The sequence below is a fragment of the Gymnodraco acuticeps genome, unplaced genomic scaffold, assembly GCF_902827175.1.
Source record: "Gymnodraco acuticeps unplaced genomic scaffold, fGymAcu1.1, whole genome shotgun sequence".
NCBI lineage: Eukaryota > Metazoa > Chordata > Actinopteri > Perciformes > Bathydraconidae > Gymnodraco > Gymnodraco acuticeps.
In genome coordinates, this window is record NW_022990993.1 from 56,774 (window position 1) to 128,862 (window position 72,089).

Here is a 72,089-nt window from a genome sequence, read left to right on the forward strand (position 1 = left end):
ATGTACAGACGAATCAGATTATTAAACATGACCTTAAAATATATTTTATATGTTTTTTTATTTATTTTTTAGTATTTTTTTGTAATCATTATTTGTAATACTTTCTTCTGACACTAGGTGGGGCTGTACCCCACCTGCCCCTAATGATCCGCCGCCACTGGTAATTTCACATTCTAGCACAGTTTATTGCTCTTATACCTTGATTGTTGCCAACTGCGATGCTCAACAGCTCGCTTAACGGAACTTTGACGCTGGTATCAGTTTACCACCAATCACGGGAGTATTGTGTATAGAAAGTATTGAGTTATATTTCTCGCGCTACCTAACATCCATGAAGGCAACATGACAGAGGGAGGCCTGTCACTCAGGATGCCAAACTACTCTTTGCTAAGCCCCGCCCCCTCAAGCAACATCAGGGCCAAAAGTCTGAAAGCGAAAAAAAAAGATCTGAAGGTGAAAAAAAAGATTTGAAACTGAAAAAATAATTGTTTTGAATCTGAAAATGAAAAATCTGCAACTGAAAAAACAAGGATTCAAATATCAAAATATGTATACAAGTGAAATCTGAAAATAAATATTTTATTCCAAAAAATTGCTGAACTGAATCAAAATAATATTCATATTTTTTGAATGATCAAAACTTATGACCCTGAAATAGCTCCAGTCAGTGACAGCAGGAGCACAGACATGTGATCAGATCACACTGACAACTCACTCAACTCTATTATCATATATTATTATATATAAAATGGACTAACAGCAAATCTCAATCAGAACATATGTCAAATATTTTGTTCATCAAATGCTTGAGGTCATTATGTTTCCTCTTTTTTCAACACATGTTGTGATATATGTGTTATTAGCAACCCTCCTACACAAAACGACCAAATAGGTCGATTGTTTAAGCAGTTTAGATTACGACCCATAGCCATGTTTTAAAGTGTAGCACCTCTAGTGGTCGTGTAAGAAACAACATGCTCCCGTTTATTCGTTTATTCACAAATAACCCTCTCTGGAAAATCCTAAATTGTAGAATAGTTTGGCCATTAAAATGTTTTTTGATTAGATTTATAGCGAGAAGTGTATATTGTACTCTTAGAATCCACGTCCAGTGGATGTGTCGGATCTATAGTTTGATAGATATTTACGAAGATGATCTGAGGTCTCGTCAGGATAACGTGTATGCAGCTTCCATGTAAAGTTAGCGTGGGTGAAAACAGTTTTTCCGGTCTCGAAGTTTTCATAATAAAACCGGATATATTCCCCTCACTGTCAAATGATTACACAGTGATATCTGCATTACTCATCCACTAAAAAACATCAGTTTATCCTTGTTGATTACACAATATTGATTGGTTTAAATGAGTGGTGCACGATAATTATCGGCCCGATAATTATCGGTCCGATATTAGGAATTATGACGTCATCCCGATAAACCCGATACCAGTATTAATAGCCCCGATAATATACAATATATTTTTTGGGTAAAAAAAAAAGAAGAATTACTGCGGTGTGGGTGGATTGGGATGAGGGGCGCTTGTTTTTCACTCGGCTCCTCCCGTTTTGCCAGTACTGTGGTATTGGTGGTTTAGGAAGAGGGGAGTTCTTCACAAATCCAGCGCTCCCTAACTCATGCCTGGCTGTGACGTAAATGGTGTGCGGCCGTGAAGCCAGGACAGTAAACAAACATGTCGCCGGTAGTATGGGACTATTTCAAAGTTTCAGAGTTAGATAGTTCGCTTGCTATTTGTATTAACAAATGCAGAAGTTCCACGAGGAGGGAAAAGGCAACGAGCTATAATACTTCAAACCTGATTAGTCACCTGAAACATCGCCATCGCTACGATGGTGTGTTAAAAGCGTACGAAGACGCCTGCGCTAATAAACTAGCGGCAAATCCAAAGCCAGCTGCAAAGGCACCGGGGCTTTTACCTATCGATGAGGCTTTTGAAAAAGGCAAGAAGTTTGCCAGAGACGACCCCAGGGCTAAAACGATCTCTAACTTCATCATAGAAATGATGGCGCTTGACGAGAGTCAAAACTGTTCTTGGCTTTATTTTGTTCATGATAGTAATGCTCATGTCATTTGCTCACTACTAGTCTCTGTTTTACCACCAGGTGTGCAAAAACTACAGGTACATTTAATATATATATATATATTATATTATTATTAGGGCTGTCAAGTTAACGCGTTAATAACGCGTTAACGCAAAAAAAAATTAACGCCACTAATTATTTTAACGCGATTAACGCATGTGTATTTTTTATCCTCGGCCGCCCCGTAGTTTCAGAGCGCATCGAGTTTAAAATACCGTCTACAAGCTGATGCTGACAGCCCCGCTCCTGCCGCCCGCTTGTGGCAGACCACACTTCCACGCTCACCGGCAGGCACTGACTGGCTGTTGGGAGGACCGGGAGGGTGTGTGTATGTGTGGCCCGAGCGAGCGAGAGAGAGACCTTACGTGCATTGTTGTTGTTAGCATCTGGTGCTAGCTAGCTGCGCTAACGGATATAAGGAGCTGTTTAAATGAAAACAGAGGAGCGACATTTCGCCACAACTGCGCCGAGCACTTGACTTTATGCAGGAAGCCAGACAGTGGGACATTGTACGAGAAGTCAGCACACTCAGCACGGATAGTGCAACATGATTGCAGCGTCCAGGCAGCTCCGGTTCGAGCATATGCCTTGAGTTGCACATAGCTCGCACACACACACACGTACGCACGCACGCACGCACGCACGCACGCACGCACGCACGCACGCACGCACGCACGCACGCACGCACGCACGCACGCACGCACGCACGCACGCACGCACGCACGCACGCACACACACACACACACACACACACACACACACACACAACACACACACACACACACACACCACACCATTTGTATTGTATTATTGTATGAGAGAGGTTCCAGATTGTAATATATTACAATATACGAATATTTGTAATGTCCAGAGGTTGTTGTGTTTAATATTCATGAGAATATTTGTCATTGTTCAAATGATAACAAACATTAGCATAAAGCATATTTGTCCTCTCATATGTTGATAAGAGTATTAAAAACTTGAAAAATATTCCTCTAAGGTACATTTAGAACAGATACAAAAATGTGCGATTAATTTGCGATTAATCTCGATTAACTATTTTAATCGACTGACAGCCCTAATTATTATCGGTTATCGGTATCGGTATCGGTCTTGAGAAGCAGGAAGTTATCGGTATCGGTTTCAAAAAACCAATATCGTGCATCCCTAGTTTAAATGGTGTACAATGCTTTTGTGTTTTTAACCTTCGATTCAGATAAACAAATAGTTTTTTAGGAGTTTAGACACTACAGTTTCCGAAGACACTACACTACCCAGAATCCCCAGCTATCGTTTGGGACTACAACATCCGCCTTGCTTTACAAACCCCATGATTAGTCATCAAGCCCTGTGATTGGATGTTGGAGTGGCAGTGCGACAAGGTTACGCTGAGCGTCAACAGCTCTTTGAAATGGAATGGAACCACGGCAGACTTTCCAAAACTGGAATTGGACGGGTCCAGCCCATACATCCATGGTCCAGCCCACCCCCCCCCCAGAACTACACATGCTGGCTATTGTGTGTTTCGCAACATTATATAGCACGTCTCTTTATAAGACGTTTTCGTATTTCCCACAATTAGAAGTTGCCAGTATTAAACTGTGTACACCCTGGAGGTTTAGGGGATACGAAACACAGTGGTGTTATCAAATTTAAAACATATAATTAATAAATGGGTGAATTAATATACCCACATGACACCTAAGGTCAGAATAGCTTTATTTAACAGCTGGTCTTATGTCTGTGACCCCTCCTGTTGTTCATTGATAAGCCTGAAACATGCACTTGTCAAGGTTCAGAGGCACATTTAGCAAATATGGCAGTAGCCATCGATCATCTTAAGATAAGATAAGATTAGATATACTTTATTGATCCCAAGTTGGAAATGTTTTTGTTACAGCAGCATGAACTACTTTGTTCTACTCCACTACAATTCAGAGGTTAACCTGGTATTTTTACTCCACTACATTTATTTTAGCTACTTTGCAGATTCTGATTAATAATGTGAAATATAAACAACCCTTAAATCAGACTTTAGTTAAGCCTGAGTCAAATTCAGGGAAGGTGATTGTCAAGTGCTAAAATAAACTATGCAATATATTGGACGTTAAGTACTTTGTCAGACTTCATATTTATCTGTGGATAACCCCAACGTTTTTTTCTTATTCAAAAGTAATCTTTAATGTTTAGATAAAGCCTTATTAGTTGGTCTGTTTTCTACATCCTCCTGTTAATGTCTTTGGACGTCCTGCACTAAATTGTTTTATTGTGGAGATCACTACAGTATCTTCTTGATATTTTCAATTTTGTATGTAGGCCTGATTCTTCCACATAATTAACTTACATCCATTAAGTTTTAAATGTTCTTTTATTCATACTTTCATTTGTAGGTACTAAAGTAAGAACTGCAGAGATAAATGTTGACTGATTCTTAAAGGAACTGTCATAGATGTTAGTTGTTCAAAGTAAATCTTTGTTTTTAATATTTAGTAAACGATAACGTTTGAATAAAGTTCATCTGAAGTAATATTAGTTTTACAGGATAAAGTTTACTTTCTGAACAAGACAGATGTTTGTGTTCCCATTCATTTCAATGTTGAGTAACATCTGATTATAAACTGATGTTTATCCTCATCATGTTTTCTTTATTCAGACTGGTTAACTGCAGGTTGTCAGAGATCAGCTGTTCTGCTCTGGCCTCAGCTCTGAAGTCCGACCCCTCTCATCTGAGAGATCTGGACCTGAGAGGCAGCAGCGCTCTGCAGGATTCAGGAGAGAAGCTGCTGAGAGATCTTCTGGAGAGTCCAGACTGCAGACTGGAGACTCTCAGGTCAGTAAGGGGTCTCTGCTGGTTCAGCAGTATTGTATGAAACTCAGGGAGGTGTTTCTCTCACTGGGGAAACAGATCAGTGATCTTACCCACTGACTGCAGGCTCCTTAATTCTTCCATCAACTATAGAAGGCCAGCTGGAAAAGCAAAGCCACACTTTAGTAATCTACTCTCTAACAGACATATGGGGTTTACAGAAGAGTGGGAACGGTAGTCTTTTCTTATGGGATGTTTTTAGTAATATCTCTCACAGGCTCAGCCCTCTACTGGACTCTATGGGGACCTTGATTATTTATGCCTATCTGAAACCTGGCTAAACCATTCAACTCCGTCGGATATTGTTAATATCCCAGGATATAACATTTATAGACTAATAATAATAATACATTTTATTTTAGGCGCCTTTCATGACACCCAAGGACACCGTACAATTTGTTAAAAAAGAAAGAAAACGCTAATAGGCAACAGAACATGATAAAAACACAAACAGGAAATCATGGAGGAGACAGTCAAGTGGACACAAATGAAACATATAATGGGAGCACGACAGCGAGTAGGCAGATTTGAACAGGTGGGTTTTTAATTGGGATTTGAATATGGTGTTTGTGTCTGACTGTCGGATGTGCGGGGGGAGGGAGTTCCAGAGTCTGGGAGCAGTGCAGCTAAAAGCCCGAGCACGCATGGTGACGAGGCGTGGGGTGGGGGTGGTTAGCAGACCAGCAGAGGAGGAGTGTAGGGAGCGAGAGGGGGTGTACTCCTGAAGAAGGTCAGCCAGATGGGGGGGGGCAGGTTATGTAGGGCTTTGTAAGTGAGCAGTAGGTTTTTGAAGTTGATACGGGATTGAACCGGGAGCCAGTGGAGTTGGATGAGGATGGGGGTGATGTGTTCTGAGGCCTTGGTGCCGGAGACTAGATCGTAATCAAGGTAAGGGAGGGGGTGTTATGATTTATGTTAACCTGTTAAGCCCTGAGCCTGTTTTTCAGGTCTCAGGCTCGAACATGACATTCCCAGAACAAATGACCATATCTTCCCTTCTAAAAGGGTTAAATTAATAATCTTTGTTCTCAAAGTAATAATAAACCTGTGAGTTGGATTTAGAAAAGTCAGAATCAATATAGATGTTTTTTATTTTAAAGAAGATTCAGATTGAACGTAAAAAAAACTGTAAATTATAGTGTCCGTCCAAAAATAATGTTTTACTTAAAGTGAAAACTAACCTTGGATGATGGTAAGGTAGACTAAAAGCTTTCGGATTCCAAAGTACAACATATAATAAGTACCCTGTATCAAGATTGACGCAAAACAAGTGACATTTGACCTTTTTAGAGAGGTTTAGCAAAAAAAACTCCACCTCTGAGGGGATTTGGGTGGAAATGGGTGTTTTACCGTTTCTCTGGAACCCATTGGTCAATGTTGGTGATTGACATCTCTTTCTGACCGTTAGAGCCAATAGAATTTCTAGAAGTAAAAAAGAATTTTTGGACGGACACTATAATTTTACGTTCAATCTGAATTTTCTTTCAAATAAAAAACATCTATATTGATTCTGACTTTTCTACATCCAACTCACAGGTTTATCATTACTTTGAGAAAAAAGATTATTAATGTAACCCTCGTAGAAGGGAAGATATGGTCATTTGTTCTGGGAATGTGCTTTTCGAGCCAGAGACCTGAAAAACAGGCTCAGTGCTTAACAGGTTAATCACTATCATGGGGCTATAAATCCACCGCCGGGTAATTCGGAGCAAAATTGTACCTTTTGTTATTTAAATGTATTTGTATTGGGCTAGGAAAGTGAAATTTCTGGGTGATTTTGTCAGTTTATGGAGCTTAGCCCACAAATCCTGGAGGTTCCAGGCCGAGTTTGGGTGCTCATAGGCGGCCTGCCAGGCGCACCCACCATGGAAAGAAGAAAAAAGTGAAGAAGGCCTTGGTGCCGGAGACTAGATCGTAATCAAGGTAAGGGAGGGGGTGTTATGATTTATGTTAACCTGTTAAGCCCTGAGCCTGTTTTTCAGGTCTCAGGCTCGAACATGACATTCCCAGAACAAATGACCATATCTTCCCTTCTACAAGGGTTACAAAAAAAACAAAAAACTGTAAATTATAGTGTCCGTCCAAAAATAATTTTTTACTTATAGTGAAAACTACCCTTGGATGATGGTAAGGTAGACTAAAAGCTTTCGGATTCCAAAGTACAACATATAATAAGTACCCTGTATCAAGATTGACGCAAAACAAGTGACATTTATACGGTACTACTAGTCTTATCGATACTGCTTATCGACCCGGTACTTTAACGGTATTCTTGTATTTACTTTTTGTTATTTTTTAAAGGGGAAAACTAACAAATTGTTAACCGAATTAATTGCTTTATTTAAATGTGAAATAAATGAAATATATATAATTATGTTAAAATATTGTACTGTACTTGAGTAAAATGTTGAGGTACTTGTACTTTACTGGAGTATTTAAATGTTTTGCTACTGTGTACGTCTACTCCACTACAGTTCAGAGGTACATGGTGTACTTCTACTCCACTACATGTATTTAATACCTTTAGTTACTTCACAGATGTGGATGAATGATGTGAAATATAACCAAGTGTTAAATCAGACTCTAGTTCCACCTGGAGTCAATTCACAAGCTACCCTTTAGTATACAAAGTACTTCAAACTAGCTGCACCTTTACCAGCTTTGAGAACACTTTAATGATCAATCATTATAAAACATATCATATATATTATTTTGAAGTGGACCAATCTGCACAATGACTACTTTTACTGTCGCTACTTTAACTATATTATGATGATCATACTTTTACTTGAGGAACTCTTCCTACACTATGGTATTTGTTTACTTAACTACAAGATCTGAGTACTTCTCCCACCTCTGCACACCTGATGTGATAACGTTACTCGTAATTGGGGCAACAGAGCTACGAGTTAAGGATGTCGAAAATTGTGCATTTCTCCGACTGAATATGACGCCTTTTGGCCGGCTGTTTGGACAGACTACTCTACTCGTGTCAACGCGCTAACGCGAAAACACTAATGGAAAACGAGCTTTGTCCACATCGAGCCTTGTAGAGTGTCTCTATACTTCTGAACGCTCCGTCCCTGGCAGATCTCTGTGTGCCGCTGCAGCGTGTCTGTTGGGCCCCGCCCCCCGCACACAGAGAGACACAGGGAGATCGCTCTTCTGGAGTCAAGAGAGCGGAAATAATGATATGGCAAGTTAGAAACGTAAGATGCATTTTGACGGACAAGACGGACAATTGGGGGGAAATACCCTGCATTTTGAATGTCCGATAATCCACCATTAACACCTTAGTCCCGTCTCGTCAACGAAAACTAAAAATACATTTCGACCACAGCAAGAGGATCAGCCTCGACTCCGGATCCCGGCGTAGATATAGACACAAAAGAAAAAGAAAATTTGGGGGAGGCTCGGTTAATCGGAACATGCAAATACACAGACAGGCACACGCAGGAAGCAAGGTCCCCACTGGGGCCTTAGTTGGAATTGGTGAGAGATAAGGAGGTACGCTGTGACTACGGCATAACACTCCCCTGCATTGAATAAGGCCCCCTCTGCAAACCTGGTTCCCTCCAATAAAACCTCGTGAGGTCATGGAGGGAAAAGGTTTTGGATAAAGAAAAAATAGAAAGAGTAGTAATAACCTTAGTTTTAAATATAAGATCCAAGTTTTTAGGATTTAAGTGAAAGAGCAAGAACCAACATGTAGGTGAAGAGGCACAGCGTATCTGCGTCAAAGCACTCTCATTAGGTCATGTTATCAACTATAAGCTTTATCAAAAGGAAGGTCTTAAGCGTACTCTTAAAACGGATAGGCTGTCGGCCGCCCGAACACAAACTGGAAACTGATTCCACAACAGTGGAGCTTGATAGGAAAAGGCTAGAAGGCCAGAGAGAAGAAGTGAGTTTTAAGTGTTGATTTAAAAAACCCTAATGTCTGGGCCGACCTCACGTTGAGGGGCAGAGTGTTCCAGAGCCTAGGGCCCGCTGCTGCGAATGCTCGGTGCCCTCTGGTTTTTAGCCTGGTCTTGGGTACTATCAGCAGCAGCTGGTCAGCCGACCTTAAGGCTCTGGCTGGGGTGTAGCGATGGAGGAGTTCGGCTACATAGGCCGGAGCCAGCCCATTTAGGGCTTTGAAAACAACAAGCAACAGCGCTGATCATGTCATTCTGAATCCTCGAAGACGTGCCGGTAAAGAGTGTTGATGTGGCGAGGTGTGTGTGCAGGTCGCTGTCATATTCTGCCACTAAATCCAGCAACTCTATGTAATTCCCCTTGTTTGATGAAGTTACACTCTCATCGTGACCTCGGAACAGCAACTCCTACTTGCCCAAGTACACCACACAATTTATGAGGCGTTTCAAAATTCCTCGGCTCCTCTTCACCTTTTCATTATGAGCGATGACATCCCGGCATTGTTGCTCATCCAGCTGGAGCTCTATCCTGGTGTCCCCAAATGTTTTAAGGCGAATAGTAGCTCTGAGATGACCTGAAGCATTCTGATGACGATGTGCTGATTTGGATAAACTTCCTAAATCAGAATATCCATCTCTGGCCCATGACCCACTGTCCGCTCCAAAAAGCAAGCAATCCCAGCAGTAAAGCTTTGGTTCCCTGGTTGATCCGGTCATCCAGTTGTATCTGGCGTAATTGTCGATATTAAAATGCCTTGGTGTTGCTCGCCCTTTGGTAAATAACTCCAATTTATCAGTGTAACTCATTCTTGAAAATGACTCGGTTGGTAGTTTTGCAACGATGTCATCACTATCACTGCCATGAGCCATCGTGAATGAACGTATGCTAATTAGCTACTTCCGCCTAGCTTGACCCATGTTATAACACATGCATAAACTTGGCAGCACAGCGGGCCGGAACTTGTCATAAAGTCTGCGATAATAAAGCCCACCCATTTCGAGGGAAGATATGATTGGTCAATTGTACTGTCACTTGACATTACTCTCTCGTTGTTTTACTATAGCGGGCCCTCTGTGAATGTAAAGCAGGACCACCAATCAGCTCCTGTCTTGTGACTCGCAGAGACGAGCTTCTTTTCATTCTTTCTTATGAAACTGCCGATAGAGCCATCAGCCATGGAGGCCAGTGTCCTGCTCCTGCTGCAACAAGCTCAGGAGGCCCGCCGTTGTGCTCGGGAGATCTCCCGTACCTTTGGCCGCTGCCGGGGTGGGTGTAGGTCATCAACCGCTCAAGCTGTATACCCTAGGCCAGTGGTTCCCAAACTTTTTGTGCCCAAGGCACACCAAAGGACAAGTACAAATCTCAAGGCACACCTATTGTGCAAAATAGCCCTTATAACACGTGTTATCACTCATATCATGTAAAATATCTGTAAATGTGCATAATTATTTACTAATGCCAAATAAAATGTGACAAAGACAACTATATTACTCATGACATATTTATTATATATTTCTGTCAAAAGTTCTGGAATGCGCTGTAGCGTCACAACTTAAGCATCATCTTTCTGCTAATAACCTCTATGAAACTTTTCAATCCGGATTCCGCTCAAACCACAGTACCGAAACTGCACTCCTCAAAACTACAAATGACCTTCTCCTCTCCTCCGATGCTGGTAACCTCAACATCCTCATCCTCCTTGACCTCAGCGCTGCCTTCGACACCATCAATCACTCCATCCTCCTCACCCGTCTTGAAACCACTTTCAACATCACCGGCACTGCCCTCTCTTGGTTCACTTCATACCTCTCTGACAGAAACCAGTTCATCTACATCAATAACTGCAAATCCCCCACCGCTCCTCTCCCCCAAGGTGTCCCTCAAGGTTCAGTTCTCGGCCCCCTCCTCTTCATCCTTTACCTGCTTCCCCTTGGTCACATAATCCGCCGTCATGGACTTCAATTCCACTGCTTTGCCGACGACATCCAGCTTCTCATCTCCACCAAGTCCATCTCCACTGCTACCCACTCCATCCTGACAAACTGCATCACTGAAATAAAATCCTGGCTCCAACTTAACTTCCTGAAACTCAACTGCGATAAACAGAGATGGGGTCGTTACTAAAAAAAAGTAATATATTACATATTACATATTACTTTAAAAAAAAGTAATATATTACACTACTTCGTTACTCTCTACATAAAGTAACTCGTTACTTTACTCGTTACTTTACTCGCAGGGCCGGCCCGCCCCTCCCTACAGGCAGATCACGCAGACTGCGGCGCACCTACAGTGTGCGCGCCACAGTTTTGCCTCTACGAGACTCCACTTGCACCCCCAATTACTATTGCATTAAGGAAGACATAACACAAGTCTTTCTTTATGCTCTAAAATAGGCTACCAGCCACACAACAAGCTAACAGTCTGTGAAACGTCAAGACACTAATTAATGAAACCAGTTCAAGACGCATTATTCTTATTACATTACATTACATGTCACCTGCTAGACGCTTTTATCCAAAGCGACTTACATACTCAATACTGTGGGCAATCCCCACAGGAGCAATTTGGGGTGAAGTGTCTTGCCCAGGGACACAACGACATGCTGACTGCAGTGGGGTTTGAACCTGTGACCTCCTGATCTGAATACCAACTTATCATTCTTTTTGAGCGCAGTAACGGTAAGGTATCTAATTACTTATGTATTTAGTATTCCATAACTTAGTAACAGAGATGGTCAAACTAAAGTGGTAGAGACAGAATTCCTACAATGAAGCGGGACATTGAACTGTTCACCCGTGAGAGGGCGATCAACAAAAGAGAGCGAGCGGCCCCGTTGAGGGAGTTCACAGATGAGAAGACTCAGCCATGTTTATGCAGCACTGCTGCACGTGGAGATGTGGTCTCGCAAGTCGCGCAGATTACATAGGCCTACATGTATATAAACCGATATAAACCTGCGGCGGAAACCCCTCTAGTCTGTCAGTGAGTGTGATTATTTTATAAAAGTAACGAAGTAACGCGTGTCGGGGCAATGTTAGTAACTGTAGTGTGATTACTAAATTATAAAAGTAACGCGTTACACTACTCCGTTACCGACAAAAGTAATATTATTACAGTACACCCAACTCTGGCGATAAATCTGAAATAATAATCATTGGACAAAACAAGCTCACCACACCTATCCATAACTTCACCCTCAACATAGACGGCTTCCCAGTTCAAACCTCCCCTCACATCCGGAACCTAGGCATCATATTTGACCAAACCCTCTCCTACAACAAATACATCAAACAGATCACAAAGACAGCCTTCTTCCACCTCAAAAACATCGCCCGTCTACGTCCATCCCTCTCTCCCACTGCTGCCGAAACCCTCATCCACGCCTTCATCACCTCCCGTCTGGACTATTGCAACAGCCTCCTCTACGGTTCACCTGCAAAAATCCTCAAAAAACTTCAATATATCCAGAACTCCGCCGCCCGTCTACTCACCCACACCCGAATCCGTGAACACATTACACCCGTCCTCATCAAGCTCCACTGGCTCCCCATCCCCCAGAGAATTCAATACAAGATCCTCCTGATGACGTACAAAGCCCTCCATAACCTGGCCCCATCCTACCTGACTGACCTCCTCCACAGACACACTCCCACTCGCTCCCTCCGCTCTGCTACTGCCAACCTCCTGTCCCTCCCCACCCGGACCAACCTCAAGTCCTGGGGCGACAGAGCCTTCTCCGTTGCTGCACCCACCCTCTGGAACTCACTACCCCAATCCATCAGAGATTCTTCCTCCCTCACAGCATTCAAAACATCACTCAAAACCCACCTGTTCAACACTGCATTCAACCACTGACCCCCCCGCCCTATTTTCTGTTTTGTTTATCTCTTTTTGTATTTCTTTATTATCTATTTTTTAAAAAAAAAAAATTTTTTTCTTAATTCTCTGTCAAAGCGTCTTTGAGTTTCATGAAAAGCGCTATAAAAGTCCCATGTATTATTATTAACGAAATATTTCAGAAATGTATTTGAAACTGTATCAAATTAGGCTTCATCAAAGCAGCAACACACTCATTTAAACCAGACAGGTCACAACATTAAAAATGAGGCAAAGGAAACTCAGCAGAAATTCAGCACAGAGAACTGTCAATGCAAGGAAGCTGCATTGTCCATGGTCCTGAACTACAAATGATAAATGTAACATTTCAGCAATCAGCATTGAAACATGTGCTATTGTAAATATTTTGCCGACTTACAAATTAGTGAGATACATGTGCCTGTCGAGGCGCGCAGAATGTTTGAATCCTTGGTGGCACTGAGGAGAGGGCCACTCGCAAGTCCTGTTCAACAGAGAGCCGTGACCTCCTGTTGTTCTTCATGTAAATCAGAGTAGAGAACGCCAACTCCAGAGATGGGGTCGTTACTAAAAAAATGCAATATATTACATATTACTTTTAAAAAAAAGTAATATATTACACTACTTCGTTACTATCTACATAAAGTAACTCGTTACTTTACTCGTTACTTTACTCGCCGAGCACGTACGAACTGCGCATGCGTGAGTGGCAATAACTCTCCTTACCAGCAGGCGGCGGTAGTGTGTATTTGTCATTCAAAACAGGCAACAACCGGAAGACAGAGAAGAAGAACAGACTACGTGATATAAACAAAGAACAACTAGCGTGTGCGGTAGCGTCACCTTAGCATGTGTTCTTTCCAGGTGTGTGTTGAGGTTTGACCACGTGGTGTTTCCAGCAGTGGATCACAGCTTCTGGCCTGGACACAGTTTGCACCTCACCGTCACATTCCTGTCTATTCTTCGGACGGACTCAAAATACCCCCTCGAAAGTTATCGCTGACTCAGCCATGTTTATGCAGCACTGCACGTGGAGATGTGGACGCACAAGTCGCGCAGATTACGTACATATAAACCTACAAAGTACTGATATAGTAAATTAAAAATAATTATTTTTCTGTAGTTGTATATTGCAATAATAACGTATGGTTGTCACAAAATCCCACGGCACACCCGGACTTGCCTCACGGCACACCAGTGTGCCGCGGCACACCGTTTGGGAACCACTGCCCTAGGCAACCCCCTGAGGACCTGAGGAACTACTTGGAAGACAGACAGGTCAGCGTGGTGGCAGGGCTCGGGGCCATGGTTCCCGGCAGCCGCAGCCTTCCTCCTGACGCCAGCAAGGACCCAGCCTGCCCTCGCATCACCACAGCCCTGTCAGGGTTGGGGGAAAATAGGACCCAAATGCAGATTGAGGAGAGAAGCGGGTTTCAAAATGAAACAAAAGGCGAGCTTTATTTACAAAAGCTGAAAAACATGAATCCATGAACAGGTAATGTAGCACGAGATAGCATCCAAACAAAAGGTGACTGTGACCAACATGAAGGGAGACATGAAACCAACAATGAACCGACAGGGGAACACAGGAAGAGACAAGACTACATACAGGGAGGGGTAATCACGAGACGAGAAACAGCCGGGCAGGGGAGGCAGAAACACAAGGGCAACAGGTGAACACAATTAGACAATCAGACACACCAGGGAAACTAACGACAGGGAGGAAAACACAGGGAGAAAAGAACAGCAACAAAAAAACCATTACCAGACACAAAACTAAAACCGTGACATGACATAAGAATCGTGACAGAACCCCCCCCTCATGGGACGGATTCTAGACGTCCCTAAACACACAAATAAAGTCCAAACTTCGGGCGGACGGCCCAGGGGGCAAGGCAGAGTTCGTGGTGGGGGTCTCAGGCGGACGGCCCGGGGTCAAGGCAGAGTTCATAAAGGGGCGAAGGCCACAGCGGGCGAACTCAGGGGGCCGGGCATGAGGGCGAAGGCAGCGGCTGGAAGAGTCAGGGGGCCGGGCCCGAGGGCGAGGACCGCGGCCGGGAAAGTCAGGGAGCCGGGCTCGAGGGCGAAGACCGCGGCACTCAGGGGGCCGGGCTCGAGGGCGAAGACCACGGCTGGAAGAGTCAGGGGGCCGGGCCCGAGGGCCGCGGCCGGGAACGTCAAGGGGCCGGGCTCGAGGGCGACGACCGCAGTACTCAGTGGGACTGGCGCGAGGGCGAAGACCACGGCTGGGGAACTCAGGGGGCCGGGCACAAGGACGGGCAGGAGCTGGTGGAACCCCTGGCGGGTCAGGCGTAGACGGGACCCTGGACGGAACATGGGCTGGTGTCAGTGGGACCCACGATGGAGCAAGGGCTGGTGTCGATGGGACCCGAAACAGGACAGGACATGGTGTTGGCAGGAAACCCGGCGGAGCAGGTGTCGGCGGGACCCCCAACAGGACAGGAACTGGTGTTGGCAGGAAACCCGGCGGAGCAGGTGTCGGCGGAACCCCCAACAGCACAGGACATAGGGTTGGCAGGACCCCCGGCAGAAGAGTAGTCGGCGGGACCCCAACGGGACAGGACATGGAGTTGGCAGGACCCCCGGCAGAACAGTAGTCGGCGGGGCCTCCAACGGCACAGGACATAGGGTTGGCAGGACCCCCGGCAGAAGAGTAGTCGGCGGGACCCCCAACGGGACAGGACATGGAGTTGGCAGGACCCCCGGCAGAACAGTAGTCGGCGGGGCCTCCAACGGCACAGGACATAGGGTTGGCAGGACCCCCGGCAGAAGAGTAGTCGGCGGGACAGGACATGGAGTTGGCAGGACCCCCGGCAGAACAGTAGTCGGCGGGGCCTCCAACGGCACAGGACATAGGGTTGGCAGGACCCCCGGCAGAAGAGTAGTCGGCGGGACCCCCAAAGGGACAGGACACGGAGTTGGCAGGACCCCCAGCGGAACCTCCAACGGACCAGGACATTGGGTAGGGACTCGAGAGGGGACTCGAGAGGTGACTTGAAAAGGGACTTGAAAGGGGACTTGAGAGGGAACTCGAGAGGAGACTCGAGAGGGAACTCGAGGGGAGACTTGAGAGGTGACTTGAGAGGGAACTCGAGAGATGACTTGAAAGAGGATTCCAGAGGGAACTTGAGAGGAGACTCGAGAGGAGACTTGAGAAGGAACTGGAGAGGGGACTCGAGAGGAGACTCGAGAGGAGACTTGAGAGGGAACTGGAGAGGTGACTCAAGAGGGGACTCGAGAGGAAACTTGAGAAGAGACTCGAGAGGGGACCTGAGAAGGAACTTGAGAGGGTACTCGAGAGGAAACTTCAGAGGGGACTCGAGAGGGGACTTGAGACGGTCGGTACGCCGACAGAACACGAGGTGCTGGAGTCGGCCGTTACGTCGACAGGACACGGGGAGCTGGCGACGGCCGGTATGTCGACAGGACACGGGGAGTTGGCGTCGGCCGGTACGCCGACAGGACACGGGGAGCTGGCGTCGGCCGGAGAGCCAACAGGAGACGAGGGGCTGGAGTCGGCCGGTACGTCGACAGGACACGGGGAGCTGGCGTCGGCCGGAGAGCCAGTACTTGAGCCGAATCTGGAGTCGGGCCGATACTGAAGCCGGAACCATGGCTGTTGGGCACGGAACAGAAGCCTGGACCCTGGCTGTGTGAGCCAGGTAATAGAGCACGGAAGCATGGCTGTGTGGACTGGTACTGGTGGATCCATGGCTTTGTGGGCCGGTTCTTGAGTTTTAGGCGCCTTTCATGACACCCAAGGACACCGTACAATTTGTTAAAAAAGAAAGAAAACGCTAATAGGCAACAGAACATGATAAAAACACAAACAGGAAATCATGGAGGAGACAGTCAAGTGGACACAAATGAAACATATAATGGGAGCACGACAGCGAGTAGGCAGATTTGAACAGGTGGGTTTTTAATTGGGATTTGAATATGGTGTTTGTGTCTGACTGTCGGATGTGCGGGGGGAGGGAGTTCCAGAGTCTGGGAGCAGTGCAGCTAAAAGCCAGAGCACCCATGGTGACGAGGCGTGGGGTGGGGGTGGTTAGCAGACCAGCAGAGGAGGAGCGTAGGGAGCGAGAGGGGGTGTACTCCTGAAGAAGGTCAGCCAGATGGGGGGGGGGCAGGTTATGTAGGGCTTTGTGAGTGAGCAGTAGGTTTTTGAAGTTGATACAGGATTGAACCGGGAGCCAGTGGAGTTGGATGAGGATGGGGGTGATGTGTTCTGAGGCCTTGGTGCCGGAGACTAGATCGTAATCAAGGTAAGGGAGGGGGTGTTATGATTTATGTTAACCTGTTAAGCCCTGTGCCTGTTTTTCAGGTCTCAGGCTAGAAAATGACATTCCCAGAACAAATGACCATATCTTCCCTTCTAAAAGGGTTAAATTAATAATCTTTGTTCTCAAAGTAATAATAAACCTGTGAGTTGGATGTAGAAAAGTCAGAATCAATATAGATGTTTTTTATTTTAAAGAAGATTCAGATTGAACGTAAAAAAAACTGTAAATTATAGTGTCCGTCCAAAAATAATGTTTTACTTATAGTGAAAACTAACCTTGGATGATGGTAAGGTAGACTAAAAGCTTTCGGATTCCAAAGTACAACATATAATAAGTACCCTGTATCAAGATTGACCCAAAACAAGTGACATGTGACCTTTTTAGAGAGGTTTAGCAAAAAAAACTCCACCTCTGAGGTGATTTGGGTGGAAATGGGTGTTTTACCGTTTCTCTGGAACCCATTGGTCAATGTTGGTGATTGACATCTCTTTCTGACCGTTAGAGCCAATAGAATTTCTAGAAGTAAAAAAGAATTTTTGGACGGACACTATAATTTTACGTTCAATCTGAATTTTCTTTCAAATAAAAAACATCTATATTGATTCTGACTTTTCTACATCCAACTCACAGGTTTATCATTACTTTGAGAAAAAAGATTATTAATGTAACCCTCGTAGAAGGGAAGATATGGTCATTTGTTCTGGGAATGTGCTTTTCGAGCCAGAGACCTGAAAAACAGGCTCAGTGCTTAACAGGTTAATCACTATCATGGGGCTATATAAATCCACCGCCGGGTAATTCGGATCAAAATTGTACCTTTTGCTATTTAAATGTATTTGTATTGGGCTAGGAAAGTGACATTTCTGGGTGATTTTGTCAGTTTATGGAGCTTAGCCCACAAATCCTGGAGGTTCCAGGCCGAGTTTGGGTGCTCATAGGCGGCCTGCCAGGCGCACCCACCATGGAAAGAAGAAAAAAGTGAAGAAGGCCTTGGTGCCGGAGACTAGATCGTAATCAAGGTAAGGGAGGGGGTGTTATGATTTATGTTAACCTGTTAAGCCCTGTGCCTGTTTTTCAGGTCTCAGGCTCGAACATGACATTCCCAGAACAAATGACCATATCTTCCCTTCTACGAGGGTTACATTAATAATCTTTTTCTCAAAGTAATGATAAACCTGTGAGTTGGATTTAGAAAAGTCAGAATCAATATAGATGTTTTTTATTTTAAAGAAGATTCAGATTGAACGTAAAAAAAACTGTAAATTATAGTGTCCGTCCAAAAATATTTTTTTACTTATAGTGAAAACTACCCTTGGATGATGGTAAGGTAGACTACAAGCTTTCGGATTCCAAAGTACAACATATAATAAGTACCCTGTATCAAGATTGACGCAAATCAAGTGACATTTCTACGGTACTACTAGTCTTATCGATACTGCTTATCGATCCGGTACTTTAACGGTATTCTTGTATTTACTTTTTGTTATTTTTTAAAGGGGAAAACTAACAAATTGTTAACCGAATTAATTGCTTTATTTAAATGTGAAATAAATGAAATATATATAATTATGTTAAAATATTGTACTGTACTTGAGTAAAATGTTGAGGTACTTGTACTTTACTGGAGTATTTAAATGTTTTGCTACTGTGTACGTCTACTCCACTACAGTTCAGAGGTACATGGTGTACTTCTACTCCACTCCATGTATTTAATCCCTTTAGTTACTTTATAGATCTGGATGAATGATGTGAAATATAACCAAGTGTTAAATCAGACTCTAGTTCCACCTGGAGTCAATTCACAAGCTACCCTGCAGTATACAAAGTCATTCAAACTAGCTGCACCTTCACCAGCTTTGAGAACACTTTCATGATCAGTCATTATAAAACATATCATATATATTATTTTGAAGTGGACCAATCTGCACAATGACTACTTTTACTGTCGCTACTTTAACTATATTATGATGATCATACTTTTACTTGAGGAACTCTTCCTACACTATGGTATTTGTTTACTTAACTACAAGATCTGAGTACTTCTCCCACCTCTGCACACCTGATGTGATAACGTTACTCGTAATTGGGGCAACAGAGCTACGAGTTAAGGATGTCGAAAATTGTGCATTTCTCCGACTGAATATGACGCCTTTTGGCCGGCTGTTTGGACAGACTACTCTACTCGTGTCAACGTGCTAACGCGAAAACACTAATGGAAAACGAGCTTTGTCCACATCGAGCCTTGTAGAGTGTCTCTATACTTCTGAACGCTCCGTCCCTGGCAGATCTCTGTGTGCCGCTGCAGCGTGTCTGTTGGGCCCCGCCCCCCGCACACAGAGAGACACAGGGAGATCGCTCTTCTGGAGTCAAGAGAGCGGAAATAATGATATGGCAAGTTAGAAACGTAAGATGCATTTTGACGGACAAGACGGACAATTGGGGGGAAATACCCTGCATTTTGAATGTCCGATAATCCACCATTAACACCTTAGTCCCGTCTCGTCAACGAAAACTAAAAATACATTTCGACCACAGCAAGAGGATCAGCCTCGACTCCGGATCCCGGCGTAGATATAGACACAAAAGAAAAAGAAAATTTGGGGGAGGCTCGGTTAATCGGAACATGCAAATACACAGACAGGCACACGCAGGAAGCAAGGTCCCCACTGGGGCCTTAGTTGGAATTAGTGAGAGATAAGGAGGTACGCTGTGACTACGGCATAACACTCCCCTGCATTGAATAAGGCCCCCTCTGCAAACCTGATTCCCTCCAATAAAACCTTGTGAGGTCATGGAGGGAAAAGGTTTTGGATAAAGAAAAAATAGAAAGAGTAGTAATAACCTTAGTTTTAAATATAAGATCCAAGTTTTTAGGATTTAAGTGAAAGAGCAAGAACCAACATGTAGGTGAAGAGGCACAGCGTATCTGCGTCAAAGCACTCTCATTAGGTCATGTTATCAACTATAAGCTTTATCAAAAGGAAGGTCTTAAGCGTACTCTTAAAACGGATAGGCTGTCGGCCCGCCCGAACACAAACTGGAAACTGAGTCCACAAAAGTGGAGCTTGATAGGAAAAGGCTAGAAGGCCAGAGAGAAGAAGTGAGTTTTAAGTGTTGATTTAAAAAACCCTAATGTCTGGGCCGACCTCACGTTGAGGGGCAGAGTGTTCCAGAGCCTAGGGCCCGCTGCTGCGAATGCTCGGTGCCCTCTGGTTTTTAGCCTGGTCTTGGGTACTATCAGCAGCAGCTGGTCAGCCGACCTTAAGGCTCTGGCTGGGGTGTAGCGATGGAGGAGTTCGGCTACATAGGCCGGAGCCAGCCCATTTAGGGCTTTGAAAACAACAAGCAACAGCGCTGATCATGTCATTCTGAATCCTCGAAGACGTGCCGGTAAAGAGTGTTGATGTGGCGAGGTGTGTGTGCAGGTCGCTGTCATATTCTGCCACTAAATCCAGCAACTCTATGTAATTCCCCTTGTTTGATGAAGTTACACTCTCATCGTGACCTCGGAACAGCAACTCCTACTTGCCCAAGTACACCACACAATTTATGAGGCGTTTCAAAATTCCTCGGCTCCTCTTCACCTTTTCATTATGAGCGATGACATCCCGGCATTGTTGCTCATCCAGCTGGAGCTCTATCCTGGTGTCCCCAAATGTTTTAAGGCGAATAGTAGCTCTGAGATGACCTGAAGCATTCTGATGACGATGTGCTGATTTGGATAAACTTCCTAAATCAGAATATCCATCTCTGGCCCATGACCCACTGTCCGCTCCAAAAAGCAAGCAATCCCAGCAGTAAAGCTTGGTTCCCTGGTTGATCCGGTCATCCAGTTGTATCTGGCGTAATTGTCGATATTAAAATGCCTTGGTGTTGCTCGCCCTTTGGTAAATAACTCCAATTTATCAGTGTAACTCATTCTTGAAAATGACTCGGTTGGTAGTTTTGCAACGATGTCATCACTATCACTGCCATGAGCCATCGTGAATGAACGTATGCTAATTAGCTACTTCCGCCTAGCTTGACCCATGTTATAACACATGCATAAACTTGGCAGCACAGCGGGCCGGAACTTGTCATAAAGTCTGCGATAATAAAGCCCACCCATTTCGAGGGAAGATATGATTGGTCAATTGTACTGTCACTTGACATTACTCTCTCGTTGTTTTACTATAGCGGGCCCTCTGTGAATGTAAAGCAGGACCACCAATCAGCTCCTGTCTTGTGACTCGCAGAGACGAGCTTCTTTTCATTCTTTCTTATGAAACTGCCGATAGAGCCATCAGCCATGGAGGCCAGTGTCCTGCTCCTGCTGCAACAAGCTCAGGAGGCCCGCCGTTGTGCTCGGGAGATCTCCCGTACCTTTGGCCGCTGCCGGGGTGGGTGTAGGTCATCAACCGCTCAAGCTGTATACCCTAGGCCAGTGGTTCCCAAACTTTTTGTGCCCAAGGCACACCAAAGGACAAGTACAAATCTCAAGGCACACCTATTGTGCAAAATAGCCCTTATAACACGTGTTATCACTCATATCATGTAAAATATCTGTAAATGTGCATAATTATTTACTAATGCCAAATAAAATGTGACAAAGACAACTATATTACTCATGACATATTTATTATATATTTCTGTCAAAAGTTCTGGAATGCGCTGTAGCGTCACAACTTAAGCATCATCTTTCTGCTAATAACCTCTATGAAACTTTTCAATCCGGATTCCGCTCAAACCACAGTACCGAAACTGCACTCCTCAAAATTACAAATGACCTTCTCCTCTCCTCCGATGCTGGTAACCTCAACATCCTCATCCTCCTTGACCTCAGCGCTGCCTTCGACACCATCAATCACTCCATCCTCCTCACCCGTCTTGAAACCACTTTCAACATCACCGGCACTGCCCTCTCTTGGTTCACTTCATACCTCTCTGACAGAAACCAGTTCATCTACATCAATAACTGCAAATCCCCCACCGCTCCTCTCCCCCAAGGTGTCCCTCAAGGTTCAGTTCTCGGCCCCCTCCTCTTCATCCTTTACCTGCTTCCCCTTGGTCACATAATCCGCCGTCATGGACTTCAATTCCACTGCTTTGCCGACGACATCCAGCTTCTCATCTCCACCAAGTCCATCTCCACTGCTACCCACTCCATCCTGACAAACTGCATCACTGAAATAAAATCCTGGCTCCAACTTAACTTCCTGAAACTCAACTGCGATAAACAGAGATGGGGTCGTTACTAAAAAAAAGTAATATATTACATATTACATATTACTTTAAAAAAAAGTAATATATTACACTACTTCGTTACTCTCTACATAAAGTAACTCGTTACTTTACTCGTTACTTTACTCGCAGGGCCGGCCCGCCCCTCCCTACAGGCAGATCACGCAGACTGCGGCGCACCTACAGTGTGCGCGCCACAGTTTTGCCTCTACGAGACTCCACTTGCACCCCCAATTACTATTGCATTAAGGAAGACATAACACAAGTCTTTCTTTATGCTCTAAAATAGGCTACCAGCCACACAACAAGCTAACAGTCTGTGAAACGTCAAGACACTAATTAATGAAACCAGTTCAAGACGCATTATTCTTATTACATTACATTACATGTCACCTGCTAGACGCTTTTATCCAAAGCGACTTACATACTCAATACTGTGGGCAATCCCCACAGGAGCAATTTGGGGTGAAGTGTCTTGCCCAGGGACACAACGACATGCTGACTGCAGTGGGGTTTGAACCTGTGACCTCCTGATCTGAATACCAACTTATCATTCTTTTTGAGCGCAGTAACGGTAAGGTATCTAATTACTTATGTATTTAGTATTCCATAACTTAGTAACAGAGATGGTCAAACTAAAGTGGTAGAGACAGAATTCCTACAATGAAGCGGGACATTGAACTGTTCACCCGTGAGAGGGCGATCAACAAAAGAGAGCGAGCGGGCCCCGTTGAGGGAGTTCACAGATGAGAAGACTCAGCCATGTTTATGCAGCACTGCTGCACGTGGAGATGTGGTCTCGCAAGTCGCGCAGATTACATAGGCCTACATGTATATAAACCGATATAAACCTGCGGCGGAAACCCCTCTAGTCTGTCAGTGAGTGTGATTATTTTATAAAAGTAACGAAAGTAACGCGTGTCGGGGCAATGTTAGTAACTGTAGTGTGATTACTAAATTATAAAAGTAACGCGTTACACTACTCCGTTACCGACAAAAGTAATATTATTACAGTACACCCAACTCTGGCGATAAATCTGAAATAATAATCATTGGACAAAACAAGCTCACCACACCTATCCATAACTTCACCCTCAACATAGACGGCTTCCCAGTTCAAACCTCCCCTCACATCCGGAACCTAGGCATCATATTTGACCAAACCCTCTCCTACAACAAATACAATCAAACAGATCACAAAGACAGCCTTCTTCCACCTCAAAAACATCGCCCGTCTACGTCCATCCCTCTCTCCCACTGCTGCCGAAACCCTCATCCACGCCTTCATCACCTCCCGTCTGGACTATTGCAACAGCCTCCTCTACGGTTCACCTGCAAAAATCCTCAAAAAAACTTCAATATATCCAGAACTCCGCCGCCCGTCTACTCACCCACACCCGAATCCGTGAACACATTACACCCGTCCTCATCAAGCTCCACTGGCTCCCCATCCCCCAGAGAATTCAATACAAGATCCTCCTGATGACGTACAAAGCCCTCCATAACCTGGCCCCATCCTACCTGACTGACCTCCTCCACAGACACACCTCCCACTCGCTCCCTCCGCTCTGCTACTGCCAACCTCCTGTCCCTCCCCACCCGGACCAACCTCAAGTCCTGGGGCGACAGAGCCTTCTCCGTTGCTGCACCCACCCTCTGGAACTCACTACCCCAATCCATCAGAGATTCTTCCTCCCTCACAGCATTCAAAACATCACTCAAAACCCACCTGTTCAACACTGCATTCAACCACTGACCCCCCCGCCCTATTTTCTGTTTTGTTTATCTCTTTTTGTATTTCTTTATTATCTATTTTTTAAAAAAAAAATTTTTTTTCTTAATTCTCTGTCAAAGCGTCTTTGAGTTTCATGAAAAGCGCTATAAAAGTCCCATGTATTATTATTAACGAAATATTTCAGAAATGTATTTAAAACTGTATCAAATTAGGCTTCATCAAAGCAGCAACACACTCATTTAAACCAGACAGGTCACAACATTAAAAATGAGGCAAAGGAAACTCAGCAGAAATTCAGCACAGAGAACTGTAATGCAAGGAAGCTGCATTGTCCATGGTCCTGAACTACAAATGATAAATGTAACATTTCAGCAATCAGCATTGAAACATGTGCTATTGTAAATATTTTGCCGACTTACAAATTAGTGAGATACATGTGCCTGTCGAGGCGCGCAGAATGTTTGAATCCTTGGTGGCACTGAGGAGAGGGCCACTCGCAAGTCCTGTTCAACAGAGAGCCGTGACCTCCTGTTGTTCTTCATGTAAATCAGAGTAGAGAACGCCAACTCCAGAGATTGGGGTCGTTACTAAAAAATGCAATATATTACATATTACTTTTAAAAAAAAGTAATATATTACACTACTTCGTTACTATCTACATAAAGTAACTCGTTACTTTACTCGTTACTTTACTCGCCGAGCACGTACGAACTGCGCATGCGTGAGTGGCAATAACTCTCCTTACCAGCAGGCGGCGGTAGTGTGTATTTGTCATTCAAAACAGGCAACAACCGGAAGACAGAGAAGAAGAACAGACTACGTGATATAAACAAAGAACAACTAGCGTGTGCGGTAGCGTCACCTTAGCATGTGTTCTTTCCAGGTGTGTGTTGAGGTTTGACCACGTGGTGTTTCCAGCAGTGGATCACAGCTTCTGGCCTGGACACAGTTTGCACCTCACCGTCACATTCCTGTCTATTCTTCGGACGGACTCAAAATACCCCCTCGAAAGTTATCGCTGACTCAGCCATGTTTATGCAGCACTGCACGTGGAGATGTGGACGCACAAGTCGCGCAGATTACGTACATATAAACCTACAAAGTACTGATATAGTAAATTAAAAAATAATTATTTTTCTGTAGTTGTATATTGCAATAATAACGTATGGTTGTCACAAAATCCCACGGCACACCCGGACTTGCCTCACGGCACACCAGTGTGCCGCGGCACACCGTTTGGGAACCACTGCCCTAGGCAACCCCCTGAGGACCTGAGGAACTACTTGGAAGACAGACAGGTCAGCGTGGTGGCAGGGCTCGGGGCCATGGTTCCCGGCAGCCGCAGCCTTCCTCCTGACGCCAGCAAGGACCCAGCCTGCCCTCGCATCACCACAGCCCTGTCAGGGTTGGGGGAAAATAGGACCCAAATGCAGATTGAGGAGAGAAGCGGGTTTCAAAATGAAACAAAAGGCGAGCTTTATTTACAAAAGCTGAAAAACATGAATCCATGAACAGGTAATGTAGCACGAGATAGCATCCAAACAAAAGGTGACTGTGACCAACATGAAGGGAGACATGAAACCAACAATGAACCGACAGGGGAACACAGGAAGAGACAAGACTACATACAGGGAGGGGTAATCACGAGACGAGAAACAGCCGGGCAGGGGAGGCAGAAACACAAGGGCAACAGGTGAACACAATTAGACAATCAGACACACCAGGGAAACTAACGACAGGGAGGAAAACACAGGGAGAAAAGAACAGCAACAAAAAAACCATTACCAGACACAAAACTAAAACCGTGACATGACATAAGAATCGTGACAGAACCCCCCCCTCATGGGACGGATTCTAGACGTCCCTAAACACACAAATAAAGTCCAAACTTCGGGCGGACGGCCCCAGGGGGCAAGGCAGAGTTCGTGGTGGGGGTCTCAGGCGGACGGGCCCGGGGTCAAGGCAGAGTTCATAAAGGGGCGAAGGCCACAGCGGGCGAACTCAGGGGGCCGGGCATGAGGGCGAAGGCAGCGGCTGGAAGAGTCAGGGGGCCGGGCCCGAGGGCGAGGACCGCGGCCGGGAAAGTCAGGGGGCCGGGCTCGAGGGCGAAGACCGCGGCACTCAGGGGGCCGGGCTCGAGGGCGAAGACCACGGCTGGAAGAGTCAGGGGGCCGGGCCCGAGGGCCCGCGGCCGGGAACGTCAAGGGGCCGGGCTCGAGGGCGACGACCGCAGTACTCAGTGGGACTGGCGCGAGGGCGAAGACCACGGCTGGGGAACTCAGGGGGGCCGGGCACAAGGACGGGCAGGAGCTGGTGGAACCCCTGGCGGGTCAGGCGTAGACGGGACCCTGGACGGAACATGGGCTGGTGTCAGTGGGACCCACGATGGAGCAAGGGCTGGTGGTCGATGGGACCCGAAACAGGACAGGACATGGTCTGTTGGCAGGAACCCGGCGAGCAGGTGTCGGCGGGACCCCCCAACAGGACAGGAACTGGTGTTGGCAGGAAACTCGGCGGAGCAGGTGTCGGCGCGAACCCCCCAACAGCACAGGACATAGGGTTGGCAGGACCCCCGGCAGACAGAGTAGTCGGCGGGACCCCAACGGGACAGGACATGGAGTTGGCAGGACCCCCGGCAGAACAGTAGTCGGCGGAGGCCTCCAACGGCACAGGAAATCGGGTGGCAGGGACCCCCGGCAGAAGAGTAGTCCGGCGGGACCCCCACACGGGACAGGACATGGAGTTGGCAGGACCCCCGGCCAGAGAACAGGAGTCGGCGGGCCTCCAACGGCACAGAGACATAGGGTGGGCAGGACCCCCGGCAGAAGAGTAGTCGGCGGGACAGGACATGGAGTTGGCAGGACCCCCGGCAGCAACAGTAGTCGGCTGGGGCCTCCAACGGCACAGGACATAGGGTTGGCAGGACCCCCGGCAGAAGAGTAGTCGGCGGGACCCCCAAAGGGACAGGACACGGAGTTGGCAGGACCCCCAGCGGAACCTCCAACGGACCAGGACATTGGGTAGGGACTCGAGAGGGGACTCGAGAGGTGACTTGAAAAGGGACTTGAAAGGGGACTTGAGAGGGAACTCGAGAGGAGACTCGAGAGGGAACTCGTGGGGAGACTTGAGAGGTGACTTGAGAGGGAACTCGAGAGATGACTTGAAAGAGGATTCCAGAGGGAACTTGAGAGGAGACTCGAGAGGAGACTTGAGAAGGAACTGGAGAGGGGACTCGAGAGGAGACTCGAGAGGAGACTTGAGAGGGAACTGGAGAGGTGACTCAAGAGGGACTCGAGAGGAAACTTGAGAAGAGACTCGAGAGGGGACCTGAGAAGGAACTTGAGAGGGTACTCGAGAGGAAACTTCAGAGGGGACTCGAGAGGGGACTTGAGACGGTCGGTACGCCGACAGAACACGAGGTGCTGGAGTCGGCCGTTACGTCGACAGTACACGGGGGAGCTGGCGACGGCCGGTATGTCGACAGGACACGGGGACGTTGGCGTCGGCCGGTACGCCGACAGGACACGGGGAGCTGGCGTCGGCCGGAGAGCCAACAGGAGACGAGGGGCTGGAGTCGGCCGGTACGTCGACAGGACACGGGGAGCTGGCGTCGGCCGGAGAGCCAGTACTTGAGCCGAATCTGGAGTCGGGCCGATACTGAAGCCGGAACCATGGCTGTTGGGCACGGAACAGAAGCCTGGACCCTGGCTGTGTGAGCCAGGTAATAGAGCACGGAAGCATGGCTGTGTGGACTGGTAATGGTGGATCCATGGCTTTGTGGGCCGGTTCTTGAGTTTAGGCGCCTTTCATGACACCCAAGGGACACCGTACAATTTGTTAAAAAAGAAAGAAAACGCTAATAGGCAACAGAACATGATAAAAACACAAACAGGAAATCATGGAGGAGACAGTCAAGTGGACACAAATGAAACATATAATGGGAGCACGACAGCGAGTAGGCAGATTTGAACAGGTGGGTTTTTAATTGGGATTTGAATATGGTGTTTGTGTCTGACTGTCGGATGTGCGGGGGGAGGGAGTTCCAGAGTCTGGGAGCAGTGCAGCTAAAAGCCAGAGCACCCATGGTGACGAGGCGTGGGGTGGGGGTGGTTAGCAGACCAGCAGAGGAGGAGCGTAGGGAGCGAGAGGGGGTGTACTCCTGAAGAAGGTCAGCCAGATGGGGGGGGGCAGGTTATGTAGGGCTTTGTGAGTGAGCAGTAGGTTTTTGAAGTTGATACAGGATTGAACCGGGAGCCAGTGGAGTTGGATGAGGATGGGGGTGATGTGTTCTGAGGCCTTGGTGCCGGAGACTAGATCGTAATCAAGGTAAGGGAGGGGGTGTTATGATTTATGTTAACCTGTTAAGCCCTGTGCCTGTTTTTCAGGTCTCAGGCTAGAAAATGACATTCCCAGAACAAATGACCATATCTTCCCTTCTAAAAGGGTTAAATTAATAATCTTTTTCTCAAAGTAATGATAAACCTGTGAGTTGGATGTAGAAAAGTCAGAATCAATATAGATGTTTTTTATTTTAAAGAAGATTCAGATTGAACGTAAAAAAAACTGTAAATTATAGTGTCCGTCCAAAAATAATGTTTTACTTATAGTGAAAACTAACCTTGGATGATGGTAAGGTAGACTAAAAGCTTTCGGATTCCAAAGTACAACATATAATAAGTACCCTGTATCAAGATTGACCCAAAACAAGTGACATGTGACCTTTTTAGAGAGGTTTAGCAAAAAAAACTCCACCTCTGAGGTGATTTGGGTGGAAATGGGTGTTTTTACCGTTTCTCTGGAACCCATTGGTCAATGTTGGTGATTGACATCTCTTTCTGACCGTTAGAGCCAATAGAATTTCTAGAAGTAAAAAAGAATTTTTGGACGGACACTATAATTTTACGTTCAATCTGAATTTTCTTTCAAATAAAAACATCTATATTGATTCTGACTTTTCTACATCCAACTCACAGGTTTATCATTACTTTGAGAAAAAAGATTATTAATGTAACCCTCGTAGAAGGGAAGATATGGTCATTTGTTCTGGGAATGTGCTTTTTGAGCCAGAGACCTGAAAAACAGGCTCAGTGCTTAACAGGTTAATCACTATCATGGGGCTATATAAATCCACCGCCGGGTAATTCGGATCAAAATTGTACCTTTTGCTATTTAAATGTATTGTATTGGGCTAGGAAAGTGACATTTCTGGGTGATTTTGTCAGTTTATGGAGCTTAGCCCACAAATCCTGGACGGTTCCAGGCCGAGTTTGGGTGCTCATAGGCGGCCTGCCAGGCGCACCCACCATGGAAAGAAGAAAAAAGTGAAGAAGGCCTTGGTGCCGGAGACTAGATCGTAATCAAGGTAAGGGAGGGGGTGTTATGATTTATGTTAACCTGTTAAGCCCTGAGCCTGTTTTTCAGGTCTCAGGCTCGAACATGACATTCCCAGAACAAATGACCATATCTTCCCTTCTACGAGGGTTACATTAATAATCTTTTTCTCAAAGTAATGATAAACCTGTGAGTTGGATTTAGAAAAGTCAGAATCAATATAGATGTTTTTTATTTTAAAGAAGATTCAGATTGAACGTAAAAAAAACTGTAAATTATAGTGTCCGTCCAAAAATATTTTTTTACTTATAGTGAAAAACTACCCTTGGATGATGGTAAGGTAGACTACAAGCTTTCGGATTCCAAAGTACAACATATAATAAGTACCCTGTATCAAGATTGACGCAAATCAAGTGACATTTCTACGGTACTACTAGTCTTATCGATACTGCTTATCAATCCGGTACTTTAACGGTATTCTTGTATTTACTTTTTGTTATTTTTTAAAGGGGAAAACTAACAAATTGTTAACCGAATTAATTGCTTTATTTAAATGTGAAATAAATGAAATATATATAATTATGTTAAAATATTGTACTGTACTTGAGTAAAATGTTGAGGTACTTGTACTTTACTGGAGTATTTAAATGTTTTGCTACTGTGTACGTCTACTCCACTACAGTTCAGAGGTACATGGTGTACTTCTACTCCACTCCATGTATTTAATACCTTTAGTTACTTATAGATCTGGATGAATGATGTGAAAATATAATCAAGTGTTAAATCAGACTCTAGTTCCACCTGGAGTCAATTCACAAGCTACCCTGCAGTATACAAAGTCATTCAAACTAGCTGCACCTTCACCAGCTTTGAGAACACTTTCATGATCAGTCATTATAAAACATATCATATATATTATTTTGAAGTGGACCAATCTGCACAATGACTACTTTCACTGTCGCTACTTTAACTATATTATGATGATCATACTTTTACTTGAGGAACTCTTCCTACACTATGGTATTTGTTTACTTAACTACAAGATCTGAGTACTTCTCCCACCTCTGCACACCTGATGTGATAACGTTACTCGTAATTGGGGGCAACAGAGCTACGAGTTAAGGATGTCGAAAATTGTGCATTTCTCCGACTGAATATGACGCCTTTTGGCCGGCTGTTTGGACAGACTACTCTACTCGTGTCAACGTGCTAACGCGAAAACACTAATGGAAAACGAGCTTTGTCCACATCGAGCCTTGTAGAGTGTCTCTATACTTCTGAACGCTCCGTCCCTGGCAGATCTCTGTGTGCCGCTGCAGCGTGTCTGTTGGGCCCCGCCCCCCGCACACAGAGAGACACAGGGAGATCGCTCTTCTGGAGTCAAGAGAGCGGAAATAATGATATGGCAAGTTAGAAACGTAAGATGCATTTTGACGGACAAGACGGACAATTGGGGGGAAATACCCTGCATTTTGAATGTCCGATAATCCACCATTAACACCTTAGTCCCGTCTCGTCAACGAAAACTAAAAATACATTTCGACCACAGCAAGAGGATCAGCCTCGACTCCGGATCCCGGCGTAGATATAGACACAAAAGAAAAAGAAAATTTGGGGGAGGCTCGGTTAATCGGAACATGCAAATACACAGACAGGCACACGCAGGAAGCAAGGTCCCCACTGGGGCCTTAGTTGGAATTGGTGAGAGATAAGGAGGTACGCTGTGACTACGGCATAACACTCCCCTGCATTGAATAAGGCCCCCTCTGCAAACCTGATTCCCTCCAATAAAACCTTGTGAGGTCATGGAGGGAAAAGGTTTTGGATAAAGAAAAAATAGAAAGAGTAGTAATAACCTTAGTTTTAAATATAAGATCCAAGTTTTTAGGATTTAAGTGAAAGAGCAAGAACCAACATGTAGGTGAAGAGGCACAGCGTATCTGCGTCAAAGCACTCTCATTAGGTCATGTTATCAACTATAAGCTTTATCAAAAGGAAGGTCTTAAGCGTACTCTTAAAACGGATAGGCTGTCGGCCGCCCGAACACAAACTGGAAACTGAGTCCACAAAAGTGGAGCTTGATAGGAAAAGGCTAGAAGGCCAGAGAGAAGAAGTGAGTTTTAAGTGTTGATTTAAAAAACCCTAATGTCTGGGCCGACCTCACGTTGAGGGGCAGAGTGTTCCAGAGCCTAGGGCCCGCTGCTGCGAATGCTCGGTGCCCTCTGGTTTTTAGCCTGGTCTTGGGTACTATCAGCAGCAGCTGGTCAGCCGACCTTAAGGCTCTGGCTGGGGTGTAGCGATGGAGGAGTTCGGCTACATAGGCCGGAGCCAGCCCATTTAGGGCTTTGAAAACAACAAGCAACAGCGCTGATCAGGGCATTCTGAATCCTCGAAGACGTGCCGGTAAAGAGTGTTGATGTGGCGAGGTGTGTGTGCAGGTCGCTGTCATATTCTGCCACTAAATTCAGCAACTCTATGTAATTCCCCTTGTTTGATGAAGTTACACTCTCATCGTGACCTCGGAATGGCAACTCCTGCTTGCCCAAGTACACCACACAATTTATGAGGCGTTTCAAAATTCCTCGGCTCCTCTTCACCTTTTCATTATGAGCGATGACATCCCGGCATTGTTGCTCATCCAGCTGGAGCTCTATCCTGGTGTCCCCAAATGTTTTAAGGCGAATAGTAGCTCTGAGATGACCTGAAGGATTCTGATGGCGATGTGCTGATTTGGATAAACTTCCTAAATCAGAATATCCATCTCTGGCCCATGACCCACTGTCCGCTCCAAAAAGCAAGCAATCCCAGCAGTAAAGCTTTTGTTCCCTGGTTGATCCGGTCATCCAGTTGTATCTGGCGTAATTGTCGATATTAAAATGCCTCTTGAACCGTTTTTTTTTTTTAACAAAATTAAGCCGTGGTGTTGCTCGCCCTTTGGTAAATAACTCCAATTTATCAGTGTAACTCATTCTTGAAAATGACTCGGTTGGTAGTTTTGCAACGATGTCATCACTATCACTGACATGAGCCATCGTGAATGAACGTATGCTAATTCCGCCTAGCTTGACCCGTGTTATAACACATGCATAAACTTGGCAGCACAGCGGGCCGGAACTTGTCATAAAGTCTGCGATAATAAAGCCCACCCATTTCGAGGGAAGATATGATTGGTCAATTGTACTGTCACTTGACATTACTCTCTCGTTGTTTTACTATAGCGGGCCCTCTGTGAATGTAAAGCAGGACCACCAATCAGCTCCTGTCTTGTGACTCGCAGAGACGAGCTTCTTTTCATTCTTTCTTATGAAACTGCCGATAGAGCCATCAGCCATGGAGGCCAGTGTCCTGCTGCAACAAGCTCAGGAGGCCCGCCGTTGTGCTCGGGAGATCTCCCGTACCTTTGGCCGCTGCCGGGGTGGGTGTAGGTCATCAACCGCTCAAGCTGTATACCCTAGGCCGAACAGTAGTTGGCGGGGCCTCCAACGGCACAGGACATAGGGTTGGCAGGACCCCCGGCAGAAGAGTAGTCGGCGGGACCCCCAACGGGACAGGACATGGAGTTGGCAGGACCCCCGGCAGAACAGTAGTCGGCGGGGCCTCCAACGGCACAGGACATAGGGTTGGCAGGTGTTATGGAAATCTAAAAACCCCAATACTGTAGAGTACAAGTCAGAAAACAAATAAATGGTGAATCAGACACAGTTGTCTTTCTGGTGATGTTTATTCGAGGCCTCAAACAAACATCAGATACAATAAAATATAGACACAGGTCTCACAGAGTATAGGATAGTCTGCGCGAGTGTGCGCAGTTTAATATAATAGCAAAGCAATATAAAGGGAGAGTAAAAAGGTGGGGAGGAGAAGAAATCTTCACACGGTCACATTGTTATTAGACACCTGGCCTTGAGCTGTAGAAGTTCTCGTGTGACTTTGTGTGAGTCAACTCAGTAGCCAAAACAGCTCTGTGGCCTTGAAGTAGAGAAGATAGAGGAAAACAGCACAGTAACCAAATGAGAAGCATTTGGTTACTTTGAACATATCAGGATATAATAAAATTTCCACTACACAGGACCCCCGGCAGAAGAGTAGTCGGCGGGACAGGACATGGAGTTGGCAGGACCCCCGGCAGAACAGTAGTCGGCGGGGCCTCCAACGGCACAGGACATAGGGTTGGCAGGACCCCCGGCAGAAGAGTAGTCGGCGGGGCCTCCAACGGCACAGGACATAGGGTTGGCAGGACCCCCGGCAGAAGAGTAGTCGGCGGGACCCCCAAAGGGACAGGACACGGAGTTGGCAGGACCCCCAGCGGAACCTCCAACGGACCAGGACATTGGGTAGGGACTCGAGAGGGAACTCGAGAGGTGACTTGAAAAGGGACTTGAAAGGGGACTTGAGAGGGAACTCGAGAGGAGACTCGAGAGGGAACTCGAGAGGAGACTCGAGAGGGAACTCGAGGGGAGACTTGAGAGGTGACTTGAGAGGGAACTCGAGAGATGACTTGAAAGAGGATTCCAGAGGGAACTTGAGAGGGAACTCGAGAGGAGACTCGAGAAGGAACTGGAGAGGGAACTGGAGAGGTGACTCGAGAGGGGACTCGAGAGGAAACTTGAGAAGAGACTCGAGAGGGGACCTGAGAAGGAACTTGAGAGGGTACTCGAGAGGAAACTTCAGAGGGGACTCGAGAGGGGACTTGAGACGGTCGGTACGCCGACAGAACACGAGGTGCTGGAGTCGGCCGGTACGTCGACAGGACACGGGGAGCTGGCGACGGCCGGTACGTCGACAGGACACGGGGAGTTGGCGTCGGCCGGTACGCCGACAGGACACGGGGAGCTGGCGTCGGCCGGAGAGCCAACAGGAGACGAGGGGCTGGAATCGGCCGGTACGTCGACAGGACACGGGGAGCTGGCGTCGGCCGGAGATTCAGTACTTGAGCCGAATCTGGTGTCGGGCCGATACTGAAGCCGGAACCATGGCTGCTGGGGCCGGTTCTGGAGCCGGAACCATGGCTGTTGGGCACGGAACAGAAGCCTGGACCCTGGCTGTGTGAGCCAAGTAATGGAGCACGGAAGCATGGCTGTGTGGACCGGTACTGGTGCACGGATCCATGGCTTTGTGGGCTGGTTCTTGAGCCGGAACCATGGCTGCTGGGGCCAGGACTGAGGCTGGAACTATGGCTGCTGGGGCCGGAACCATGGCTGCTGGGCACGGAACCGGAACACGGAACCATGGCTGTGTGGGATGGTACTGGAGCACGGTACCATGACTGTGTGGGCCGGCAATGGAGCACGGAAACATGGCCGTAAGGTCCGGCACTGGAGCCGGAACCATGGCTGCTGGGACCGGTACCCGAGTACGAGCTGGCTTCCTGACCTTACGCTTCTTAGAGGTCTTTTGGAGGTTCCGTGGACCTCCAAAAGCCAGACGAGACCCATCAAAAGCGTTCTCGAAATAAGCTAGGTTGGGAACTGTGGCAGGCAGGGGGTTAGCATGCCTGGGGCTAGGGGTTTCACAACTACCAATATTTACTAGTCGACACGTTTTTCAAAATAGTAGTCGACTAGTCGTTACGTCATAATAAAGACACACAAAGAGAGGTGTACAACTGTATTTTATATTGGAACTCATACAGTTACATTAAACACTGCATTTTAATTTGTGTTACATGGCTGAGTAAATAACAAACAGTAACTGGACTCACCAAAATCGACAGCAAAAAAACTCTGTTTACTGAAATGCCACGTAAATCCAGTGCGCAACAGCGCATTGCGCAACACTTTACTCGCTGTCCTCCACGATAACGTCCACCTTTCCAGATTTTTGGTTTGCGTTGAGGAACACCAACGCATCGACATGTGAGGGAAGGAGGCTTGACCGCTTTCGGGTGACAGTGTTGCCTGCCAGGGAAAAAACCCTCTCACTCGGGGTGGCTGGAATAGCCAGGTAGCTCCTCGAAAGCTTGGCTAAACGGGGGACGCGGTGCACGTTTTCTGCCCACCACTCCAGTGGGTTATCCATTGTGGGGATATGCAGTGTCCGCTGGCAGTAAACCCTAGCTCATCATCCGTATCACTGTTGACCCGTTTTTTCTTGCTGCTCGTCTGCCTCTGTCCTCCGGTCCATTGCTCACTGGTGCTAGCATTACTGCTAGTGCTAGCTGTCGGCAGCGGGTGTCTCATCTTCAGATGGTTGCGCATAGCAGATGTATTTTTGTTGTACTTCAGTACAGCTGTACACAACTGACACTTCACTGTGGAGTTGGTTACATCTTTGTTGAAGTACTGCCATACATAAGAATGTCGGACGTGTTTTGGAGCATTTTGCAGCACCTCGTTTACCTCCATTTTTTTCACGACTAGTCGACTAGGGCCAACAGCGCCGACTAGTGGTAAAGGTAGTCGACTAGTCGATTAGTTGGTGAAACCCCTACCTGGGGCTAGCAGGCCGGGAAACGCATGTCTGGAGGAAGTCCATAATCCAGCCAGGTAAGAACTTCACTAACCCTGGTTTCTCTGTTGCCCTCTGGTAGGCCTCTGCCAGGGCAGCCCTCTTTTGCTCCACACTGGTTGCTCCCCTCCATTTACCATAGCTGCAAGCCAGCAAGTAGGTAAATGAATACAACTCCACTTCAAATGGATCATTTGCTGGGTCCATATTTGGTCGGTTCATTCTGTCAGGGTTGGGGAAAAATAGGACCCAAATGCAGATTGAGGAGGGAAGCGGGTTTCAAAATGAAACAAAAGGCGAGCTTTATTTACAAACGCTGAAAAACATGAATCCATGAACAGGTAATGTAGCACGAGGTAGCATCCAAACAAAAGGTGACTGTGACCAACATGAAGGGAGACATGAAAGACAAACAATGAACCGACAGGGGAACACAGGAAGAGACAAGACTACATACAGGGAGGGGTAATCACGAGACGACAAACAGCCGGGCAGGGGAGGCAGAAACACAAGGGTAACAGCTGAACACAATTAGACAATCAGACACACCAGGGAAACTAACGACAGGGAGGAAAACACAGGGAGAAAAGAACAACAAAACAAAACCCATTACCAGACACAAAACTAAAACCGTGACATGACATAAGAATCGTGACAAGCCCGTCGCATGGTTTGGACAGCTCTGAGCACGGACCACTGGGTGGTCTCAACCATGACCCAGGGTTACCGGCTTCAGTTTGCTCGGACTTCCCCCTATGGCGAGATCAGCGACGGTTTCGTCAGTGACGGACCCGCGGCACACAGAGGCGTCACGGGTGGAGGTTTCCACCCTCCTAGCGAAAGGTGCAGTCAGGGAGGTGTTGCCAGGGGATCGGCGGGCTGAGTTCTATTCCCGCTATTTCCTCGTCCCCAAAAAGGATGGGAGACTAAGACCAATCCTGGTCCTCAGTGGCCTCAACCGGTTTCTCCGGCCCCTGAAGTTAAACATTTGACAATTCCCAGGGTTAGGCAGGCAATCCAGGCAGGCGATAGGTTTTCCACCATAGACCTCAGGGACGCCTACTTTCAGATTCCCATCTGGGAGGGTCACAGGCGGTTCCTATGGTTCTGCAAGGACAAGATCTTCAAATTCTGTGTCCTCCCCTTTGGGATCTCGCTGGCCCCTCGCACCTTCACCAGGTGCATGGACGCGGTCCTTGGGCCTGCGGCGAGAAGGCTTCATCCGCTCCCTTTGGAGAGTTGGTTTTGCGTGCTAGCCAGCGCTAGATATTGTCTATGGTTTCCCAACAGGTAACCCGGCTGTGAGTGGCCTGTGTGAGGGTGCCACTTGAACCTGTCAGTTGGCCTCGCGTCCAGCAGGCTAGCTTGAGCGGCTCCTTAAACCCCTGTGATCACTGGCCTTAGCGTCTTGCGGGGCCAGTGAAGCTCTAGGTAGCGTCTTGCGCCTAAGCTTACAGAGGCCGTAGAGAGCGTCTGGCTGGCCTGCCAGCTCAGGTTTTTTTTAAATACTGTACATTTGTATATATTTCGTTTGTAGCACGGGCTTGGGCCCATCGGGTTGTATATGTGGTTGGAGCACTGGTGATGGTCATCTGCCAGCCAGAGGTGAGCTGTTGAAAAGTGCATTGTATCTAGAGCAGTGCTTCTCAAAGTGTGGTCTGCGGACCACTGGTGGTCCGTGAGCGCCCTCTAATGGTCCGTGAGTATATTGGTAACATTTCACATTTGAAATAAATAAGTAAATGTAAGTTTTCCGCACTCTCGCGGGAATATCTCCGCAATGGAGCGAGCTTAAGTTTAACTTTCGATTGCATGATATAGCCCAGATAAACACCTTCATCACACATGTGGCCACTTGTTTGTACCATTTTCAGGCGATTTGTAAAAAACGTTGTGTTTTTGGATATTTGTGGAGTTAGGTGGTCCGCGTGTGTTTTTTTATTGGTTAAGTGGTCCTTCCTTGGTATGAAAAAGTTTGAGAAACACTGATCTGGAGTAAGCCAGCTGTTAGTGACAATCCCTGAAACTTTCCATATGTAATTTCGTGGAAGGTAATATATTTTTGAAAATAAACATTTTGACCCAAGACCACAAGAAAAACTGTCAGTTTGGTCCTAAAAGTGAATGTCAGGTTTCAGGCCCGCTTTTTGTGATATTATATTTGGTTATTTAGTGTTTATTCTACTTCTATCATAGATACATTACAAATGTTAATGCAAAACACTTTCTTTTCAAAACAGCACATTCACACTAAACCTGCATGGAAAGTGACCAATCTTACTAACATTTCACAAAATATGTTCTTGCAAAAATAGTTCACCAAGGCAAACGTTTTGGACAAAAAACTGCCGACCTTTGTAATTTACTGTACGTATAACATTAAAGTTAAGGCAGGGGGCCAAACATAGAAAGCTTGATAGTTTATTAATTCCCATAATCCTCAGCTGCACTGATAATTAGCTAATGTTAGCATGCTTCAAGGTTAAACATGTTCCAAATGGCTAACAATAGCATTTCATTTAAGTGAAGGTGAAAAAGCAGAGACTCACTTGGCTGTAGACTGTTGTTTATTGAATATATTACTTCATCATTACATTTTCATTATAGTAACAAAGGGTGAATGCTTCACAACAAAATATTAAAACACAATAACAACAGTAAGTGGTGTAACATCACAATGCCTAACATACAGTAAACCTGAATTCCTGTCAAATCTACTTTTATGAGGATATGTTAAAAAAATACATTTTAATATTGACCTTAAATATGCATGAAGAGGCAGCACATAATATGTGCTCTAACTTTAAATCTATTACATTTAACAGAAAAGTGATATTTTAACATTTGAGGGAAATTCAAGCTAAATCTAGTTAAATCAATCATATACAATATTGTTGTTGTGCTTTATGTTGATCTCTATCTAATCATGTATCCCTTTAAATAATTATGATAGGAAACACAATCTAACATGGTCAACATATCCCTTTTATATTTCAGCAGCAGGACCCTTCTTCAGAAATCTCAACACGACTCCTTTGATTTGAGGCAGACCCAGGCCATACACGATGGGGTTATTGAGGGGGGGAATGATCAGATACGCTAAAGACAAAATAACTGTGATGCTTGGATTCAGTTGACCAGCCTCTAATCGACTCAAAGACACCTCGAGGAAGAGAGAGATGGAGTAGGTCATAAAGGACACGATGTGAGGCAGGCAGGTTTGTAACGCCTTTCCTCTGAATTCAGACGATCTCCTGCTGCAGACCAGCAGAATCCGTAGATATGTGTACAGGACAAAGAATATGGGGATGAAGATGGTCGTCACCACGAGAAACTGACCAGCTATGTTGTTCAGAGTGGTGTCCACACAGGAGAGCTGCACCACAGGCCAGTTAGAGCAGAACATCCGGTTCAGTTTGTTTCCACACAGCGGTAATTTAACAGTAAGATAGAGAATGAAGCCCATCGCAAACACTGGGTATAAAATAGCAACGAGCACAAGAACCTGCACCCATTTGAAGGTCATTTTACTGTGGTAGTGTAAGGGCTGACAGATAGCAATGAACCTATCGTAGGCCATGACGGTGAGGATGGTCAGCTCACAGCAAGCATAGGTGTAAATAACATACACCTGAATAAAGCATAGTGGACGTGAGACCAAATGAGAGTCAGAGACGATGTCCTGCAGGAACCTGGGGAAGAATCCAGCTGAGCCATACAGAGAGTTTACACACAGACAGCTGATGAAAATATACATGGGCTGATGCAGAGACTTCTCCAGGAACACTGCCAGAATAATGACCATGTTAGCAGAGACTATAGTCACATAGATGAACAGACACAAGATGAAGAACAGGTATCTGAGGGGCCCAAAGTCTGCAAACAGAGTCAACTGAAAGTAGGGAGGGTTCAGGCTGCTGTTGCTCTTCATGTCTGCTCCAAAGAGAGGAACAATACAGGAACTGTTAATGAGATGCTGTTAGCTACATTTCAGATATTAATACAAAATCAGCCTGCATGCAATCTCCAACAGTTGTATGTGACCATGTTAAATATAACATCTGGGAAAATCTCACCTCCACATACAGTAGTTCACAGACTTATTCAGGCTCTCTATATCTGCGAAGGAAGGGGGAATATAAATGCACAATAAGGGAAATGTTCAAAGGAAAATGTCGTAATTCAACACCGACAGTAATGCAAACACACAATAAGCGTGCGTGCATGTGAATTACAACCTTCCTAACACTTGCACTTGACAATATTGAATTTAGCTTCAGGTAGCTGTAGAAGAGAAGCACACAAATGAAGGGCAGGGAAAAAGTCTCATAAACGACATGAACCACCAAGATGGTAATTCGCATTGATTTAAACATTATTTCACACTCGTACACATTGCCTCCTTCATGTTTGCAAGTCGGCCTGAACAGAGAAACACATTCATAGAAAGAACAAGAGTTATAGAAAGGAGAAGCAAGACTTAAGGAAAGGTCACAAGCAGACAATAATCAATATCATCTCATTTGAAGTAAGTCAAATATAAGTGAGAATATATTCTTTTCTTATGTTAAATACATATATGTGCCCGAATACTTGCATACAGAAGCAGTATACACATGTATACAGTATGATGATCTACCTGTGTCCAGGTACTAACAATAAAACAACGTATGTCACTCAATATTCATATATTAATATGAATACAAAATCAGCCTGCATGCATGCATGTGAATTGTAACATCTCCTAGGGTTGTATGGGACAATATTGTGCTGGGAATATCTCACCTCCACATACACTACATGCAGCAAAGCTCTGGCCTGTCTCAGTTATTCAAACAGGAGTTCACAGACTTACTCAGGCTTTCTGTATCTGGATAAAAGGACGGAATATAACTGCAACATGTCCTAATTCAACACATACAATACTAAAAACCACAATAACCTGCATGCATGTGAACGGCAAACGTTCACAGCTGGACCTGACAATAGTAACTATACATTCTAAGTAACCGAAGAAGTGATGTACACAAACTAAGACCTTCTCATAAACTACATGCACCACAATCCTGGCATCTCTCACTTATTGAAACAGTATTTCACTCAGATTTCAAATGTCTGTGTTTGCACCTAAAGCAAAAAGAGAGGTGCATTCAAAGACCAACCGGTAAAGGAAGGAGAGGAAGACCTGAAAAAAAGGCTACACGTGCCCCAGCCAGCATAGCATCATCACATAGAAGGATAATGAAAGTGAGAATAATCCATAGCATATACACCATGTTAATCAATGCTTGCATAAGCTTGCATACGAATAACATATTCAATGAATTCAACACTCTCAGTACATCAGTACATATAAATACACTCATACAGAATAATTATTGACTTACTGGTTCCATGCCTGAAAGTGTAGGAACATTTACATATGTTATACTTGTGTTCAGATCAGCACGATAACCTTGAAAGCATTCAATATAATGAGGACAACTATTAAAGACAATAGTTAGACAACTGAACCAACCATCAACAATTACGTTTAAAGATTCAATGTGGGTACTACCAATAAAACAGTGTATGTGACTCAGCTTGTTAGTGAGAGCTGTGACATGATGTGAGGAAGCCCCCCCGCCTGTAATGATCCACTCTGAAGAAGCTGGACACTATAGGTCTGCTGCTAGGATGCAGACGTTGCATCATGTTGCTGAGAGGCAAACACCTGTGTGTGTGTGTGTGTGTGTGTGGGCCGCGTCCACAGAATAATTAAGGAGAGAAACTTTGGCCTGTTAGCAAACACATTAACAACAACTTGATAAGATCATTTAATACATGGTTATATAATATACAGAGTAATACAACATAATATGATGTAACACGTTATAATAATTAACATCAATAATAATAAAGTGGGACTTAATGATGTTTTCTGTAATCCACTCAAACATCCAAAATCCAGATTAAGGATTTACGTTTACACACACACACCACACACACACACACACACAACACACACACACACACACACACACACACACACCACACACACACACACACACACACACACACACACACACACACACACACACACACACACACACACACACACACACACACACACACACACACACACACACACACACACACACACACCACACACACACACACCACACACACACACACACACACACACACACACACACACACACACCACACACACACACACACACACACACACACACACACACACACACACACACACACACACACACACACACACAACACACACACACACACACACACACACACACACACAGCACACACACACGCCCAATGCGGAAGGAATGGCTCAAATAATGTTCTGAACATATCCCCAAAATAAGCAACACGTTGTGTGGAAGTGTCTCTGGAACCAGAAACGTGTGGCCGTTCCCTGTTTCGGTGAGAAAGAGTGGGCGTTGAGGCGTTGCGTGTGCATCGTACCTTGCGCTGAGGTATTTGGTTAGTGGCTCGTATGGGCTGGGATACGATGTTCAGGCGGAAGATCATCTCTTTCTCCACGACTCCACTTCGAGCTGATTAGAATTACTAACAAAGCACTTATATACTAATAAAGGGCTGGCTTATCTAAGCCAGTTGAGTAGCACTTGAAATGTTTTGGCTCTATGAAGCCTGATGTACTTTATGATTCTGTTTTCTTCAAGTTTGTATTTTGTTGGTCGAACGCACTTATTGTAAGTCGCTTTGGATAAAAGCGTCAGCTAAATGTAATATAATGTAAAGATGTGGATGGGGGAAGAAATTCCCAGCTGATCCGTTTTACTCCTTCGGAGTGTGAATATGAGAGAGTCGTTTGCCGTGGAGGGCTAACAGCTGCCGTTTCGTGCATCTGTCTGCCTATAAGTAGTTTGACAAGAGGAGAGTGATGCGCTGTACTTTCTCTGAGGGTAGAGAAGCCTGGAAAGACATCGAGTCCAGGGTGATGCCTAGAAACTCAATGGAGGTTGTAGGCCCTGAGTTTTTCTCTTCAGACAGAGGAATGCCAAGGTCTGAAAAATGTTTGTATGAGTGTGCTCAGCCCGTGGCAGGGGGGTGAGGATGGTGGAGTGACAGTGAGAAAGTCGTCGAGAAGATGGAGCACATAGGGGAGTCTGTGGTTGTTTGTCAAGATCCGGCACAGAGCTTCTGAAAGGGAATCAAAGATTTTGGACTGCTTCTGCAGCCGAATGTGAGGCGTACTGAGAAGTAATAGGCTCCCTTCCAGTACGCTCCAAAGAAACGCCAGGAGTCTGGGTGAATAGGCAAGATCTTGAGTGCACTGGTGATGTCTGCCTTAGAGAGCCATGCTCCCCGGCCTGCTGAGCGGATGAGGGTGATGGCGTGGTCGATGTTTGCGTATTGCATCGAAAAGTCTGGGCTTGGAATGACACTGTTAATGCTCGGGATGGCTGAGCCGTGTGGAGAAGACAGGTCTATTATGAGCCTCTTTTCCCGGAGTATTTCCGAGTAGTTATGTCTACTGGACTGATGCGGACACTGGAAAGGGGGGACTATCGAATGGCCTATCATGAATCCTTCTTTGACTTCTTTGGCCAGTAAGGTGTCGAAGGTGTGAGGTTCTGTTAAAGCGGACTGAAGGTTGTGGCAGATGTGAGATGTGTCAGGCAGTATTGCTATGCCTGGGGGAAACCATGGTTGAAGCCATTGGTGAGAAAGTAAACAAACTATCTGGATGATTCACTGAGGCGGTAGCTAAGTTGCTTATCTTGACGGGTGTGCTGAGGTGCCGTGCTAGTCAATCTGCTGGTGTAGTTGGGTTGTGAGGGCAGGTGCTCCTGGTATGATGCGCGTGCTGCGAAGATGTGGCAGTAAAGCTCGGAGTCCAGAGCGCCCCAGTATGTTCCCTGGTTGAACTGCTTGATGTGGCCGGCGGCTTGTCTAGCAAAGTGGACGTGGTAGGTGTAAAAACCTGAGTCTCCGAAGTGTAAGGCCATGTCGAGCTCTATGAGGAGGTCGTCCAACTCGGTTCTGCGTGTGGGATAGACTGAGCAGATGACGTCGCGGTAAAGGGAAAAAGCTAGGGCGAACTCTGCGGGGGTTAAATCCTTAGATCTCAGAGGTGATGGATTTCGCAGCTGGACTAAACCGAAGTTGGTCTGCATTTCCCTGGGCCGGCTAGTGTCGATGATTGATGGCTGTAGTAGCTGAGCCAAGTCTACGTAGTTACTTAGGAGAATCTGCTGACGCAAGACGGGGGACACGGGGGAAGGGCGAGAGACTGAGGAGGCTGGCTGGATGGGTGGTGTTGCTGTGGCTAGAGTGTAGCTGGTTGCACAGTGAGGATGGGGTAGGGATGGGGTAGGGATGGGGGAGGGGGGGGAAAGGATAGACCAGTTGGGAAAGAAGGTACTGGGTAAGAGTCGGCTAATGGGTTAGCATGTAGCATGGCCCCTTGGGTTACTGGGTGAGGCGCTGTTGCTACGGGGTTAGCTGCTAAAGGAGGAAGGTAAGCAGAAGCTGGGTTGCTGTGGACTGCTGAAGGTAGAGAAGAAGAAGAAGGGATGAAGGGATGTATGTGCAAGGGGATTTCGTGAAGCCTGTGAGCACAGGGATGAGAGAAAGGTTGACATGAGCTGCGACATGTCAGACACATAGAGAGCAGGCACAGAGGGCAATACGACTTGGCCCCCACCAGGGGGTGCTGGTGAGTCAGGCTGTGTCCGTGGAGGAGGTGGTTGGCCCTGGAGCAGGAAGAGCTGTGTGTCTCGTTGTTCTTGCCGTTGTGCTGCTGTAGGCTTTGTAGAGGTTGAACAGTCTAGCCTTGTTGTCATTTCGGTGAAAGTGGATGCCGTTTTCTTTCAGGAAACGTTGGAGTTGAATGACTGTCCACCTCCTGAGTTCGGGCTCCGTTTCGGAGCGCGGCTCCGTCCGAGAGGCGTGTCGAGTGCGCCGCTGCGAGTGGCCGGGGGCTGCTAATGAGGCAGGCTGCCGTTGGTGGGGAGATTGGAGCTGGCTGTGCCTGTTGTGGCCCCGGTTGTTTGCCCTCGCTGGCGGAGTAGACGAAGCCTGGGACCTGTCTGGAGTTGGAGGTGTCTCGTTGGGGGAGCTTGAGTGGGAGCGGTGGCGGCTGGTGTGTGGGACACTGATTGCCGAGCGCACGCGGCTCCGTTCGGATGCTTGGCTAAGATCCAACTGCTGAAACGTGGATGGCGGGTAGCCGATGTCGAAGAGATCTTCGTCTGACTCCGGTGAGTTGATCAGCAGTTTGGGATCCATGGTGAGTTGAATGTTCTCGTGGTAGCGTTTAGCTTGTTTGAACCGTGACGACGCGCGGCGTGAATCACGGTCTGGCTGTCAGTCCTTGAAAGGATGGAGACAAGCAGTGGCCGGAAGTTTTGCCGGATATAAATAGGGGTGGCCGTGGTTCGAGGCGGAGTTTTAGGCGTGGCCATGCTCCTGAACCTATGTTAACAATTTAACCTCATTTTCAGTTAACTCTCACAGTAACGTGATCAATCCACGTTACATCAAACATTGCCTTTGTATTCAGTACAATTCAGTTTGCTGAAGCTCTTCACGTGTTGATGGAGTTTAATGAGATCCATAGAGGAGTTAGCAGTCAGATAAAAACCCTCCCACAGACTCAGACACTGTCTGTCACTCTTTGTGTGAAGCATTAGCACTCTGCATCACAGCTTGCATGTTACTGCAAGAGAGACTGTTCAGGTATTGTTCATGAGAGTGAACATATGATCTGCCTGCATTACTGATGGATGCTCAATTCAATGTGACATCACTTTTGATGGGCATGTGGAAGTGCAGAGATATAGATATCTATATGTTTATGTTCTGATCATCTGCAGTAATTCCACTATTGTGTGCATCATTCTTGTTCACAAAAGCCTCCATGAGCCTATGTACATTACATCACATGTCACTTGTTAGACGCTTTTCTCCAAAGCGACTCACATACTCAATACTGAGGGCAATCCCCACAGGAGCACTTTGGAGTGAAGGGTCTCAGGGACACAACGACATGCTGACTGCAGTGGGGTTTGAACCTGTGCCCCCCCTGATCCCAACACCAACGCTCTACCCTACTGCAACCACACGCCTCCCCACGTACATGTTCATTGCAGCTTTGTTGATTGACTCTGTTCTTTATAGCACCAATATTTACCCCAGGCTTCTGATTGACTTCTTATCAGAGAAACAGATCATATCTTATCGAGCCCGTCTGTTTCAAAATGTGATGAATATGACTTTGACCTTTCAGAGTGTTCACTGCTGGCAGCCATGGCCTGCGACAGATACGTGTCTCTCTGTAAACCTCTGCATTATTCAACCATCGTGAGGAAAAGAACTGTCGATGTCTGTCTGGTTTTGTCTTGGCTTCTGCCGACTTGTGAGACTGCAGTGGGATGCATTCTTTATTCTAATAGCAAACTCTGCCTTTTTACTATTAGGGGGATTTTTGTAAGAATTCGATTTACAATCTTCAGCGTGTGAGCTCGAGCGCTCTCTCTGTATATGGAGTGTTCATGTTGGTAAATGTGTCCCTTCTGCCCTCTTATCTTCATACTTTTTTACATACACCAGGAGACTTATTGCAAATAGTTTCCTATCACTCCGTCTTCAACCCAATCATATACGGACTGAACGTGAAAGAAACCTCTAAACACCTTCAATTGTTGTTGTGTCGGATTCAAAATCACACTAATGTTACCTGGGTTGGGCGAAGAGTTACTAAACAAAGCACAACAAGTCAGGAAATGTGTGTTTGGTAGACGACTACTTGTTTGTCGCAATGCTTCTTGGCATTACATTTCATACCGTTGGAAAGCCTGTTTATTTCTCTTTTCAATGGAGCCACATTTGTGAGGAACAAGCGTTTGTGGGATGAGAAGCAGAGCTGAGTGTGTGGGTCACGCCACGAATAATGTGCCAGATCTTAACGATGAGTTAAAAAGAGCATTCACTTTTACACTCTAAGGTCAAAGAGGTCAACATGTGGTGACAAAGTGATCAGAAATGACCTAAAGAGTGTGTGTGTGTGTGTGTGTGTGTGTGTGTGTGCCTCTCAGTAACATGATGCAATGTATTCAGATGACAGCAGTGTCCACAGAAGCTGATGTAATGAGGGTCTTTAGGGTCTTCATGGTGATATCTGCTAGTTTATTGTTTACCCTATTCTCCTGTAGTGTGTACCACATGTCTGAGTTTTACAATCCACCTCTCCTCCTCAGAAGTCTCCACTTCAGTGTCCCTTACTGTGCATCCTTCCTCTGCACATGGTGAGGCTTCTTACACACAGACTGCCTATCACTTAAAGCTTAACATATAATGTACCTGTCGCATCCTCATGATGCTGATGGCAAACACTCTACCGATGCAATAGGGAACGTTCTGAGTGCCTCATAACAGCCTTCATAAAGATCTCATCAGAACCAGAAGTCCTTCATTCGTCCCGCATCGTGGAAATGTTCATGAACAGCAGATCGTGCAGGTAAGGTCAAGAGACAAATAAAAGAATGGCTAAGTATGCACACGTCATTAATAACACAATAGGTCAATAACAGACATGTACGCCATGTTAGTAAAAGTAGCAGTAGGAGGGTATATTGCACAAAGTATTGTATACTTTTAATTGGAGGATAAAAACCTCTTTATTGGTCACAAATACATTTAAAAAGCACACAGTGAAATGTGGTCTCTGCTTTTAACCCATCCTAGTATAGCTATTGAGTGGGCCCTCTCCCAGCAGTAGCAGTCCACACTCCGTTTTTAGATCTGTGCGGGGACTTGAACCGACAACCCTACGGCAGTCATTGCACATCAGAAGTCTGGTAGCTCTGTGTACAAATGTGCAAAATAATCTGAGGGTTGTCTGAAGATAAAAACAGTGAACTGTTGATGTATGCCACTGTGGTGCTGTTGTCGCTCCTGACCAGTACAGATGCCCACTGACCCACAGCCCCCCTCTCCCTCCTCACCAGTCCTGCGTTGCCCCAGCAAGCACAGACGATGAAAAGGAGCCAGACATGTCCAAGAGATACAACTTAATGAAGGGGCCTGGCGTTGACCAAGATGCCGCCGTGCATATATCCTCCACACTCACGCCGTTAAATAAGGCTGTTGACACAGCCATGGCTCGTGTAGAGTGTGGACGGACCCCCGTGGGGAAGGCTCTCGCCGCCTGTCCGTAGGCATGTGCAATGCATTCGCAGAGACACCCTGCCAGGCGTTTCTTGGACAGAGCTTTTCCAGTTACCCCGCCCCCGAAACACACACACAGCTGTTATGTGCTTCTAAGGGCAGCCGTGTGCTCCACATAACATGCCAGCTTACTCACCGGGCAGAGGAGGTGTAATTTAGCCTCCCTCGCCCCACTATGTGGGGAGATTAAAATCCCCCAACTGAATAGCCATCGACCTGAACGCACTCCTTACGGCCCGTCCACACAGCGGCGTGCGTTGACGCTTGGAGGTGGGCGTATCTGAAGCTTGGGGAATTTTTGCGAGCAACGCGACCAACAACCAATCACATGAATCTCCCGCCCCCGACATACAAAGCAATAGCAATGTTAAAACGAAGTAAACTGGATATAAAATCCCCAAACAGGCGAAAGTTTCATCCACTGTCTCTGCCACCTCCCTCCATGCCTCGCTCCTCCGGTTTGTATCCCGGTAGATGAACAGAGACTGATCATACAGCACCGGGTGATTCACTACCGCTATAATGAATTTTCCCTCAATTTTTTGGAATATGAGGAAATGACCTGCGTAGTCTCTCCCAGCATACACGCGGTTTGATTGGCTAGCGCTTGTACTGGCAGATTTGCATAAACAGGATTTCATTGGCTGACGCCTTCGTCGAGGCGTCAAAAGTTGAACATTGCTCAACTTTTGAAGCCAGCGACGCTCCACGTCGCTTCCCAAAATGCAGTTCGGCTAAAAGTGACGTCACCCCATTCAAAGTGAATGGGCAGAAGCGTTGGAAGCTTCAACGCACGCCGCTGTGTGGACGGGCCGTTAGGCTCTTGGGCACAAAGGAGGGGTTCGGTCTGAGTGTCGCCCCGCTCCGGTCACCGCGGATTATTAAACAACTCGGGTGCACCGATATAGCGGTTAACTCGGACACTCTTTTGGCTGACGTTAAGGCAAGTAGCAACGCACTGTAGCACTGTCTTCCATGACAGTGCTTTCAGGGAGGAGAGCTCCAGAGGCTCAAATGGTCCTGTGACCAGAGCCTCGAGCACCAGCGGCAGAACCCACTGCGGGGCGGAGGCGTGCACTACTGGGCGCAGCCTACTGACCACCAGCAAAAACTGCGACATTAGCGGCTGAGCAAAAACTGACCTGCCGCCAAATCCCTCATGACAGGACGAGATGGCTGCTGCATACACTTTCACTGTGGAATGAGCAAGCCCTCTGTCCACCAATAACTGTAAGTACGATAAAATAGATCCCAATTTATAAGATAGGGGTTCTATTTTCCACTGCTCACACCATCGCAGGAATCCTAGCCATTTCGGCCTGTAACAGGCTGTGGTGGATCCAGCTCTAGCTGCCTGGATAGACTGAATAACACTGCCAGACAATCCACCCTGTCTCAGCCTGTCCCTCTCAGGAGCCAAGCCTGGAGAGCACGGCCCAGAGTGGGTAACGCCCCAATTGCACCTGCTTCCTGAAAGATCGGCCCCCAACTTGGAGGGGCCAGAGCGACCTGGGCTGGCCCACCTTTATCTGTGTCATCTCTGAGTACCACGGCGCCCTCACGCGATCCGGCGCTACCAGGATGATTGACAGACGTTCTCGCCACATCCCCAGTTTCCACCGGGTCCGTCTGCGCCGCGCTGCGGCGGCCGTAAGGATCGCGGCCACTCTAGTCAATGGGTGCTATTCCACCACACGCGCCGTGTTACGGCTCAGACGCGTCCCAGAAGCGTCCCAGAAGCGGCGCTTCTTTAAAATTAGGATGAATCCTATTTTTGCCGCGGCGCAGCCGTAACTTAAGGTCGGGCAGGCAGCCCCCCCTCGCAGGAAGTGGAAAGGTGAGCATCCGGGCCAGGCCCATCCCCCACATATACTAATTTAGCAGACCCCCCTCCTTCATCACAACACCTCCACGATACGCACAATGGACGAGGAGGTTTTCATCATGGAAGTGGAAAAACACACTATTTTATATGATGTAACCAATGCTTACTACAAGGACAACATCAGAAAGGACAAGGCCTGGTTTTTAGTCGCTGCAGTTTGTGGAGTGGAAGGTAACAACTACATATTAATGTTTTAAAGTTAATGAATACTTGTAGGTACAGTACAGAGCCATTCAATAAACACAATTTAAACAGACACAAAAATAAAACATTTAACTACGTAGCCTACTTACTTTCTTGTAGAAGTACAAATGTCCAGGATGCCCGAATCAATAACAAAACTGCGAGCCTGCACGCACGACGCTACGCTTCTGAAACGCGTCCGGTGAGTTATGGCGCTAGAGGAGGCCGGACCACAACCGTGGCGCAGCCGTGACGCGGCGCGGCGCAGACGGACCCAGCGCGGCGCAGACGGTCCCAGTGGAAACTGGGGGTCACTCTACCCAGGAGAGGGAGAATGAGACGCAACGGTGGAAAGGCGTAAAGCAGCTTCTTTGGCCATGGCTCGTGTGCAACGCGTCTACCCCCAAAAGCGGGTCGTCGCTCAGGGCCATGGAGCACCACAGTGCGCAGTGGGTGTTACAGATCCGCTTCACCACCTCCGGGTGAAGCGCCCACTCGCCTGGCAGGGGTCCGCCCCTCGGCATGAGGTCGGCCCCCCTGTTCTCCAGACCCAGAATGTGGAGGGCTCTCAGAGATAATACCACCTCTGCAGCCCATAACCACAATTTCTCCGCTGTGGTCAACAAAGCGGCGGAGCGGACTCCGCCCTGTCTGTTGATATATGCCACTGTGGTGCTGTTGTCGCTCCTGGCCATTACATGTTTCCCCTGAATTAAGCGTTTGAAATGCTGGAGAACTAATATGACTGCCCGCAGCTCTAGGAGGGTCGCTGTGCCGTGTCTCTGTTAGAGACCAGCGCCAACCTAACCAGGGTCGGCTTTAGAACAAATCGAATGGGGGGGCAATCATTTACCAAAGGGGGGCACACACTGCCGTCAACAACCAACACACAAACACCAACGCAACTTCAATTTAAAAAAACATGCTGTAAAGTCTATTGTCTTTCACACACATTGCAGGGTGTAGTGCTATTTTCTAGCGCACCTATGACTTCTGCAGACATGCACGGTAGTGGCACGACCACCAAAACAGAAACATATGGACATAGGCCACCATATAAAAAGTGTGCAAATGTATTTAGTATCCTATCCATGTGAACATGTTTTAGGTGGGGGTGGACCTAACCTCCTCTAGGAGGGTCTGGGGGCATGCTCCCCCGGGAAGAATATTTTTAAAATATTGAAGTTAAATGCATCAATCTGGTGCACTTTGAGAGCAAAATGAAGAGATCTATGGGAAGCTTTCTAGTGCCCGGCCGTACACTTCTCCCAGAGGGATATATAGTGCCGTCGGTCAAAATATTGGGGCCAAGGGATGGCCCACTTGGATTTTGATCCCGCTGCCACCATATTTTGTTACGACAGCAGTATATGCGTGTGATGCATGTTATTGGACCCTAGGTGGCGGTATTCTAATAGGTTTGTACTTGTACTGCATGGGGCAGAAAGTCAATATGGGGTCCCACTTCCCAAATATGTGTACCATGTACTTATACTTATGGGGGGGGGGACGGGGACGGTGGGGGGTGTCTGGGAATCTGAAGTTAAATGTCAAATTTCTCACATAATCCTGACTTGTGCGAATAGTCTGAGAGGCTAGTGCTGGAGAAGAATGAGCAAATTGAAAAAAATTCAAAAACTGTGCTTGGCGCTCCGAGCCTTTGAGTGTGTGTTGTTGCACTTGTGTGGAACCCGCTTGCAATATGTGGGGACCCTGCGACCTTCGACAAGGTCAAAACCGAGGTCAGAGGTCACGTTTTCATGCCGTACGGTGCCCTTTACGGCACAAAGCAAGTTCCGACCGCTTTGAGCTTGCTCTCATTAGAACCGGCTCGAAAAGTACATGCAGATTCATGCATCTGCTGCTCCTAATGTCAAAGGTTACGGCTTGAAATGTAACAAAGCTCCAAAGGTCAAAGGTCACGTTTTCATGCCATACGGTGCCCTTTACGGCACAAAGGAAGGTCCGACCGCTTTGAGCTTGATGTTATTTAACCGTCTCGGAGAGCAGATGCAGATTTATGCCTCTGGTGCGACTAAATGTCAAAGGTTATGGCTTAAAATTTAACAAAACCTTCCGTTAAGGACTTTTGAGAAACTGCAGTGCTGCATGAGTGTTTAAAGGACTTTCAAAAGGGCTAAAGAGATATATTTTTTTCACAGGGGGGCCTCTAAATAGGGCCCAGATCGGGAATCTAAAGTATGGGAACCTTAACCCACCCAGAACTTTTTTTTCAATTAAATGTCAAACTTTATCACAAAATCCTCTCATAAGTTAGGGTCTGACAGGCTTGTGGTGGGGAGTGGTAGAAAATGAAAACAATTGAAAAAATGTGGTTGGCGCTCTGAAACGTTGAGTGTGTTGCTTAACATCTGTGGAACCCGCTTGCAAAATGTGGGGACCCTGCGACCTTCGAGAAGGTCAAAACCGAGGTCAGAGGTCACGTTTTCACGCCGTACAGGTGCCCTTTAGGGCACAAAGGAAGGTCCGACCGCTTTGAGCTTGCTCTCATTAGAACCGGCTCGAAACGTACATACAGATTCATGCCTCTGCTGCTCCTAATGTCAAAGGTTACGGCTTGAAATGTAACAAAGCTCCAAAGGTCAAAGGTCACGTTTTCATGCCGTACGGTGCCCTTTAAGGCACAAAAGAAGGTCCGACCGCTTTGAGCTTGATGTCATTTTAACCGTCTCGGAGAGCAGATGCAGATTTAGGCCTCTGGTGCGACTAAATGTCAAAGGTTATGGCTTAAAATTTAACAAAACCTTCCCTTAAGGCGTTTTGAGAAGCTGCAGTGCTGCATGAGTGTTTAAAGCACTTTGAAAAGGGCTAAAGAGATAATTTTTCCACAGGGGGCCTCTAAATAGGGCCCAGATCGGGAATCTAAAGTATGGAAGCTCTCACCTTCCCAGAATGTTTTTCAATAAAATCTCAAATTCCTCACATATTGCTGTCTGGAGCTAAGAATCTGACAACCTTGTTGTGAGGGAGGGGGAGAAAATGAAATTTAAAAAAAAAATGTGGTTGGCGCTCCGAAACTTGGATGAAATAGCATGTTTGTTTTGTCCAATCTTGCTACTAATTGATCACTTTTAATAGGAATGTCTGTTTGACATATGTTCAGAATGTGCTATTTATTGCAGAAATAGCACATTCTGAATGACCCATTTTAATTGCAAACTGAATTAAAACAGTCCCCCCCGACCTTTGAAACTAATCTACCCACGTTTAGCATGCTATTTTCGGTTATAAATATGTTCAGAATGTTCTATTTATTCAGAAATAGCACATTCTGAATGACCCATTTTAATTGTAAACTGAATTAAAACAGTCCCCCCGACCTTTGAAACTAATCTACCCACGTTTAGCATGCTATTTTCGGTTATAAATCTTATCTTATCACCATGGATGTGCCTGTATTTAACACAAAAAAGCTTACAGCACCGGGTATTCCCAGGCTGTCTCCCATCCAAGTACTGACCCGGCCCGACCCTGCTTAGCTTCCGAGATCGGACGAGATCGGGCGTGCTTTTTTTTTTTTTTAAAAAAATCTTTTATTATATCAAAACATAAACATATTTACATTTTAAAAACAAAATAGTCCACCTTACTGATCCAAAAAAAAAGAACCCCAAGGCTTCCTACCAAATCAATAGCAATAACATCTCAGCATTCATTAATTTTTCTCCAACATACATATAATCTTCTTTCTATTCCAAACACAAAAAGTAGTGCTGTCCATCTCCACACTCCTGCATATCACACATCCATGACAGATCAACCAGAAACATAGCGTTCTTCAATTATGGCAGTCACATATTCAAACCATCACCCACTATTAACACATATCCAGGGCTCGACATTAAGGACTGCCCGATGGCCCGGGGCCATCTAGTATTTAGCTCGGGCAATGAAGCCTCACCTGCTGGTTGCCCGATCTGGCAATCTATTATGCCAGTAGCATGCAGCTCGCGGATCCAGTAATGAGTGACCCGACAGTAAAACTAAACATATCAATAACTAGTTTAGGTAGTTTGAGAGGTAATTAAAATAGCTACGTGTGATATTCTAAACTGAAGTGTGTGTTTTGTCCGCTCACCGCTGCAGGTGATTATGCAGAGCTGCGTGTCGACTCGTCAGCAGCAGCTGATCTCTCTCTCCCGTCAGATTAGACTTTACTCGCGTTTATGTCCATATCGATCAGAGCTAGTTCTAGCTAATGATAGGACTACCTGCTTATTAAAAGACACCTAAACAATAAGTGTCGCTATGCAACTGGGTGAGGCCACAAAGTATAGCGCAGCATTATGCATTTGTTTACATGCCCACCGGAACCCCGAGGCATTACTAACAGATCAACGCACAATCAACCCATACAGGACAGCTCTTTCTTTAGACATTAGAATTGACTATTCTTGTCTGTCACATACTCTTCTTGTCTGTCACATAAGTGGCTCAACTGAAGCGGTATTGCGCTAAAGGGAAATTATTTTGACCGAAGAGATTTAGATTTGCCGGCAAACGGGAAATCTGACGTCGCCATTTTGTGTGCTTCGCGGATGCGCTCGGCTGCTCTCGACTGCTGCTCGGGTCTGCTCGGTCAGCTTCCGGATGAGGAGGCATTCGACCAACTTACAGTAGATAACATTACAAACATTTTTAACAGGGGCCATAATAGTGTAAATAATGTTTGTTTTGGCAGTTATAACTGAATGTAATGTTTTCTACTTTTTTACATCTGGGAAGGCATTTGCCTTCATCAGATGGAAAGTGTCTTGACCAACAACTTAAGTATTTCTTATAGCTATGCAGGGCATGCAAGCGAGCAAACACAAACAAACAAGTGAAATGAAGAATACAATTGAAATAGTACAATATATTGTGGTGGTTCATCTTATAATTCAGTCTAGAGAACCAGACAGCATCTACAGTAAGACCTGCAAAAATCTAAATGTTCTAGGGTGAGGCCCCCCAAACCCTTCGTGCGTCATTTCGTCCGCGCGCATTTTTCAGGGCAATCTCTATTGGGCTCAGGGCCATCTGTAAATTAGCTTAGATGGCCCACAGGGCCATCTCCCAAAATCCTTAATGTCATGCACTGATATCACATCCCTAAATTACATATCATTCCCAATTCCCACTTTCCACATCTTTCCGAGTCTGAGCGATCGCCCACGCCTTTTGCTCTTCCCACTCCTCCTTCCACTCCTCCACCTTTTCTCCCTCTTTCCCTCCAAACGGCCTTCGCCTAATCCTAAGGCGATACTTGTCCTCATCGCTTTCCTCCCAAACACCCTTTTCATTAATCACCCCTATGTCTACTTTAACCCTTTCCCAGTTCTTCATTTCCTCCACCTCCGCTCTTGCCTCTTCCTCCTCCCTTTCCAACTCCATCATCTTTACTCTCAATTGCTCCTCCTCTCTCTGTCTCTGCTCCTCCTCTTCCTCATCTTGATCCATCCTATCCCCCCATCCCTTCCCCCCCTCCTCTAACTCAACCTCCTCAACCTTTCCCTCCTCTGTTTCCTTCTCATCCTCATCCTCGCTATCCTCCTCTATCCCCAGCTCTTCATCCTTTCCCCCTTCCTCCCTTACTTCTTCACATCCTCCCCCGCCCCTCAGTCTCCTCCCTCTCCACCACTTCATCATTCTTCTCACTCCCCTTCATCTTCTTTTTTACCTTCCTCCCCTTATCACTCTCCAAGCCTTCCCCCCCCCCACATTGACCGCATCATCATTCCCTTCATTTAACATCACATCATCATCAACACTCCCACCCTCTCGTGGCCTTTTTCCCCCTGCTTCCCCCTCCCCGCCCACATCCTCCTGATTGGGGGGGGGGTTGAGAAGTGGGGCCCTCCGGTGGGGGGAATGACCCCTCCTTTCCCTCACCCTCCGCTCCTTTGTGGGGACCTTGCCCTCCCTCTTCCCTCCTCTCTCTCCCCATCCCACAGTTCCTCGCTAAATGCCCCGCCCCGTTACACCTATAGCATTTTATGGCTGGGCACTCTCTGAAAATATGCCCAGGTCTGAGGCAGTTCCTGCAGACCTGGCTCTGCCCATCATGCTTTACCTTAAAAAACTCCGCTCCCCCCACCACTTCAAACTTCGTGGAATAGGGGAGGGAGCGTACCTCACTCCCGAACTCCACCCTCAGGTATCGTGTGCCACCCGCCACTTTTGTCCCCGGCATGAACCTTCTTATTACCCTTGACATAGGCTTCACCCCCCACTCCACAAGTTTCAACAACATATCTTCATCCCTCCTCAAATACACCGGCAGATACATGAAAGACACAATTAAGTCCTTCTTTAGCAGTTCTCGTGCTTCCACCATTACCCCCTTCACCCTCAGCCCCTCCAACAGCATTTCCTTCCCCTCCCATGTGTTCATAGTTACCTCATATTCCCTTTCCCCTTTCACCCTACACCCCAAAACTCTCCCACACATCTCCTGTATCCCCACTAATAAGTCCCCCATTGTTAAATGTTTTACTCCACCTTCCACGGAAACTTTTACGGTGAGCTCCGCCAGATAATCCACATCTGCTGCATCTTTCTCCTTTCCTTCTTCACCCGTTTTCTCCTCTCTTTCATTCTTCTCCTTCTCCTCGTTGTCTCCGCTGGGGAATCCCCCGTCCGCTTACCTTTTTTCCCTTTCTTTTCTTGAGTTATTCTCCGTTTTTTCCTCTCCGCCCGCCATTTTCGGGTTCTTTTCGCCCGTCGACGGCCTCTCTCCCGACACACCTTCTCCTGCCTTCCTCTTGGCCTCCTCCGCTTCCTTCTCCGCTCTTTTTGCATAAACGTTTCCCAGCGAGAAGACTTCCTTCCTCTTCTTCTCCTCCGCTGCCACTTTCTCCTTCCCAGCTCCCGCCGCAGCGCTCATAGCTTCCTCCTCAACAGCTGTGGTAGCGGAGTTGGCGGGGCTAAAACTCCCCTTTTCCACAATTTCTCCGTCTTTCACCACCATATAATTCTTCTTCTCATTATTCCCCTTGAAACTGTCCGTTTCTTTTTGCTTTTCTCTCCTTTTTCGTCTCTTTCCTCCTCCGCTGTTTTCTTATCCTCCGCCTCCATTTCCTCATTCCAGCTTCTCCCCGCCTGCATTCCTGAATGCACGTTCTTTCCACTCGATATTTCCGGCTTCCCAGCCATCTCTCTGTTTCGTGACTCTCACCCCAGACAGCAGTGCTGCTGGGGGTGGGGGTTTCGTCCAGGTAAACCCAATAAATATTGTCCAAATCTCACTTCTGCTTCGAAAACATCACAAACAATTCCGCAGCTCTTTCTCCGTACTTCCAATCCGCGCCCCTAGTGTCTCAGGGTGGTATGGCCGTAAGCAAAGAGTTTGGAGGGATAATTGGAGGGCTTCTTATAGCTGAGAGGAGCTGGATGTCTCAGGGCCGAGTTTGGATGCTGAAAGGCGGACTGCCAAACAACCATGTCGATACCCATCAGCTGCGGTAGCGTGGCGTGGGAAAAAAATTAGTGGAAGCCAATAATACGTCCTTTCTTTTGGGTCGGGGGTGTGGTGGTCAATGTAATAACGTAACCAGATGAGTGATTACAGCACCCGGTATCATTTTACACACATTTGTATCAGATGCAGGACTGAGGATTTACACACGCCTGTTATCTAACCGACAGGTCCGCACGCACTCTCCAGCCAAAACTCTAATAAGCATTCATTCACAAACTAAATCAGGAGACCTTTAACGTTTTACGTCCGATTCGCTCCTTTGTTCCTCGCTGCTGTTATGGAAATCTAAAAACCCCAATACTGTAGAGTACAAGTCAAAGTGATCAAATCAAATAAATGGTGAATCAGACAGAGTTGTCTTTCTGGTGATGTTTATTCGATGACTCAAACAAACATCAGATACAATAAAATATATATATATATAGACACAGGTCTCACAGAGTATAAAATATGTCTGCGCGAGTGTGCGCAGTTCAATATGATAGCAAAGCTTATAAAGGGAGGAAAATGGTGGGAAGGTAAGAAATCTTCACACGATCACATTGTTATTAGACACCTGGCCTTGAGCTGTAGAAGTTCTCGTGTCACTTTGTGTGAGTCAACTCAGTAGCCAAAACAGCTCTGTGGCCTTGAAGTAGTGTAGATAGAGGCAAACAGCACATCTAACCAAATGAGAAGCATTTGGTTTAAACATATCAGGATATAATAAAATGTCCACTACATTCCCCCCTTTTGATCATACTTGATCAATAAAAAACAAATGACAGGATAGACTGATATAACACATCAATGAATACACTCCATCGCTGGTTTAAGTAAACACATCACAAATATATCATAGAAAACTGGCTGTTTTTGTGGAGGACAGACTCCAATATAATGTAAGCATAAGAGGAGAGTACACTCGATTCACATGATTATATTGATTATATTGTAGTGTCGGAATCAGACTCTTCTGATTCTAGCTGGTCTATCTCACTGTGGCGCAAAGGATTGTCTTGTAATGGAATAGCAGTATACTGAACGAAAGCTAAGGATACCAGGCTGGAAAAGCCTTTCTTCAGTATTGGGATAATCAAACAGGTACAACTGATTAATAGGCCGAAAATGATTATCAGGGGTGTAACTATCCTAGCCAGCCATGCTTGCCACCCCCCCGATGTAAGTCAGGACTACCAGTCCCAGCCGCCTGCGTTGGATATGTCATCCACTTTCATGTCGGCCAACAAGTTGTTAAGATGCAGCACGGTGTCAGTGATGTTCTTGGTGGCGTCAGGAATGTAAGTGCAACAGGAGTCACCGATCACATGACACAGGCCACCCTTTGAGGCGAACAAAAGGTCAAGAGCAAATTGGTGCTGCATGAGCATATTCCTAGAGGCTATTATGAATGGGGCATGACCTGGAAGCCTTGCGTCGTCTCGTAAGTGAGGTTCTCTAGCCGAACGTGTAAGGTATCTATGTTATGGGCTTTTTACCTTGTGGTGTTCGTGGTGTTGGAACTCTGGGTAATGATGTGTCGTGTACATTAAGGACATGAGGACCGTGACTGCTGGATTCAAATCCACTAGAGTGCATGTACCTATCCAGAGGGGAGCCAGAACTTGATAGAGCAGGGAATGCTACGTTAGAAAGGATTCTTCCAGGGACACTGAATATGCAATACGAGATATTGTAAACACCGTAACTGCACTGTGTTCAGTAGGATACGAGTACAACCAGTAGTAGTACCTAGGAAAAAATAAGGTGGTGTAAGAGACGTTTTGTGGTATACTCTCTAGATACAAATGCTGTGTTTCATCCCTCTCAAATGGCTGGGGTGCACATGGCTGACCGGTTGGTACTTTGCGTATGTGGTATCAACCGTATATGCACGCAAATGGGAGTTAGACTTATTACTGCATGGTGGAGGAAGCTGCCTGGCATAACGCCACTCGGTTACGCGGTCTTCCCCCTTGATGGGCCTTGTCAGAGCCATAAACGCACAGAGGTGTTCAACCTGGGTCAGAGAGCGCGGACGAACTGGCACTGACATTGATGAGTCCTGGGGAAAAAGGGTGCATGCATAACATGAACCATTTTGTCCTGCGGCCTGCAAGAATGATCTCAGAGTGTGCCACCAAACGTTACCGGTGATCCCATTACTGGTCTGAACCACATCAATGTTGTTATGGTCGTTATTGCCTATGTATAGGTGACCAGCATTGGTCAGAGGAACGTCTTTTAAGTCCGGTCTAGGTGTGCACACAGTCGTGTTCGTCACCTTCAGGCAAAGGTCAATAAGAGGGTTCTTACACCTTTTCCAAAATCAAATTCAAGCACTTTTCAAGCATCTTACAGCTGTTGTAAATTACATATTTATATGCACATACTCAAGTGAGTATTTCCCTACCTCACATTAACTCAGATGTTCTTTATGCTATAAACAACCAAATGTGTGTTTCGTGATAGCATTCTACACGAGGATGAAAAATTAAAGAAAAGAAAACTAAGTTTAATATTAATATCAAAATGAGTGATCTGTACGTCTAAAAACCCAATTCAAGCGACCTTTCACCTCCACTTAATTAAATGCACTGGTTGCAAGATAAAAATGTGAGTTAATTGATTTAGATACAGTTCAAGTTGCAACATTAATTTATAAGTTGTGTTGACGTAATAATGTTGGTAATTACATCAACTTAATATTGTGTCATTTGAACTCTGATTTCTGCATTAATTGATTTCAAACTAAATTCAAGTTGAAGTATTGTAATGCAATTGGCTTGATAACTTAATTGTTCTTTAAAGGCAAAAACATGAATAAGCTCAAAGGAAAACCCTATTGAATACAATATTATTTGGAGCAACTTAATTTACAAATGGCTGTCAACTTAAAAACATCTGTCCATGTTCAACATGTGGTAATTAAGTATACACAACTTAAGATTACCTTTAAATGCTACGGTAAAACAAGTTGGAACTTTTGGAGTAATCAACTTAAAACTTGTGTTTATGCTACCAATTATTAAGTAAGTGGTAATTGAAAACACCTCTATGTAGAGGAAGCGCCTTTTCCCCTAACTCAAATAACTTTGTTGCTTTAACAAAATGTCATTAGAAGTTGTCTTAACTCAATAACCATCGATGCAACCTATTGCCTTGATTCTCTTTGTTAAGCCAAGCATTTGTTTTTAGAGTGTACGTAGACTGGGCCTCCCATATAACCTGGCTGAGCCGATATAAAAACAATCAGCCAAATAACTTTTCAATACATTATTGATTACTATTCTTTAAGGTCAGTGAACATAAGTCAGAGGTACATGGTGTACTTTTCCTTCACTACAAGTATTTAATACCTTTAGTTACTTCATAGATGTGGATGAATGATGTGAAATATAATCAAGTGTTGAATCAGATTTTAGTTCCACCTGGAGTAAATCCACCAGCTACCCTGCAGTATACAAAGTCATTCAGACTAGCTGCTCCTTTACCAGCTTTGAGAACACTTTCATGATCAATCATTAAAAACATATCATATATATTATTCTGAAATGGACCAATCTGCACAATGAATACTTTTACCGTATTATATTTTGATAATACTTTTCTACTTCTTCTTGAGGAACATTTTGAATGCAGGACTTTTACTGTACCACTCTGGTACTTCTACTTTTACTCAAGTAAAATATCTGAGTACTTATTCCACCTCTGGTAGTGCATTAGTCTGAATTATAGCTACAAAATCACGCAGAGCTGCGTAAATATAGCCTCACAATGGTAACAAGTGGAAAATAATATTTACCAATGTGTACAATGATTTTAGGTAATTTTGACTACTCAAGACACCTGACTTATACAAAGGAAGACTGTGTTCATTCTACAATTACATGGGATTAAAGCAACATGTAGTTTTACTTGTATAATACTTCCATTTTGTATAAAAGACAGTTTGTTTTCATCTGTTTTAGAACAAACCAAGTATTGGTCTTCAGAATACCAAACTTGTTTCGGCAAATTCAGATGATAAATACAACTTTGAAACTTGTAACGGCATAATTACAAGCAGAGAACGGACTAATGTAACATCACAGCAAGCATAACAACAGCCGTGTGTTATGAACACATACGCCAAAATGACATGACCCAAAAATGTAACTGTTCTTTGTACATATTGGAGTTTAGACAAACTAGCCTACTGGCCTTCGGCTGCGAGGTATTTTAACAAGGAAATGGTATCAGCTCCACACTGTTCTGCTGTGGGTAAGCAAATCATGAGGTAATCAAACTGGCCTTGTATGAGAGCGGTGCCTTTAGAAACTTGGAGAGAGACCAACCTTGTACACAATGCCTGGTTGTACGCAGTAGCCTTGACACAAACGTGTGAATCTGTAAGGTTTACCCTTATATTCAAATGTGAACAAAATTGACTGTCTTTGTGTACAGGAACACTGAAAAATGCATTTGAGAGATCTTATGACAATAAAAAATGCTGCAGAGGCTGGAACTTAGGAAAGAATCAGATAAGGACTTGGGACGAGCGTGCATAGCTGCATAGCATTTACAGCTGTAAATCCTGGACAAATCTCCACTCGTCAGGAGGTTTTGTCTCTGATCTTTTTGACAGGAAACACTGGAGTGCGTACCGGAATCGTTACACGGAATAATGACCCCTTGTTTAAACAGAGAGGTAAACACTGGCTGAATGCCATCAACAGCTTCACGTTTCAATGGGTACGGGGGTTGATTTGAACGGAACGTGGACATTAAACATACGTCATATCTGTGAGCTGCCCAGAGTGAGTATGGCCCATCTGAAAGCGCGGCAGGAAGCTCAGAGATATGAGAATTACCTCATCATCCTCAACCAACAGCAATGTGCGCAGAACGGCTACGTTTGTGCACATTTTCATCTTATACATGTCACCTGACATATAATACATAACATATTCTGTGTGTGTAGATGTCCAATCAGTGACTGACTCCAAATCTTTAACGATTAGACCCAAATCCCTCTATCTCTCAGTGGGCCCCCTGGCTAGTGAAATGTGTGGACCGCCCCTGGGATTTGACACAGTTTGTGTTGCGTGGGTGTGCAACAGGAACCAGCTGCGCAGCGAACTCCAAGCATAGTTTAAAGCATGAGCTCCTCATTCACACATTCTAACAGAAAACTCTCATCATTCCCGGTCAGGGAACCACATTTACACGGATCATCAACAACGTTAGCACGTATAATGCAAATGAGAAGCCTCCATGAACACAGCAGGTGGAAAAACACGTTGATCAGTCAAAAAGCAACAACGCCTGAGAATCAGGATATGTCAGCAGCCATTTAATACACATTCACACAGTTCTTTATCATCAAATGCCAGTTTTTGAACCATCGTAGGAGATGGCTGCCGGACTTTAAACCCCTCATTTGTGGAATAAATGAGATCTAAGCCGAACCGGAGTTTCAGATCTCTGCCCAGTAAATTTATTAGGCAGACGGAGGATAAAAGAAACTGTTTTTTTACTGATGTGGGAAATGGATTGACTATCATCACCGTTATCTCTACTGTGAAGTGATACAAAAACTTCTCCTTTACAGTCACCCCAGCCGCTCCTATTGAGTGCATAAATCTACCACTAAATTTGCAATCAGGCAAATCTGCCCTTTTTACTATAGAACATCAACACCCATGATAGCTAAAGTTAGTGTGGGACATTTCTCAAATGCTGTTTCACTGTCATATTTCAAATATGTACCCTCTTTAACCACAGGCATGTCTTCTACATTTTCCAATTCTCAATAGCATGATGTGTGTGTGTGTATTCACTTCCCTGGTTCGATGATGCTCGCTGAATTTCCGTCTCGCTCGATCGGGTCCCCTCCTCCCCATCTGGTGTAGGTCAGTCTGATTGTGAATGGCCCCGTCCTTGCTGTCCCCCTCTCTGCCTCCACTCGCCAGTGTTCTGTGAGCAGTCCCATAATCCAATGTTCAACACTGCCACACTTGAAACATCTTTCGTCAAATGAAGGTCTTGCTTCTCGTCTTGCTTCTCGTCTTCTGCCTCGGAAAACCTCTTCTGCCTCTCCCTCGGTATTGTGACCGGCCAGCATTCTGCGTAGCTTGCGCTGTGTCTGTGAGTCCGTTGAGAAAGGCATTACTGAGGTGTGTTGCCCAAACACCTGCTTGGGCTTGGGTTTGTTTATCCCGCTGTTGTCCCCATCTACTTGGGGCTGATGGGGGTGGACGAGCTTACGGGGAGTCTGTTGACTGCATGGCTGGGACTTGTAGTGGCGGTGGAGGTGGTTGAGGTGGGCCAGTCGGATTGCCAGGGTTGTACCCCGGGGGAGGGAAAAGATACCCAGTCGAGGAGAGGTCATTCAGGCCTGCAATGGAAGAACACAGAGATGTCTGGGGTTTACATGGTTTTGGAAATAATTTATTTTCCTTACCCTCTTCAATTTATCTCTTGGGTTTTTGATTTTTAATTTACTCAAAGAACCTCCCTTAGGAAATCCGAACATTTCCGTCCATATATTTAATTTAGACAGACTTTCCTCACCATATTTTACTCTCATGACGTCTACAATCGGGCCTTCAGGAGGGTGTACAAGCCCCCTACTTTGCCTTGCTCCCATGACAAAGTCTAGATGTCACCAAGCCACCCCTGACAAAACAAGGGGTGTTTAAACACCTTTCTTTTTTTTTTTCATCCGTCGATGATGTGCTATTTGTTTCTCAGTACAAATCACGCAAAAACTGATCGTAAACCCACGATCTACGACGGGATAAACCCTATGTGATATTTGTTTCTCAGTACAAATCACGCAAAAACTGATCGTAAACCCACGATCTACGACGGGATAAACCCTATCTTCGAGCAGTCCCTCTCATAAATGTCATGGAGTTTTAATTACGTTTAACTTTAAACAATTTAGACACTGTACATCTCACCCAGTAGTGGAAAGCCTTTTTAAGTCCGTTTGATCTCGTGAAGTCAATCAGTTCCACCCCCGCCGCTGGTCCTCTCGTCCCGTACTGTTTTTGTCGCGGGGTAGAGGGAATCCGAGGATCCTGGAGCTACCAACCAGCGTTCGTAGGTGTTCCCAATCGAACTTGCAGAGACCCTGCTCGCAGCGCCAATTGTTATGGAAATCTAAAAACCCCAATACTGTAGAGTACAAGTCAAAGTGATCAAATAAAATAAATGGTGAATCAGACAGAGTTGTCTTTCTGGTGATGTTTATTCGATGACTCAAACAAACATCAGATACAATAAAATATATATATATATAGACACAGGTCTCACAGAGTATAAAATATGTCTGCGCGAGTGTGCGCAGTTCAATATGATAGCAAAGCTTATAAAGGGAGGAAAATGGTGGGAAGGTAAGAAATCTTCACACGGTCACATTGTTATTAGACACCTGGCCTTGAGCTGTAGAAGTTCTCGTGTGACTTTGTGTGAGTCAACTCAGTAGCCAAAACAGCTCTGTGGCCTTGAAGTATTGTAGATAGAGGCACATCTAACCAAATGAGAAGCATTTGGTTTAAACATATCAGGATATAATAAAATGTCCACTACACTGTACACTGCTCCAGTTTGGGCATTGGCCTGGCATCAGATTGTATTTGTTGTTGCAGCTGTAGCAGAAGTTTAGTACAATTATTTTTGATGAAATACTCCAAATCTCCACCCTCCATAATTGCACTTGCTTCAGTTGCTTGCTACTTTCTAACGGCGGTGAGAGTGATGCAGTGACGCTATCTATCTTCTATCGATTAGATTTATGATTCGAACATTTTAAAAGTAGGGTAGACATGTGGATATTATCCGACTGAACACAACGTGCATTTATCTAACAGGTTCGTTTTCCACAGACCTTATTTCGAGCTATTTTCCTAAATCCTATGGAGAAATACCATTGCTTTTTTGTCGAGGGAAACCGAGCGCAGCTTACTTCCGGGTTTTAGGACGCGTCACTGCAACACTAAGTTGATGCGATTTGATTGGATTGTGAGGCAAGGGAAGCCAGCCGCCTCTGGCTTCCCTTGGCATGGCCCTGACCAATCACAGGTTGGCAGGGGCATCACATGAGCCTCATCTGATTGGTCAATCCCTCCATTTTTTTCACCAAGGGAAGCCAGATTCGGCTGACCTCCTCTCGCAACAGTGAGTGCAATCTACTGTTTCACCATAACATCTAGAGGGGCGCTGTTTCACTCTTTGTAAAATACTCAATGAGAATGGGGGAGAGACGGGCCGGCAGCAACACACAGCAAAGGAGAATTATCGAAACAAAACAAAGTGTTTTTATTTATTTATTTAAATTATAACTACAATCCGAAAAATCACTTTTACCCAGCTTTCAAACACTCATTCCTGGGTAAGAAAGCCATGTTCATCACCCTGGATCTCTGCCTGTGAGTGTGGGACCCTGCTTACAGCAGTGAACCTGCTGCCAGCATTACAAACATATTAATCAGGCATTTTAACACTATTCACCAGAGGTGTGGACTCGAGTCACATGACTTGGACTCGAGTCAGACTCGAGTCACACATTTTATGACTTGAGACTCGACTTGACAACATCACAAAAGACTTGCGACTCCACTTGGACTTGAACACCAATGACTCGGGACTTGACTTGGACTTGAGCCTTCTGACTTGAGGTGACTTGCTACTTTAATTCAGAGGTCTCCAACACGCCGATTGCGAGCTGCCGCTAAAAGAGCAGACTCCCGTCGGGGAAAGCAAAATCTTCAGCCGCTCCTACTCTTGCTGAGAATCCTTGCAGGGGCGGGTCTTTATTTAGCTGGACCACCATGCGGCCAATCATATGCGAGGACACACTAGGATCATACCATTATGTGAAAGAAGGGTGGGGGGCACAGCATGTGTATTGGTACAGGCCAGCTGCACAGAGCGACGGGGAGACGGGGAGCCGGATTTAAATGCAAGCGCGTCGGAAAAAGTCAAGAAATGAGCGAAAACCGAAAAAAGAAGCAGCATCTGGCTGCTTTTCAATGATATTGGAGAAAGCAAAGCTGAGTGCAGGATTTGTAAAATGAAAATAACCTTCAGAGCAGGATTTTTTTTTGGTAACCACTCAGGATTTATTGTCAGAGGTGGGAGAAGTTCAGACAATTAAAAAAAGTTACAATCAGGGTTCCCGCGGGGTCTTAACAAAATTTAAGGCCTTAAAAAGGTCTTAAATATAATTCACAAGGTCTTAAAAATTATCGGATTTGAAAGGTACTTCTATGTTGCGATAGCGTCTAAATGTGTTTTGGGGGAAATGTCCGGGCTGCAAAGTAACCAGTAATAGCCTTTCAGTTCCCCCCAACAATTTGTATTGAATTAAATCAACATGGAACCAGTAATCACTAACTTTGTTTCCCCCGGCCCCTTATTGGAGAACACCCAGCTAGTAACCTAGCAACCAAGCTTCAGCTCATGTAGCCTATCTTCGAATCTACTTACAAATAAATATGGGGAAGTGTAAGTTCAACCGTATTTGGTTGGAAAACATCTAATTTAGTGCTTGGTTGAAACCAGTGGAGGGAACGTGTTTGAAGCCCGCTGCACCTTTTGCAAAAGTAATTAATGTTTGTTTTGCTAATGTAGGGTTAGCTAGTGCAGCAGCAGCTAATGCAGCGTTAACTAGTGGAGTGTTAGCTAGTGCAGCAGCTCCCGCAACAACAACACCGGGGGACCTCCAGGCGAAGTTTGGGTCTACGTCAACCCTAAAAGCGGAGGTGCTGTAGACGCTAAATACCGCAGCTAAACACCAATCATACAACAGCAACGATGAAATAGTGTAGCCAAGGCAGCAGAGCTCTGAATATAGCTCTTGTCACTCTCTCTCAGAGACACACACACACACACACACACACACACACACACACACACACACACACACACACACACACACACACACACACACACACACACACACACACACACACACACACACACACACACACACACACACACACACACATACACACTAGGGCTGCTCGATTATGGCAATAATCAAGATTATGTTGGTCAATAATTAATATCACGATTATTAAATATGATTATTCATTGACTTTGAAAACATCCATTTATTGAACTTTAAAATAAATAATAATTTGAACAGTATCTTTTTAACTGTTGATTACCCTGAACGTATAATTCAACTGAAAAACCAATACAAAAATTAATTAAATAAATGATACATTACTAAAAAATTCATTAGATCAAATATGTTGCAGTGCACTGTCACAACCTAGCAAATCAAAATAATCGTTTTTTCCGATTATGTTGTTTTCGTAATTGTGGTAAGTCGCCTATTGCCGGCATGGACATTCTTCCCATTGGGATAACAGACTCGTGGGCAGTATATCCAGGAGGAGGGACCGACTCGACTTTTTACCGTCGCTTGCCAGTCTAAATGAGTACTCACACAGCATATGAGTGTGTATGCATGCATTGGACAATAGGTGGCGCTCTTTTCACCAGTGTGTACTTATACTGCATGGGGGGTGGCCCAAAGGCAATATGAGGGCCCACTTTCCACATATTACACAGTAACACATGTATTCATTTGCTGTGTACTTGTACTTATGGGGGGGGTGTCCGTCAACCCAATATGGGTCCCACTTACCAAATATTACACAGTAACACATGTATTCACTTGCTGTGTACTTGTACTTATGGGGGGGGGGGGGGGGGGTTGTTGACGGTTGTCCGTCAACCTAATATGGGGTCCTAATTTTTTATTCAGGGTCTTCTAAATAGTGCCCAGATCAGGAATCTGAAATATGGGAACCCTTACCCACCCAGAAATGTTTATTCAATTAAATGTCAAACTTTCTCACAAAATCCTCTCATAAGCTAAGGGTCTGACAGGCTTGTGGTGGGGAGGGGCAGAAAATGAAAAAATTGAAAGAATGTGGTTGGCACTCCGAAACCTTGAGAGTGTGTTGGTTAACGTGCGTGGAACCCGCTCATAAATGTCATGGAGTTTTAATTACGTTTAACTTTAAACAATTTAGACACTGTACATCTCACCCAGTAGTGGAAAGCCTTTTTAAGTCCGTTTGATCTCGTGAAGTCAATCAGTTCCACCCCCGCCGCTGGTCCTCTCGTCCCGTACTGTTTTTGTCGCGGGGTAGAGGGAATCCGAGGATCCTGGAGCTACCAACCAGCGTTCGTAGGTGTTCCCAATCGAACTTGCAGAGACCCTGCTCGCAGCGCCAATTGTTATGGAAATCTAAAAACCCCAATACTGTAGAGTACAAGTCAAAGTGATCAAATCAAATAAATGGTGAATCAGATCAGGAATCTGAAATATGGGAACCCTTACCCACCCAGAAATGTTTATTCAATTAAATGTCAAACTCTCTCACAAAATCCTCTCATAATCTAAGGGTCTGACAGGCTTGTGGTGGGGAGGGGCAGAAAATGAAAAAATTGAAAGAATGTGGTTGGCGCTCCGAAACCTTGAGAGTGTGTTGGTTAACGTGCGTGGAACCCGCTTGCAAAATTTGGGGACCCTGCGACCTTCGACAAGGTCAAAACCGAAGTCAGAGGTCACGTTTTCATGCCGTACTGTGCCCTTTACGGCACAAAAGAAGGTCCGACCGCTTTGAGCTTGCTCTCATTAGAACCGGCTCGAAAAGTACATGCAGATTGATGCCTCTGCTGCTCCTAATGTCAAAGGTTACGGCTTGAAATGTAACAAAGCTCCAAAGGTCAAAGGTCACGCTTCCATGCCGTACGGTGACCTTTACAGCACAAAGGAAGGTCCGACCGCTTTGAGCTTGATGTCATTTTAACTGTCTCGGAGAGCAGATGCAAATGGATGCCTCTGGTGCAACAAAATGTCAAAGGTTACGGCTTAAAATGTAACAAAACCTTCCGTTAAGGCCTTTTGAGAAGCTGCAGTGCTGCATGAGTGTTTAAAGTAATTTGAAAAGGGCTAAAGAGATACTTTTTTCACAGGGGGGCTCTAAATAGGGCTCAGATCAGGAATCTGAAATATGGGAACCCTAACCCACCCAGAACTTTTTTTTCAATAAAATGTCAAACTTTCTCACATAATGCTGTCTGGAGCTTAGCATCTGACACCCTTGTGGTGAGAGAAGAGGAGGAAATTGAAGAAAATTGAAAAAATGTGGTTGGTGCTCCGAAACTTTGAAAGTGTGTTGTTGCACTTGTGTGGAACCCGCTTGCAAAATGTGGGGACCCTGCGACCTCGGACAAGGTCAAAACCGAGGTCAGAGGTCACATTCGCAATGCCGACAGTACCCTCGACGGCGCAAAGGAAGGGCCGACCGCTTTGAGCTTGCTCTCATTAGAACCGGCTCGAAAAGTACATGCAGATTGATGCCTCTGCTGCTCCTAATGTCAAAGGTTACGGCTTGAAATGTAACAAAGCTCCAAAGGTCAAAGGTCACGCTTCCATGCCGTACGGTGCCCTTTACAGCACAAAGGATGGTCCGACCGCTTTGAGCTTGATGTCATTTTAACCGTCTCGGAGAGCAGATGCAAATGGATGCCTCTGGTGCAACAAAATGTCAAAGGTTATGGCTTAAAATGTAACAAAACCTTCCGTTAAGGCCTTTTGAGAAGCTGCAGTGCTGCATGAGTGTTTAAAGTACTTAGAAAAGGGCTAAAGAGATAATTTTTTCACAGGGGGCCTCTAAATAGAGCTCAGATCAGGAATCTGAAATATGGGAACCCTAACCCACCCAGAACTTTTTTTTCAATACAATTTCAAACTTTCTCACATAATGCTGTCTGGAGCTTAGCATCTGACAGGCTTGTGGTGGCAGAGGGGAAGAAAATGAAAAAAATTGAAAAAATGTGCTTGGCGCTCCGAGCCTTTGAGAGTGTGTTGTTGCACTTGTGTGGAACCCGCTTGCAAAATGTGGGGACCCTGCGACCGTGTACAGTACTAAGAGCCATTTCATTGTATTCCCCTCCCCCACCACGAGCCTGTCAGATTCTAAGCAGTGCAGTTGCAGTGATATAAGGGTTGCTCATTGATGCGGATGGTCGCGAGTTCGAATCCATGCTATGGCATGCATGCAACATTTTTTATATTTAGTCAAGAGAATTATATGTGGAAAGTTGTCTTCTCAGACTCTCCATATTTGAAGTTGATTATTGTATAGTTAGTGTTATAGTATTTTAGGGTAGTTAGTATAATAGGTTTATTCATTTTGTAACTATTAAATGTAAAACACACGTTTTTCACACGCTGGGAGTACTTTCATTCGCTTCGTCTTGGTCTGTAGATGTGATTTGATGTGTCGTTTGTACATTTTGATGGCGGAAAAGATAGGAAAATGTCCCGTTGATATACATACTGAGAAATATATCTATATATAATAGACTTTTTTCTCAGCAATCTCTAAGCGGCCCTGTGTCGCACTGAGATAAGCGTTGGTATTTGCTGTGGGTGACCCGGGTACGATACCCGCCTAAGCTGTTTTAATGAAAATGCGAAAATTATTTAAAATTAGTTGAATTGAGAAAGGATCTTTACTTTTAGGTTAATTATTATAGGTTTATTTATTATGGAATTATTAAATATAAAACAATTGTGTTGAATTAAGAGAGGGATAATGGGTTACATTATAATTTATGTCAGGGTGAACAGTGAATGTGTGAAATACTAATATTATGCTAACCGCTAGTTGCTAAGCTAACGGGAGCTATTTCAATGTATATTTCCATTGAAAATGCTAACCGCTAGCAGCAAAGCTAGCATCACAGCCACTGCTCCGTTTGGGGATACTTTGCACACGTTTTTCACACGCTAGAAGTCTGAGAGTACTTCCGTTCGCTTCGTCTTGATCTGTAGATGTCTATCGATGCATCGTTTGTCCATTTTGATGGTGTAAAAGTCTGCACGAAATCGGAAACCGGAAATCGGTTTTTGAAAGGACTCACTGGCTGCCTCACTTCATGGAGGAATGTCTCCCCGCTCCATGTGCACTCTGGCCCCGGTACATGTGTTGCCTGGAGACCCCGGTATGGTTCTTAAAAAACTCTAAAGTTTTTGAACTGGTCTCTGGAGGAATGTAAGTGGAGTTGTCAGGGGACTCTACCCGCATTATGAGGCACTATTTTCGGATACATTTTATCCATTTTCACCCCTTCCTCTGGTTCTTCCAAAAGTTAACTTAGACTTTTTCTGACTCTGGAGGAATGTAAGGGGAGTTGTCAGGGACTCTACCCGCCTTATGGGACACTATTTTCGGATACTTTTTTTCCATTTTCACCCCTTTTCTATGGATCTCAAAAAAAGTTAACTCAGACTTTATTAAATTATTTTTTGATATATGACTTATGTCTCGATAAATTGCTCGTGTTACCGCCCGTCACACCGAGAAGTTTAAACACACCTCGGAGCGCGTTATCTCTGCCATCTCCTCCCTGTGTGTGTGTGTTACTGCATGTAGCAGCTGTGTGTGTGTGTAAACTGCCCCTCGCCCTCGCAAGCAGGCGGGGGAGAGAGATCTCACGTCTCGATTTACGCACACTAGGAGTTCGGGAGTAGGTCCATTCGATTCATCTTGATCTGT

General features: G+C 45.6%; 1 protein-coding gene and 1 pseudogene across 1 annotated transcript; one reads left to right on the top strand and one right to left on the bottom strand.

Moving 5' to 3' along the window:
• Nucleotides 1–38,755: 38,755 nt before the first annotated feature.
• LOC117559222 (olfactory receptor 51L1-like) lies at nt 38,756–57,461 on the bottom strand. Its single transcript, XM_034235902.1, has 3 exons — nt 56,556–57,461; nt 39,856–39,898; nt 38,756–39,712 (listed from the first exon to the last, which is right to left on the bottom strand). Exon 3 carries the CDS (start codon nt 39,708–39,710, stop codon nt 38,766–38,768), a length of 945 nt encoding a protein of 314 aa, XP_034091793.1. The 5' UTR covers nt 39,711–39,712; nt 39,856–39,898; nt 56,556–57,461; the 3' UTR covers nt 38,756–38,765.
• Nucleotides 45,557–46,787, top strand: LOC117559220 (annotated as a pseudogene).
• Nucleotides 57,462–72,089: the final 14,628 nt, after the last annotated feature.

What these genes read in the sequence shown, in the direction of transcription:
- LOC117559222 (XM_034235902.1), bottom strand. Translation starts at nt 39,710, where the DNA reads ATGAAGAGCAACAGCAGCCTGAACCCTCCCTACTTTCAGTTGACTCTG.